The sequence below is a fragment of the Setaria viridis genome, chromosome 3, assembly GCF_005286985.2.
Source record: "Setaria viridis chromosome 3, Setaria_viridis_v4.0, whole genome shotgun sequence".
NCBI lineage: Eukaryota > Viridiplantae > Streptophyta > Magnoliopsida > Poales > Poaceae > Setaria > Setaria viridis.
Genome location: NC_048265.2, coordinates 30021219 through 30093307, shown reverse-complemented (window position 1 = coordinate 30093307; position 72089 = coordinate 30021219). Strand labels below are relative to the sequence as shown.

General features: G+C 46.0%; 1 protein-coding gene across 1 annotated transcript; it reads right to left on the bottom strand.

Annotated features, from left to right (window-relative positions):
* Positions 1-19053: 19053 nt before the first annotated feature.
* Positions 19054-51830, bottom strand: LOC117849205 (uncharacterized). Its single transcript, XM_072292407.1, has 3 exons — positions 50885-51830; positions 37842-50148; positions 19054-19122 (listed from the first exon to the last, which is right to left on the bottom strand). The coding sequence occupies exons 2-3, from the start codon at positions 38886-38888 to the stop codon at positions 19054-19056; spliced, it is 1116 nt and encodes a 371-aa protein (XP_072148508.1). The 5' UTR covers positions 38889-50148; positions 50885-51830.
* Between the last annotated feature and the right edge of the window lie 20259 nt (positions 51831-72089).

The window sequence follows — 72089 nt, the reverse complement described above, 5'->3', positions numbered from 1 at the left end:
CATTCTGAAATTGCTTGAACTTTTCAAAGGTTTCAGACTTGTGCCTCATCAAGTAGACATAGCCATATCTACTAAAATCATCAGTGAAAGTTATGAAGTATTGGAATCCTTCTCTAGCCGTCGTGCTCATTGGTCCGCATACATCACTATGTACGAGTTCCAACAAGTCTACTGCTCTCTCAGGAAATCCTGTGAAAGGCGTCTTGGTCATCTTGCCTAGCAAGCAAGCCTCGCATGTCTCGTATGATTCAAAATCAAACGAAGTTAGAAGTCCATCAGAATGGAGCTTCTTCATGCGCTTTTCACTTATATGACCCAAACGACAATGCCACAAGTAGGTAGGACTCAAATCATTAGGCCAAGGCCTTTTAGCACTTACATTACAGACAGGTGAACCATCAAGATTTAAAACAAATAATCCATTCACAATGGGTGCAAAAGCCATAAACATATTATTCTTAGAGATCACACAACCATTGTTTTCACTCGCAAATGAATAACCATCCTTCATCAAGCATGAAGGAGATAAAATGTTTCGACTTAAACTAGGAACAAAATAACAATTATTCAACTCCATAATAAATCCTGACGGGAGGTGGACTTGCATCGTCCCGACGGTCAAAGCAGCAACTCTTGCATTATTGCCCACGCGGAAATCAACTTCTCCTCTTTCCACGCTTCTACTTCTTATCATTCCCTGCATCGAATTGCAAATATGAGCAACCGATCCGGTATCAAATACCCAAGAATTAATAATTGTATCAGCGAGAAATATGTTGTCTATAACATTAACAACAAGCGTACCTGAGGTAGAAGTACTCTTACTTCTGCCATTCTTCAAGGAAGCTAGGTACTGCTTGCAGTTTCTCTTCCAGTGACCAAGTTCATGACAGTAAAAGCACTCTTTGTCTGGAGCAGGTCCAGGTCCAGCTTTAACCTTGGGCGGTTGGGCGGTGGGTTTGGCTTGGACGTTCCAGCCTTGCCCTTCTTCTTCCAAGAATTGCCCTTCTTCTTAAAGCTGGGCTTGTTCTGTATCGCCATCACATGGCTGGTACTAGCGCTTTTCTTGATGTCAGCCTCTGCTGTTTTAAGCATGCCACACAGCTCATTCAGACCCTTCTCCGTCCCATGCATATGGTAGTTCGAGATGAAGTTCCCATAGCTAGGCGGAAGAGACGAAAGAATGAATAGTTATTCTAAAGTTGTATATGTGAAACTCTTTACTTGTATAGTTATTCTAAAGTTGTCCCTAGTCGGAGTTCATGTGAGGACACACATGAATATTAGACTAGCACATGTATTAGTTGATGACTATGTTTCACAAGTCATGGACATGGAGATGTTGAACTAATAATGTGGATACATATGGAGACATGTGCTAGGACTGACCCAACACGAGAAGTAGTTCTCTCTTTAAACAACATATACGCTTTGTCCTTAGACCTGAGATTGTCGCATGTATTCTAGATGTGGATCGACCTACTTAGGGGCTATCAAACGCTACGCCGTAACAGGGTAGTTATAAAGGTAGCTTTCGGGTTTGTCAAGAAGCATGCGATGAGACATGGTCAATCAAGATGGGATTTGCCCCTCTCTGATTAAGAGTGATATCTTTGGGCCCCTCGAGTGATCGGATCCGAATATGCATGGCCATGCTACGTACGGTTAAGAGTTAACCTACAAAGGGATTCCGAATCACAAGATCGAGAAAGAGCGGTCGGCTTGAAGCTAGACCAAATATCGTGAGGCAAAGGGAATAGCATGTATATTATGTTGTGATGGTTCGTCTGATATGATCTTCGTGTGCGTATAGGAGTTGGCATGTCTTGCTAGAGGCCGCTACCGACTATTGGGCCGAGTAGGAGTACTTGGGCCATGTCTATACGTATCCGAACCCATAGGGTCACACACTTAAGGGGCTGGAAGCCCAATTCGGATCTGATCCGAGTTGGATTAGGTTTAGAAGTACTAATGGGCCTCGGACCCAGAGGCCCGTCAGGAACCTCTATAAATAGAGGGGTGGGGGCACCCTAGGGTTTACACCTTTTTGGCGAAACACACCTGCCGCGCCTCCCACGCCCTCGCCTGTTGCAACTCGCGGATCTAGCAGTACGGCTTGCGACGCTTCCTCCCTGCACGTGTGGATACCTTGGAGGTGTTGCACCTGCAACACTTGGACGAGCCGCCGACGAGCCACGACGAGCCGACGACGAGCCGCGGCACCGGGGGACGATCTTGCTGCACGTGGATGAGCTGTTGAGGAGCTGCTGGACGTTGACGTGATCGACTAGGTACGACTACGTGATCGTCTTCACTGCATCGACGCATATCTACATCTTCCGCACCAGTAGTGCGTCGAGTGGTAATCCCGTGATCCTTATACGGCAGTTCTTCCTGGTTTTACGCGGTAGAAATTTTGATTTGCGCTAGTGTAGCCTACCTCGTATCCCAACACCGATGACGTTGGCATCCGCGACGTTGGAGAGCTCGGTGCGCTTCCTGGAGAAACGCCGGATGTAGTCCCGGAGGGACTCATCCGACCCCTGGCGGCAGCTCCGGAGGTCCCAGGAACTGCCATGGCGCATGTATGTGCCCGGGAAGTTTCCCACGAAAATCTCCTTCAGGTCATTCCAGTTACGGATCCGACCCGAGGGGATGTGTTCCAGCCATGCTCGTGTTGAGTCAGCTAGAAAGAGAGGGAGATTGCGAATGATGAACAGGTCATCATCCGCCCCACCGGCTTGACATGCAAGCCGGTAGTCGCTGAGCCACAGCCCGGGGTTCATCTCCCTGGAGTGCTTGGCCATGTCCTGGGGCTGCCTGAAGCGTGCCAGGAATGGCGTGTTCAGAATACGCGCGGAGAAGGCCTTGGGCCCCGCTGGGTCAAGGCTCGGGGTGCGATCTTCTTCGCTGTCGTAGCAGCCACCACGGTGGACGTGATAGCTGCGGTCCACTCCATCCTCTCTATCCGTGTGGGAGCACCTCCACGCGTTCAGAGTGTCGCGGGCGTTGCGGACGGGCCGACACGGGGGTGAACGGACTGAGCCCCGCCTCCTGCGGATAGCGGTGTCCGTCGAGCGGGTGCGGCCTGATTCGCCCTGGGGAGAGGCTGGTGGACAGACTCCCCCCGCCTCTCGAGAGGCGCGGTGGGCACTGCCCTACTGGCGTTGCGACACCGGGGCACAGAGCTCTCCGCTTGCTGGACGGCGGCGCACTCGAGCAGGTTGCGCACCTCCTGGTGCGCCTGATGCTCCTTAGGCATCGCTGGCTCTGGGAGTCGTCGGAGCAGGGCCGCTGTTGCGGTAATGTTTTGGCTAGCGCGGGTGAAGAGGTGAGTGTGATCTTCGTTCGCGCAAATGCGTCACTGGACGTCGCGCGCCCATTGTCGTGCCCACCCTTATTGCAGGGGTGCTCGTCCTGCTGGTGGGGGGCCGCGCGCGCCTCTGACTGTCGTGGCCGTACCGGGACCCTGGCAAGGGCCCCAGTCGTAGCTGAGGCGTGCGGCGGGGGAGAGCGCCGGCTCCCTTCGGCGCCGTCGTCGTTGGACCCCACGGAGTGCGCATCAGCCATGAAGCACTCGCGCGAAGGGTGGTGGCTCCCGTTGTCGGAGCCAGCATTGGAGGCTGTCCTCGCCACGCCCGCGAGCTGGTTGCTCGTGGGTGGCACGGTCATGGACCGTGCCAAGACGTTACCGTAAGTCGCCGCGGCATTGCGCAGCCTGAAGGGCCCCTCCCCCAAAGGGCCGCTCACCACTATCGTGGCGATGGAGCCTAGAATGATGGGGCGAGCGGGCAGGATAAGGAGAGGGATCAGCTCGATTCCCTCCCCCGTGGTGAGGAAATCCAAGCTCCCGAAGCGGACGAGGGAGCCCAAAGCGAAGCTAGCCATCTGAAGTCGGTGATGTACGCGCCTCCCCTACCTGGCGCGCCAACTGTCATTGTCGAGATTAGCGGATCAAGACTACGGCTAGTAAATTTCTTTTATGCGCGTAAAGCTTCGGATGGTGGTGTGAGAAGACATGCGGTTAGACTGGTTCGGGCTAGGAAAGCCCTACGTCCAGTATGAGGAGCTGCTCGTGTTACTCACGCAAGGTCTCTAGTAGGGGTTACAAACAGGCGAGAGAGGAAACTAGTCCCAAGTCTCTTGGGTGTGCACTGATGCTCGTGAGGTGAGTGTGTGTGTTCTATTGGCTTGAGAGTCCTCCTGTCTCGGGGCCCCTGGTTCTCCTTTTATAGCGCAAGGAGGGTACCGGGGTTACAGGTGAGCTAGGTGTGAGGAGGAGTAAAAGAGATAAGCTAAGTGAAGTAAAAGACAAGGAAAAGGACCAAGTCCCTGGGTCACCGCCTTCTGCCTCAGCCTTCGTCCCCTGTCAACGCGGCCATCGGAGGAGGGCGGCTGTCGTCAGATCCTGTCGATGATCCTCCGGACGACCGTCGCCACCGAGCATGATGATGGTGTTCGGCCGTGGCAACTGTGCACGTTGAGGGGGACGGTTGACCCCTGTTGTCCTGCTTACGGCCCATGGAACACGGACGTCGCGTCCCTGTCGCCGAATAGGCCGAGCACGAGAATGGGTGGCGCTCCCTCCTGTGCTGGGTGGCACATGCAATGAGTGCCCTATGGTGAATCAGGGGGAGCCGTGGCCACTGTAGCCTGTGCGGTCGTGGCTACAGTGTTCCGCCCGGGTACTTGTGGCGGGTCACGTCGAGAGGCGCGAGCGCCTTTCTACGCGCTAGAGCCATGGCGCATTTATGGCAAGATTGGTAGGGGGCCCACGAGATCCGCGCCCTCGTCTGCCGGTCTGCGCCCAAGGCGAACCCCTGTCTTGTGGGCCCGGATGAGTCCGACTCCCTACACCCGGGGTCGGGCGAGATGGAGCCTTGCGGCGAGGTTGGGCGCACCCGACCCTGGGACCGTGGGTCGGGCGAGACGGAGTTTTATCATCGAGGGGTCGGGCGTGTCCGATCCCAGGGCCTTGGGTCGGGTGAGACGGAGTGGGATGCTCCTTGCCCATGCCGGGTCTGCGGTGATAGTTATTACCGCAGGTGGGTTTGGGCCTTCATGATTGTTGTTTTAAGGAGCATAATGAGGTCGTTAATATTTCCCCCCAACACCGTCCAGCACCTTACTCGCTCGCCAGGCTCCACCGCCGCAAGCTCCTCTGCTCCGCGCTCACACGCCGCCGCATGAGCTCACCATGGAGCTCCCCCTTCTACTCGACCCCGCACCATGCCGACACCACTCGCCGCTTCGCCTCTCCCTGGCGCAGCTCTAGAGCCCGTCGATTGCCCACGAAGAGTATCGCCGCCGCTTGAACACCGCCGCCATTAGCTACCGCCGCGTTCCACCCCGACCGAGCCTCCTCGTCACCCCCAACTACTTCAAACCGACCCAAGTTGAGCCCGTAAGCCTTCCCGACCCCTTACCATTCCAAGGCCGCTGGCAAGTCGCCGGAATTTTGGCCGACCGCCGCCACCCGCACCCAAGGACCCGATTGTGATTGAGAAAGTCGAATTAGGGTTTTTAGTGCAAAAACCAAGGGCCTTTGCATAATTAAACCGTAGACCTAGTGGCTAGATCGTAAGTTTGCCGCGGTTTATCTTTTTATATCGGCAGAATATATGTTTAAATTTGAAAATTCACTAAACTCGTAGAAATTTCGGAAAAATGTCAAACCAATTTTGCTAGACTTGGTGTAAAGAGTAGTTTTTAATAAAAATAATTTTGGCACATGTCACTGCTAAAATTAATGTTATATGTTTTAGTTCTTGTATAAGCTATTTAAATCATAACAAATCATAGAAAAATGCTAAAAAGTTAAATCCAACTCTCAAGTGTTTGTTTCAGAAAGTAAAAGCTTGGAAAAATGATTTGGAGCCTAGCTCAGATGTTTAATTCTCTGTTTTAGTTTTGTCATGGAAATCTAAGCTTGTTTTTGCCTTTTGCATAATAATTAAACCAGAGATGATAAAAATATGAAACCTTTTGGAATAAGTCAGTGGTATACTTAGTTTGTGGGAAAAATATGGAACCGACCATAAATAGAGATAAGGACCACTTTCCTATTTAGGGGAGAATAAATAAGGTAAATGCATAGAAAAAGATGCTCTTCACTAAAAATTGTGAAAAATTCATCAAAGGCTCTGTATCACCCCTATAACTCACAGTTAAAATTTCATGACCAGTTTCATTAAGGTTGCTATTTTAAAAATGTTTAAGTATATGCTACCTTAAGGTAATAAAGGTAATATTGGAAGAGGTACAAAAGAACATTCAAAAATAGGATAACTTTCCGATCTAAAGTTTAATAAAGTTGAGGTGCATATATGTACACAATCACCATCAAATCAACCCCCAGCTTCGCACCACACCCCACCTTCCTTATGTAGATAAAGAAGGTGTAGAACCTTATTTAGGTGAATGTGGCCCTAATATAACTTCTTCTTCAGTACTAACTCGTGTTTTACATCCTATGAGAAAGTTTAGGAATTTAATTTGATGCATTGCATTTCATGTAGAGCTGAACCTTGCTGACGGGACTTACGAGCTTCACCTGGCGTCAGAAGAAGGAGCCGTAGCTGATCTGCAGCCCGTCGGAGCCGAGCCCGAGCAAGCCGAATACCCGTTTGCTACCTCCCCGCATGAAGGCAAGCCCCGGAGCATGAATTCCTATGTTTTAAATTACTTGCAATACAATTGTTTGCCTTGTCTGCGCATTTACGTTCTAGGAGTTGATTGAAACCATAGATGCATGAATATAGTACCATTGATCTGAACACTAGTATGTTAAGTTGAGTAGTTGCAATGCTTAATAGGACTCGGTAAAAGTCGAGTGATTTCCTGTCACTTGCGAGTTATAGGAGTTGATTGCTTTACTTATGTTCCAACTATAAGGACGATGGACGGGGCTGGGCTTATGTTCGATACTCGGTGGTTTGCCCCGTCTGTCTACATGAAATTGGACTAAGGTTGAGATGTGATAGTGTTCGTGATCAAGTGTTTGAAAGTACTAATCTCATACCTAGTATGGGATGGGGAAGCCTAGTACCTGATTGAACCGAAATGTAAGCGGATCGTTCCACTGTCTCTGGAATGGAGTTCCCTTATGGCCGCATGTGGTGGCAAGTGCGGTCATAGAAGGGCAGAGGCTAGGTCTATGGAGCCTTGTACCAAGGGAAGTGGGCCCAACATGGGTTTGCGAATTGATGGGGACGGCTAACAAATGAAGCAACCCTTTGCGGTGCGTGGATGTCGTGGGATTAGGTTCGCCATGCATGGTTAAGAAATTTGAATCGATTCGTCTGCCTCTCATAGTATGGGACTACTTGATCGCTATGCTACACTGAGTAAGAATGAAAGATGAGGATGATCTAATATGATTATCTGCACTAATTGTTTGAAAACTATGCTTGTTTAGTATAGTTGCTAACTTAGACTGGTAAATGAACGTAGAATTTGTGGCTAAAATATGGAAAGTAAGGACCTACACTAGTTGCTTTTGGCAAAAACAAACCCCTCTAGCCAAAAAGCTTGCATGTCTAGGTGTTGGAGGAATAGTACCACCGGTCAGTTAAGTCTTGTTGAGCATAGTCGCTCAGACTGGTTGTGGCATATCTCTTTCAGGTGATGTTGACGCCTCTAAGCTTGCTCCAAGTGGCACTTGGCCTCCCCAGCTTCCTCCTGGTTGGACGGTTGAGTGGATCCCTCCTCGGACGGCGAGGATCGGGATCATTGATGTCATGATCGGCTTCATCATGATATCATGCAATGACACTTAGCTTCCGCTTATTTATTTCTGCTTGAAACTCTGCAAACGATGTTTGAATTTCGAACTTGAGGTTGTAATAATTTGATGCACTTGTTTAATCTGGATGGACTATTGTAATCTGTGGAACCACTCACCTTCATGTGAGCTATGCTTTCTCGATCCTGTGTGAAGTGGTTTATCGGATGAAATCCAACGCATCACCGAGTTAACCTTGATTAAAGTACATGATCACGTGTTAGGTGACCTAAGTGTGCTTTAGCTAAGTTAATTCGGGCGGTTCCGCCATAGCCTCAACTTGAATTCTAGGGAAATTGCTCCGAGTTCTACTACCCACATATTCTTCCTATTGCATGCCGATTGTGAAGGATCTCTCCCAAGGGGAAGTCTGTGACGACAGAGATGTTGTGTTCCTAGAAGTAGTGTCGTAGCTTCTGCGAGGTGAGTAGTATTGCATACAACAGGTTTTGGACTGGCATGTACCTGGTTTTGGTATCTGACAACACCTCGCTGACGAAGTAGACAGGCCTCGATGATGTTAGTAGTCACGGCGATGTAGAGCAGCAAGTCTTCATTGGGATTTGGCACCGTGAGGATCGGTGGCTTTTATAAGTTCTTCAACCATTGGAGGGCTTGGTCTACCTCCTTGGTTCACTGGAATTTGTCTTGCTGCTTGAGTAGTTTGAAGAAGGGTAGTCCCTGTTTTCCAAGCCTTGAGATAAATTTGTTGCAAGCCACCATATAAGTGATGGCGGAGATCTTCTCGGGGTTAGCTTCAACCCCTTGGTGACTGATGATGAATCCGAGTAGTTTTTCAGAGGGTACGCTGAAAATGCACTTTGTTGGGTTTAGCTTCCACCAGAATTCTTGCAAGCTTGTGAAGGTTTCTTCCAGATTCCCAATTAAGTCGTCGGGGTTTCTAATCTTTACGACCATGTCATCCATGTATGCCTCTACATTGTAGTGTAGCTGTTTCTTGAAGCACTCCTGGATTGCAGTGTAGCTGTCGGCCATACATCTATAGGCACACCATGTCGGTGTTTTAGACCAGCAACCCGCCTAGGGGGTACCTTAGGTGGTCTTTTGTGCGGTAAGGATCGTCGAGAATCAAGGAATCAATGGTGACGCATGGAACATGATTTAGATAGGTTCGGGCTGCTAAATCGCGTAATACCTATGTCCTGTGTGTTGGTTTCTATTGATCTTGGGATGAACCAGAGTTGTTCTCTTTTGAGGGGGGTCCCTGCCCGCCCTTATATGCACGGGAGGGCAGGGTTACAAGCCCGAGTCCTAGTCGAGTACTACTAAAGATTCTACTCGGTATGGTCCCTTAGTGGGATACGCCTATCCTTTGTCCTGATCATATCCGAGTACGTCCCTTAGTGGGCCGTCCAGGGTCTACTCGTGGGCCTGGGATGCATGCTCGACATGCCCCGAGTACTTTGTAGTCGTGCGCCACAATCTCGAGTACTTGGGGCACTATCTGAGCAGTTTTGTAGAGGTTGGTGTCCGAAGCTCTCGAGTACTGTCGTGTGGCTGGAAGGTACTCTTCTTGTTCCTTTGAGCTGCTTCTATTCCGAGAGTTTTTATATGGTAGTGCAATGTCAATCGCACTCCATATGGAGTAGCCCCGAGCCTTAGGTTGAGTCAAAGAGTCAGGCTTAGGGTCAATCCAGCTTTTTGACTATTTTGCCCTCGGAAATCTGAAAAAGAAAAAGCTGACCATCGGGTACGGTACCCGCAGCCCCCGAGCACTTAGGCGATTTTTGTTGTTGAAGTGGTCAACAATCCATTGAAAAGAGTAGCTGTTGGGTGTTTAAGGCAATTAATCTGCTTAAAATCCATCCGTTGCGTAACTGACGCTTAGAATCTGGAGGTGACGGAGATATAACTGGAGGGCCCCCTTTTGGTTAGGTTTACGCCCCACTGTAGTTAGATCTGTTTCTCTTCTTCCTCCTACTTTTCCGTTCCTATTTTCCTCCGCCGTCGCGATTGCCAAGTGCCGCCGCCGCCATTGCTGTTCTTTGAGAGAGATCCGAGGGTGAGTGTAGTTTGCTGAGGTTGAAATCGACAGATTTGCACTAAGAAGATGGGCAAGAAACCCGAGAAGATCCAAGGCAAGGGTCCAGCGGTGGGTAAGGTGAAGTCCAAGAAGGGGAAGGAACTGGTGCTGCCGGCGCCCAAGGTGCGCCGACGAACCAGACTGTGCTGCCACCGCCTGGGGCGACGTGGCAGCATTCGGTGATGAAGGAGGAGGCCGTGCAGGCGCTAGTCGACGCCAAGCTTCTGCAGACGAAGGAGGTACTCGAGTGGCGCCCTGCTTTTCTGAATGCGTGGCAGTTCGAGCAACACCCCGACGAGACAGTGATGCTTGCACACTTCGTAGAGAGAGGGTTGGCCGTGCCTACCTCTGACTTCTTCAGAGGTATCCTCGAGTATTATAAGCTTCCACTTGTTCACTTGAATCCCAATGGTGTACTGCATATGTTAATTTTCATACACCTCTACGAAGTTTACTTGGGAGTTCCTCCGAGCCTTGAGCTATTTAGGAAATTGTTTCACTGTAAACCTCAGTCTAGTGCACTTAGGACAGAGGTCTTTGGAGGCGTCGGGTTCCAACTCAGGAACTCGGGCACGTATATTGAGTACAATTTGACTGACTCCCATGGGGAGTGGAAGAAAAGGTGGTTCTATGGTTGGAACCATGATCCTCGATTGTCGGTGGTTACTGGTCACGTGCTGAAGCATGCAGAGAACTGGGTGAGCGAAACCGAAGATACCCCGGAGCTGGAGCATTTGCTGCAGCAGATTACCGAGTTCAAAGCACTTGGTCTCACTAGGATTAACATGGCGGCCAGTCTTCTGAAGAGAAGAGTTCAGCCGCTTCAGAAACGGACTCACTCGGGGAGTGAGTACACAAGGATCCATCGCGTATGTCCGATGAGTATATATCTGAGATGATGTGGAGGCGCTGTTGGCCAAGTTCTTCAGGAACTACCAGGGAGTACCAGTAATCCCTGCAGCTCTTCGGCAGTATGATGCCTGGTATGAGCCAGAAGTGGTATGTCCTTGCACTTGACTTGTACTTTTTGACCTTTGCGATATTTGTTTTAAATATCGACACCTTTTTTTTGCAGTCCCGAGTTCTTGCCGGCTACTTGGCGCAGTCGGAAGAAGAAGAAACTGTCGTTGAGGAGTCAGAGAACGAGCCCTCTCCTCCTATGAAGAAATACAGAGTAGTCCGCAAGATGTCTATGGCTAAGTCTGCTTCTACTCCTGAGAAATCTCACGGTGCCAAGGTATGTAGCCGTGTATTTACTTTTAATCTTAGACTTGATCTTGCAATCTTGTGATTACTTTGTTGTGTTCGAAAGGCTGTCGATGCGGCACTTGGTGATGATGAGGCTGCTTGTGGAGAAGTAGTCGTGACCGACCCAGGCGTTGGTATTGCGTCTGTTGAGAAGGTGCCAGAGGAGGTGCCACCAGTGGATGCTGAAGTAGCCCTCGAGCTGACCGCGCATGCTCCGTTGGCTGCCGCTCTACTAGTTGCTGACCAGGCAGTCCTAGGATTGCCTGCTAGAGTAGCGAAGAAGGTGTCGCCAGTAGTTGTTACTGGCTCTTTGTTGTCCAATGTAATTGCCAGTGGTAAGCTTTCTCTCGCGACTAGCTGTGTTAGTCTGAATTGTATTGTAGTCTTGACTCCGTGTTTCCCAGGTCTTGGTGAGAAGACGGCGCCAGCGGCTGCTCCTGTGGCACCGAGTACTCGGCCACACATCATCAAGAAGAAATGTGTGCGGTTTCCGCCACGCTCAACTCGGTGAGTTTGTTTGTCCTTGGTGTATATCTTTAAGTTGTCTTGAAGTCGTATAATGACTGTGCTGTGATGTAGGGATACGGAGGAAACTATCCCTGTGGAGACAGGAGTAGAGTCGTATCCCCCTACTACTTTATCTGCTCCCTTGGAGGATTTTATTGTTGAGGAAGTACCCGAAGTTGACGCTGGTCACCTTGGAGCTACCATGTCTATGCTTCAAGAAGTGATTCGTTCGGTGGAGGTTCCCTCCGCTGCTTCGGGTTCTGGGAAAGCTTCTATGTTGACATCTACTGGCGGAGCTCTGACTGTAGTGGATGTAGAAAAATCCAAAGAATCAAATGCTCCAGGTATGTATCCATAGTCCTGGTATTGTAGTCGTAGTAGTCAGGTGACTGATGATAATCTTTTCAGGTACTGCTTGTGGTGCTGCTCCGCATCTTGCGGAGAGTACTTGAAGGCCGATGCTCAGCCCACTATCGGAGTCAGAGTTCCAGAAAGCTGTTGATGTGTTTTGAAGCTTCCAGGTGTGTTTCTTTTGCTTTGTTGAACAGATTGAGTAATTTCAAGATCTTTGACTGATCGCATTGATTTACACATTCGGTCCCTGCAAGAACGAAGCCATCAATTGGAGCAGGAGTGTGCCCGACTTACAGAAGCCTTAAGGGTCCATGAAACTGGAGTGAGATCCTTTGCTGTGGAGTGGTCAGATCACGAAGTCTTGCAGCAGAAGCTGGAGAGCCGCTACAAGTCTTTGAACAAAAAGTATCAAGGTGAGTACTTTGTATCTTTCGAGTATGTCCGACTATAGTCGGTTGCTATTTAAACTTAGCTGTGTTTGCAGAGCTCAAGAGGCAAGAGGCTGCTGCAAGTAGCCAACTCCTTGACTGGAGGAATGCGCATGACCGAGTGGCTGATGAAGCTGAATGTCTTCGGGCTGCGCTGACAGAAGCAAAGGCTGCTTCCGAGCATCAGCGCGACAGGAAGATTCAGAATGGGGTGATGCTTGCTATGGCCATGGTGGCATGCAGAGATCATGTCCAGACCATAGGAAGACTTCAGGGCGAACTCCAAGAGTTGTCTGTGGTAGCTCAAGATCTGGTGAATGCCATTGCCCCTGTTGAAGAGGACGCAGGACCCCAATCGCTAGTTGAGCGATTGAAGGCAGCCCCGGGTAAAGTGGTAGGTCTCTGCAAGGCTGTTTGCAAACAAGTCCTTACTATGGTGAAGTCATACTACCTGAGGATGGATTTGTCGGCGGCTAGTGATGGCGTGGCTCGCAACTGCACATAAGAGGCATATGCGCAGTACCTCGAGGAGGTGGAGCCAATCGCATCCAAGATGTCTGAATTTGTCTCTCCAGAGGAGCCTTGAACTTTTATGTACCCTTGTAGTTGTTTTCGAGTACTTTTGAATGATACTTCAAGAAATGGATGCTGGTTCTCTCTTGATGTCTGAAATAGGTTTAAGCCAAGATACTTACATTGACAAAGTGTTGAAGCGGTTCAGCATGGAAGAGGCAAAGAAAGGGTTCTTGCCTATGTCACATGGCATACATCTCAGCAAGACTCAGTGTCCTTCGACTGCTGATGAGCGGGATCGCATGAGTAGAGTGCCATATGCCTCGGCTATTGGATCTATCATGTATGCAATGATAAGTACTCGCCCAGATGTTTCATATACGCTAAGTATGACAAGCAGACACCAATTTGATCCAGGTGAGAGTCACTGGACAGCGGTGAAAAACATTCTTAAGTACTTGAGAAGGACTAAAGATATGTTCCTCGTCTATGGAGGTGAGGAGGAGCTCGTTGTAACAGGTTACACCGATGCTAGTTTCCAAACCGACAGAGATGATTCAAAGTCACAATCAGGATTTGTGTTCACGCTAAATGGTGGTGCTGTTAGTTGGAAGAGTTCCAAACAGGAGATGGTGGCCGATTCTACGACAGAAGCCGAGTACATCGCGGCTTCGGAAGCCGCGAAGGAAGGTGTTTGGATAAGGAATTTCCTCATTGAGCTTGGTGTGTTCCCGAATGCGTCCAGCCCATTGAATCTCTACTGTGATAATGATGGGGCAATTGCGCAAGCAAAGGAGCCAAGGAACCACCTGAAGAACAAACATGTAATGCGGCGATTTCATCTCATTCGAAACTTCATTAATCGGGGTGAGATCAAGATATGCAAAATACACACGGATCTGAACATTTCTGATCCGTTGACAAAACCACTCCCGCAGGCTAAGCATGATGCGCATGTAAGAGCTATGGGTATTAGGTACCTTCTAGATTGACTCTAGTGCAAGTGGGAGACTGTTGGAGGTATGCCCTAGAGGCAATCATAGAGATGATGATATTCCATTTGTATCCATGATTTGTATATTGTGTTCATTGAATATCCATTAAAGGCTACTTGAATTGATTTACAATTATGTGAATTGTATGTGAAACTCTTTACTTGTATGGTTATTCTAAAGTTGTCCCTAGTCGGAGTTCATGTGAGGACACACATGAATATTAGACTAGCACATGTATTAGTTGATGACTATGTTTCACAAGTCATGGACATGGAGATGTTGAACTAATAATGTGGACACATGTGGAGACATGTGCTAGGACTGACCCAACACGAGAAGTAGTTCTCTCTTTAAACAACATATACGCTTTGTCCTTAGACCTGAGATTGTCGCATCTATTCAAGATGTGGATCGACCTACTTAGGGGCTATCAAACGCTACGCCGTAACAAGGTAGTTATAAAGGTAGCTTTCGGGTTTGTTAGGAAGCATGCTATGAGACATGGTCAATCAAGATGGGATTTGCCCCTCTCTGATTGAGAGTGATATCTCTGGGCCCCTCGAGTGATCGGATCCAAAAATGCATGGCCATGCTATGTACGGTTAAGATTTAACCTACAAAGGGATTCCGAATCACAGGATCGAGAAAGAGCGGTCGGCTTGAAGCTAGACCAAATATCATGAGGCAAAGGGAATAGCATGTATATTATGTTGTGATGGTTCATCTGATATGATCTTCGTGTGCGTATAGGAGTTGGCACATCTTGCTAGAGGCCGCTACCGACTATAGGGCCGAGTAGGAGTACTCGGGCCATGTCTATACGTATCCGAACCCATAGGGTCACACACTTAAGGGGCTGGAAGCCCAATTCGGATCTAATCCGAGTTGGATTAGGTTTAGAAGTACTAATGGGCCTCAGACCTAGAGGCCTGTTAGGAACCTCTATAAATAGAGGATGTGGGGGCGCCCTAGGGTTTACACCTTTTTGGCGAAACACATCTGCCGCGCCTCCCACGCCCTCGCCTGTTGCAACTCGCGGATCTAGCAATCCGGCTTGCGACGCTTCCTCCCTTCACGTGAGGATACCTTGGAGGTGTTGCGCCTGCAGCACTCGGACGAGCCGCCGACGAGCCACGACGAGCCGCCGACGAGCCGCGACACAAGGGCGATCTTGCTGCACGTGGACGAGCTGCTGAGGAGCTGCTGGACGTTGATGTGATCGACTACGTACGACTACGTTGATCGACTACGTACGACTACATTGATCGTCTTCACTGCATCGACGCAAACCTACATCTTCCGTACCAGTAGTGCGTCGAGTGGTAATCCCGTGATCCTTATACGGCAGTTCTTCCTGGTTTACGCGGTAGAAATTTTGATTTGCGCTAGCGTAGCCTACCTCGTAAACTAACAGCATCTGACCTACCGATTATGAACTTAGATCATGTGTTTGAAGAAGTTCAATCACGTCACCATCACACTCCTCTCGCCACCATCGCATCCATAGACCTGATTACTCGGGCAATGCCGCAAACCAAGTACACCAGGTAACTGGCTCTACTGGCGGAGCATGTGTAGGAGCAACTTGATGATAGAGCCTGATCCAGTCAGTTCGATGCACCTCTTCCTATTATGGCACTAGCGCCAGACCTAGTCACAACGAGGATGCTAGACCAAGTCGAAACGAGGTTCCCGGATTTCAGAACCTCAGACCAAGTCAGCATAGGGAAAAAAGTAGTCGGGCGGGACCCTCAGGAGGCCATGGCCACCGTGGGCCCCAACCATAGCCTAAGAAACCAGCACATGACCTTCGTAAGAAGCTCAACAATAATCGCGATGCTTGTGACATCATTGAAGGGCGCTGTCGCAAAGGCGAGCAGGAAGTCGACTACTTGGGAGAAGACTCTGACGGGTTTCCCGCCTTATCAAAAAAAGTACACAAAATGGTTCTACCTGACAAGTTTAAACCTCCAGGTATTACCAAATACGACGGCAAGCAAGACAAAGTCCAATGGTTGAGGTGCTACTTGCTATTAGTCCAGGTGGTGGGAGGAAATGATGATACCAAAGTCATCTACTTACCCGTTTGCATGGAGGCAGGGCCACTCATATAGCTCGAATCTCTAGAAGGGAACTCCATTGACACGTGGAGTCAACTAAAGGTGGCATTCACAAACAACTTCGCAGGGGCAATGCAACGTTCTGGCAATAGGATCGACTTGTCGCAAATCAAATAGCAACAAGGTGAGACCCTACGTAGTTATCTACGTCATTTTCTCGACAAGAAAGCCACTATTGTGGACATCACAGAGCGGGGCGGTATAGATTGCTTTCAGAACGGTCTCTATGATCGCCGGATGTTCCAAGATTTTGGCAGGAGATGCCGGAAAGATATCAAGTCCCTCAAGATTATGATCCAAGCCTGGGCGGATGAAGAAGACAAAGAGATCAAGCGGTTCAAGTCTAGTCGTAACAGAGGCCAGAACAACAGCAACCAGAACAACGGCCAATGCAACGACAAGAACCGTAACAATTGCCCCAACGACAACCGAAGCAACTACTCGAGTAGTCAAAACCGCAAGAGGAAGCCAGACAATACTATCGCGATAATGTCCCAGTCCTCCAAGAAAAGTGGTGGAAATCAAGAAAGGACTCCATTCAAGGAGCTCCTGAAAAAGCAGTGCCCATGAAAACCACACTCTGAGCACTCTGTGATGGACTGCTATAGTTTTTGTAGAGTAATGAAAGATCTGCCAGAACCTTTTGGAGCTAAGGACAAGGGGAAGGCCAAAAAAGATGAAGATAAGGATGACAACCGGAAATTCCAGAACCCGTTCAACATCGTAAATGTTATCTTCGACGACACACCAAATACTTCTTCCATGCGGTCCCAGAAACTAGCTCTCCGAGAAATCATGTCCATTGAACCCGCGACACCTATGTTCCTCAAGTGGTTCGAGGTGCCGATCACCTTCTCAAGGAAGGATCAGTGGACTATTTTCTCTAACCCAGAACGCTACCCTCTCGTCCTGGATCCAGTAGTTGTAGGCTCCAGACTCACGAAAGTACTCATCGATGGTGGTAGTGGCCTCAATGTGCTCTTTCCAAAGACTTTGAGGAAGATGGACCTTGACGTAATAGATATGCTCACCTCGATGAACTCTCCATTCTACGGGATTGTCCTGGGCAACGCGGCTATACCCATTGGTCAGGTGGTTTTGCTAGTTACCTTCGGGTCCAAGGATCACTACTGGACTGAGTACATCTAGTTTGAGGTGGTTGATTTTGAAACATCATATCACGCTATCCTCGGAAGACCAGCACTAGCCAAATTCATGTCCATCCTACATTATGTGTACCTAGTACTCAAAATGCTGGGACCCAAGGGAGTACTCTCCTTGCACGGAGACTTTAACAGATCATACGACTACGAGACAGAAGCTATGGAGGTGGCAGCGACTACTCAGGTGCCAAATTCGATGATGCAAGTCTTTGCTGCTTCCAAGAAACTGTCCCCAACAGAACTCGAGATCCCAGAGAAGAAGTCGGGGGCAACCAAGGTCAAGCCTACAAGTGACGTCGATATCAAAGCCACTGACCTTGGCACTAGTAATAGCTCCAAAATAGCCTTAATTGACTCAGGGCTGGACCCCACATAGGAAGATGCGCTCGTCAACTTCCTCCAGGCCAATCGAGACATCTTTGCATGGAAGCCATCTAATATGCCAGGGGTTCTCAGGGAGTTGATTGAGCACTCACTGAATGTGGATCCCAAAGCTACGCCCAAGCGACGACGACTACGACGATTCATCCGAGATAGGAGAGAAGTCATCAAAAAAGAATGGGCCAAACTACTCGCGGCTGGCTTCATAAAAGAAGTCTATCATCCAGAGTGGCTGGCCAACCCCGTCTTGGTGCGAAAGAACAACAACGAGTGGAGGATGTGTGTCGACTACACGAACCTCAACAAGCACTGTCCAAAGCATCCCTTCGGGCTCCCTAGGATTGATCAAGTCATCGACTCGATAGCTGGATGCACTCTACTATACTTTCTTGACTGCTACTCGGGGTATCATCAGATAGCTCTCAAGGAAAAGACTAGATCAAGACGGCATTAATCACCCCGTACAGAGCCTTCTGCTACATTACAATATCCTTCGGGTTGAAGAACGAAGGCGCCACGTATCAGTGAGCCATACAGGAGTGCTTCAAAAAGCAACTTCATCGCAACGTAGAGGCGTACGTGGATGACGTGGTCGTCAAGACTAGAAACACTAATGACCTGATTGCGGATCTGGAGGAAACATTCGCAAACTTGTGAAGCTTCCGGTGGAAACTGAACCCAAAAAAATGTGTGTTTGGTGTACCTTCCGAAAAACTACTCGGGTTCATCATTAGTGATCGAGGATTCGAGGCTAATCCCGAAAAGATTGCTGCCATCACCAACTTGCACGCTCCATCGTGCATCAAGCACATCCAGAAGCTAACTGGATGCATGGCAGCTCTCAAAAGATTCATCTCAAGGCTTAGAGAATGGGGAATACTCCCAATGAAGACTTGCTACTCTATATCACCGTGACTACTAATGTCACCAGCACGGCGATCGTAGTCGAAAGATCAGAATCAGGCCATGTATATAAAGTACAGAGCCCCGACTATTTCGTCAGCAAGGTGTTGTCAGATTCAAAAACAAGGTACCCACAAGTCCAAAAGCTGCTATACGCAATACTACTCACCTCACGGAAGCTAAGACACTACTTCCAGGAACACAATATCTCCATCATCATAGACTTCCCCTTGGGAAAAATCCTCCACAATCGAGATGCAACAGGAAGAATCTCTAAGTGGGCAGTAGAACTCGGAGCCTTGTTCCTAGAATTCAAGTCAAGGACTGCTATCAAGTCGCAAGAACTAATCGATTTCATGGCAGAGTGGCGGGAAAATCAAGTACCTACACCGGTAAAACGCCCAGAGCACTGGATCATGTACTTTGATGGATCACTCAAGCTCGAGGGCGCTAGCGCAGGAGTACTCTTAATCTCTCTCAAAGGCAAACAACTCAAATATGTGCTGCAAATCTTCTGGGAGGTATCCAACAATGAATCTGAATATGAAGCGCTTCTACACGGGCTCCGCCTGGCAGTTTCACTGGTAATCAAGTGGTTGTTGGTCTACAGTGACTCACTCGTAGTCATCAATCAAGTCAGTGATCAGTGGGATCGCCACAAGGACAATATGGATGCGTATTGTCTTCAAGTACGCAAGTTGGAAAACAAGTTTTCTAGTTCAGAGTTCCATCACGTGGCTCGTGACAATAATGTAGACGCAGACGTCTTGTCCAAGCTCGGATCTACTCATGCTCAAGTTTCAGCTGGGGTTTTTGTCCCTGAGCTACACAAGCCATCCATAGTGGAGCCGGCACCTTCAAAAACCACCGATCAAGGCAACGATACGCTAGACCGGAAGATTATGATGATCGATGTAGACTGGAGAATCCATTTCATCAACTACATTAAGAAGCACAAGTTGCCTCCCGACAAGACAGAAGCACAGCAAGTCTCATGGCATGGCAAAAACTACGTTCTAGTCGGGGACAAGCTTTACTAATGAGGCGCATCATCAGGAGTACTCATAAAGTGCATCTCATGCCAAGATTGCAAGGACATACTAGAGGAGATCCACAAGGGCATCTACAGTACCCACGCATCATCAAGAACGATCATGGGAAAAGCATTCAGAGCGGGATTCTATTGGCCTACAACTCTCACCAACGCCGAAGAACTAGTCCACCAGTGCCAAGGTTGTCAACTTTTTGCCAATCAACAACATGTCCTTGCCTACAAATTGATCACCATACCACCCTCCTGACCTTTCACATGCTAGGGGTAGACATGATTGGCCCTCTGCATACGGCGTCCGGGGGCTTCAACCGAGTACTCATGGCGATTGACAAGTCACCAAGTGGATCGAGGTGAAGCTAGTAACATGTCCCAAGACAGATAGGGTACTCGACTTTCTCAATGAGATCGTCCATCGCTACAGCTTCCCCAATCGCATCATCATAGACCTAAGCTCGAACTTCAACAACTATGATTTCTAGGAATACTGTGGGAACAATGGGAATACTGTGACAAATTTTCTAATTTGGAGTTCCATCACATAGCTCATGACAACAACATAACCGCGGACATCTTATCGAAGCTCAGATCTAGTCATGCTCAAGTTTCAGCTGGTGGAGCTGGCACCTTCAAAAACCACCAATCGAGGCAATGATGCGCCAGACCCGGAGATTATGATGATTGATGTAGACTGGAAAATCCCTTTCATCGATACATTAAGGAGCACAAGTTGCCTCCTGACAAGACTGAAGCAGAGCAAGTCTCACGGTGCGGCAAGAACTACGTTATAGTTGGGGAAAAGCTTTACAGACGAGGCGCATCAACAAGAGTACTCATGAAGTGCGTCTCACGGCAAGATGGTAAGGACATACTGGCGGAGATCCACAAGGGCATCTATGGCAACCACGCATCATCAAGAACGATCGTCGGCAAAGCTTTCAGAGCGAGATTCTATTGACCTACAACTCTCGCTAACGCCGAAGAACTAGTCAGCCGCTGCCAAGGTTGTCAATTCTTCGCCAAGCGGCAACATATCCTAGCCTACAAATTGATCACCATACCACCAACCTGGCCTTTTGCATGCTGGAGGCTAGATATGATTGGCCCTCTACCTATGGCGCCCGGTGGCTTCAACCGAGTACTCATGGTGATCATCAAGTTAACCAAGTGGATCGAGGTGAAGCTAATAGCTATCCTATGGCAGACAGGGTACTCGACGTCCTCGACGAGATCATCCATCGCTACGGCTTCCCCAATCGCATCATCACAGACCTAGGCTCGAACTTCAACAACCATGATTTCTGGGAATACTGTGAGAACAGTGGGAATACTATGACAAGTTTTCTGGTTTGGAGTTCCAACACGTAGCTCATGACAACAACATAGCCATGGACATCTTGTCCAAGCTCAGATCTACTCGTGCTCAAGTTTCAGCTGGTGGAGCCAGCACCTTCAGAAATCACTGATCAAGGCAACGATGCACCAAACCGGAACGTTATGATGATCGATGTAGATTGGAGATTCCCTATCATCGACTACATTAAGGAGCACAAGTTGCCTCCAGAGCAGGTCTCACGGCATGGCAAGAACTACGTTCTAGTCGGGGAAAAGCTTTACAAACAAGGCGCATCATCAAGAGTACTCATGAAGTGCGTCTCACAGCAAGATGTCAAGGACATATTGAAGGAGATCCACAAGGGCATCTGCGGCAACCATGCATCATTAAGAACGATCGTGGGCAAAGCTTTCATAGCAGGATTCTATTGGCCTATAGCTCTTGCTAACGCCAAAGAACTAGTCCGCCGCTGCCAAGGTTGTCAATTCTTCGCCAAGCAGCAACATGTCCTAGCCTACAAATTGATCACCATACCACCCTCCTAGCCTTTCGCATGCTGGGGGCTAGACATGATTGGTCCTTTGCGTATGGCGCCCGGGGGCTTCAACCGAGTACTCGTGGCAATTTACAAGTTCACTAAGTGGATTGAGGTGAAGCCAGTAACCTGTCCCAAGGCAGACAGGGTACTCAACTTTCTTGACGAGATTGTCTATCGCTACGGCTTCCCCAATCACATCATCACAGACCTAGGCTCAAACTTCAACAACCATGATTTCTAGGAATGCTGTGAGAATAGTGGGATCGACGTCCGATACATCTCTATCGCTCATCTCTGGGCCAACGGCCAGGTTGAGCGCCCCAACGGGATGTTACTGAAGGTGGGAAACCTGTTGGAATCCTCTCATTGCTATTCGACTTCTTGCTCGCACTCGTGGTGACGTCCGTTAATGATTGTACAGGCGTCACGGCTGGCGTTGATCTTGTGACGGAGATCCTTTTTAGGCTCTGGGTTGGGCCTACGTTGGCCACGGCCTCCCGAGGGTCCCGCCCGACTGCCCTCTACTCCAGCTTGGCTTGGTCTGGCACCTCCAATTTGACTTGGTCTGGATTGAGTGCGCCTATGGCTACTGCCAAGCTGGGATGGGGTGTGTGGGACTGAATGTATCAAGTTTTGCTGATCAAGTTGTTCGTACGCGCGCTCCACCAATTCAGCCAGCTTCCTAGTATACTTGTCCTATGGCATTGCCTGAGTAATAAGATCCATGGACGCGATTGTGGCAAGAGGAGTACGGTGTTGACGCGATTCAACTGCTTCAAACACATGATCCAAGTTCATGATCGGCAAGTTGGCTGCAAGGCGGTGGCGACACTTTGCTCTTGTAGTGTTTCTTGCTCGTCATTAAGTTCGTTGAGCTTCAGTTTCTTCTCCGACATTGGCGGTGAGCTCATCCTGCGAGATGTCATCTGGGTGATGCATGCTGCAGATTTCTCTCTGGTTGGTCTTCATCCTCGCCTTCTTATGCAGCAACAAGAGCAAAAAGTTCTCGCCCCGGAGAATAGCTTCCTGAACTTGATGTGATGACCTCCGTGGAGCCTTCTTCTTCGTAGATGGGTGATAGAGGAGTTCCCTCCTAGTAAGGGAGGGTATCAAGGTAGGCGATGACGTGAGTCGTCATTCTTGCCAGAGCGGGTGGCTTCATATTAGGCCAGTAGACGAATTTGTCTTATGGAGTTGATGTGATTACGAGGCCCTGCTACGGACCTACTAAATGGGTCTCGCTCGGATCGGAGTAGTAGTCGGGATCCTCGATCATATCCGTGTTGGATTGTGATCTGGACAGGGTATCTTGGTAAACAGCACCTGCATTTCAGAGTCCGAACGGGAATCAACTTGGGTCGTAGTCCAATTTGCACAGTGGCTTAAACGTCGGCTCGTGAAAACCAGTCCGACTAGTGGGAGGAGTAGAGTTGTACTCGGACTTGTCCCCCAGCCTCTGACTAGGTCAGAAATTAAAAATTTGTTGAATTTCTCTACGAGATCCTCCAGAGCTTGGTGTTGGAGCTTCATGGAGTGCTGCTTCTTCTCCGAGGCTGACGCGATGTGGCGGTGGAAGTTTCCAGCGCCATCTGCAACGCAGACCTAGGAGCTGAAGATGAACATCGTGCCCGCTTTGAATGCAACGATAGGCTTGAATATGACTTGGGCCATCGAGTTTGCCAGTGGATTCTCAGCAAGATCCCCTACCTGATGCGCCAGCTATCGGTATTTTAGACCCGGCAACCTACCAAGGGGGTTGCCCGAGGTAGTGTTTAGTGCGTGGGGCTCGTTGAGATCAGGAACTCGAAGGTGAACTCGAATACACGATTTAGATAGGTTCGGGCCGCTAAATTGCGTAATACCCTACGTCCTGTGTGTTGGTTGTATTGAATTGCTTTGGAGGGGGTCCCTGCCTCGCCTTATATTATAGGGGGCAGAGTTACAGGTTAGTTCTTTACAAGAATACTAGTCAGATTTGACTAGTGAGTCCTACTCTAATTGCTACGAGCAGTTTCCTAATCCTTGACTAGTTTCTGTCTTGCCACGTAGACCACGCCGCCCTGCACCGTAGTCTCTATGTCTAACACATCTCGGTATACAGCCCTCTATCTAGGACTTTCCAAACCTTCTAGTGAGCCCATAGATGTATGGAAAACAATCGGGAAGAGGTGAAGCTGCTCCCTTTCCCTTTAGGATCCGGCTGTAATTGTTGAGACGCGACCAGAGGGATTCTTCGCATCAACCCTAGTGATGGATATAGGATGATGGTGATAGGGGCCCTAGGGTGCCAGGAGTTCCTAATGTGTTGGGAGATAGGATGGTGGATATGGAAGTTTATTCTTTATGCTTGCTGCTACATAGGAAACCCAAGCCTATTCCTTTACTACTTTTGAATACTAGTATTAGACCATTTAAAGCTTGCATACGGATGGTGACGTGGACCTGTCCCATTCCTTGGTACAGTTTGTGAGTGTGCAGGTTTGGACTTGGAGTGAAAGTCTGTACACGAAGAATTCATGAAGGAAGGGTTGCGTTGCTTCGCTCAAGGATGCTTGTGGTAAAGTTTGGAGAAGAAGACTTGAAACCCTTGCTACTGATTCGTAGGATTTCTACTTGTCATTTAGCCTAAGGGGCTTGTACCATATTTGTATTCCACATTATTATGGATGTAAATATTCAACTTTGTACTCTAATTTCATTGTATGGAAATGATATTATGTTAAAATGAGTTCTGTACGTAATAACTACTGTTCCAGGGACTATCACAAGGGTACAGGGAGTCGATTCTCAAAAATAAAAATCCGATTCGTTTCAGTTGGTATCAGAGCAGTACTTGACTGTAGCATGCAACCCTAGATTGGTCAATAGTGTAGGAACATTCTAAATGCTCTATTTGATATATACCACCTTGGCTTATATTAATTCTACCTCTCTTGCCTTGAAATCTTCTAGCTTACCTACATCGAAGCAAGTTTCCACGAAAACCAAGAAGGCTGAGACGAAAGTTGGCACATGGATGGAAATGAGAGGATCTTGAACCACTAAGAGTAGAGTCTACCCTGTTTGACATGCCATGAAGTAGCTACCGATAAGTGTGCGAGATCTTAAAAGTTATAGGAGTCAGCCTTGAGATAAGACTATATATAATGTGTTGAATGCCTGAGTGCATGATTCTTATTGAGTTTGCTCAGTTTTTATGGTTCATCTCCTTGAGTGTAGGATTATATCTAGAAGTTATTTTCATGTTTGTACCTGGCTCACATAAGTAGCCCAAGTTTCTTCCTACCTAGTTTAGACCTCCACTATGCCCGGCGAAATACTATTTATCCAAAGGTATTTTTGGAAGTTTCGAATATGGTTTGGGTGATCAAACTCAAAGGATACAAGGTATGAGATGCATGAGTTATCATTCGGAGATATATAATGGAAGAAGGTTCTCAAAGACTATAGGGTAAACTCTAGACCATTGAAAGAAGTTCTAGTTGTAGAAAAATGACAAAGGACATCTTCAAGGTCAGAGTTTATTATGCTTCATAATAATATGCACGATCAGAATATCTTAATGGTTCGGTAATACTTTGTAGATGGATCGGCAATGGATGTAAAATGCAGACAAACGCTCCATGGAGTACATTAATGGATTGTGTGGTTTTCTCGATCTGGCAGAATCCAACAAACCGCCGTCCGATTTCATTTATTGTCCATGCATAACTTGCAAAAATGAGAAGGATTACTCATCCAGAAAGACTATTCATGCCTAACTGTTTTGTTTGGACCAAGCACGGGAAAAAGAGGAGTTATGATGGAAGATGATGATGAAGAATAAGATGACAACATTCCTAACTGGACTCAAGGAGGTGCCTTTGTAGATGCTCCAATGGGCGAGGCTGAAGAAGAGATGGGCGAGGCTGAAGGTTCTATTGAGGATCTAAGTCAAGTGTTGCGAGATGCAAAGGAAGACTGCGAGAATGTGAAGGAGTCAAAGAAGTTCGAGCATATGTTAGATGATCATAAGAAATTATTGTACCCAGATTGCAAACAGGGGCACAAAAAGTTGGGTACCACACTGGAACTGCTGCAATGAAAGGCAAAAAATGGAGTTTCTGACAAGGGTTTTGATGAGTTAATGAAAATCATAAAAAACATGCTTCTCGAGGGGAACAAATTGCCATCCTCAACATACCTAACGAAAAAGGTTGTTTGCCCTCTACTTAGGGAAAGTTCCTGCAAAGGTAATGTGGTATTTTCCCTGTAGTACCGCGCTTGAAGCGTTTGTTCAGAAACAAGGCACATGCAAAGTTGATGCGTTGGCACAAAGAAGAACATAAGCAAGATGAAATCATCAGACACCCTGCTGATGGGTCCTAGTGGAGAATAGTTGACAGAGAATTTCCCAAGTTTGAAAAGGATGCAAGGAACATATGGTTTGGTTTAAGTATGGATGGATTCAATCCATTCCGTGAGTTTAGTAGTGGTCATAGCACTTGGCCTGTGACCTTATGTATGTTCAACCTTCCGCTCTGGATGTGCATGAAGTAGAAGTTCATTATGATGTCGGTAATTATCCAAGGCCCAAAAGAACCTGGCAACACTATTGATGTTTATCTAAGATCGTTGATTGATTAACTTTTACTATTATGGAATGAAGAAGGTGTACGTGTGTGGGATGAGGATAAAAAAGAGACTTTTAATCTACGAACATTGCTGTTTGTAACCATCAATGATTGGTCGGCACTTGATAATCTGTCCGGACAAACAAGCAAGGGATATCGAGCCTGCATGCACTGTTTATATGATACTTGCAACATGTATTTGAAACATTGTATGAAGGTTGTGTACACGGGCCATCATCGATTTGTTCCTACTAAGCACCCATTAAGAAAGAAAGGGAAGGCATTTTGAAGGCGAGGAAGAAAAACGTACTAAGCCCGTTCACCGTAATGCTAAACATGTATTTTCTATGATTAAAGATGTGAGGGTAGTCTTTGGCAAGGGCTCTAGTAGCCAACCTCTTCGGAACAACGAGGACAGACATGCACCCATGTGGAAGAAGTCTATATTTTGGGAGCTACCTTATTGGAAAGTCATTGAGTTCCATAACGCAATCGATGTGATGCACCTGACGAAAAATCTTTGCGTGAATGTGCTTGGCTTCCTGGGTACATATGGAAAGGCAAAGGATACAATTGAAGCACATCGGGACCTGAAACATATGAAACAACGAGATGACGTACATCAGTAAAAGAGAGATGATGGACATTACTTGCATCCTACCAGGTATACTCTTAACAACAAAGAGAAGGAAAGGATGTTTGAGTGCTTGAACAATATCAAGGTCCCATCAGACTACTCCTCAAATATATAAGGAATAATAAATATTAAAGAGAAGAAATTCATAAATTTTAAGGCTCATGACTGCCATGTCCTGATGACACAATTGCTGCCTGTTGCACTGAGGGGTATTCTACCAGAGAATGTGAGAATGGCAATCGTGAAGCTATGTGCATTCCTCAATATGATTTCTCAGAAGGCAATCCATCCAAACAATCTACTAAAGCTGAAGAATGATATGGTGCAATACCTTGTCAGCTTTGAGATGGTCTTTCCACCTTCCTTCTTTAATATCATGACACACCTTCTAGTTCACCTAGTTGAAGAGATTTTTATTCTCGATCCTGTATTTCTACATAATATGTTCCCTTTCAAGAGGTTTATGTTAGTTCTAAAGAAGTATGTTCGTAATCGTGCCCGTGCAGAAGGAAACATCGCAAAGGGATATGGAACAGAGGAGGTTCTTGAGTTTTGTGTTGACTTTATTGATGACCTGAGTTTGATTGGAGTCCCTGTATCATGACATAAGGGGAGACTCAAAGGAAAGGGCATACTAGGGAGGAAAGCTAGGATGGACATTGATGAGAGTACATTTCGTAAAGCACACTTCACGGTCCTGCAACAATCATCCCTGGTGGCTCCATATATGGAGGAGCACAAGACCATTGTACGGTCCTTAAACCAAGGGAAGACTGAGGCTTGGATTATACGTCATCATATTGACACTTTCGCCTCTTGGTTGTGGCGACGACTAAAGGATAATGATACGATTAAAGAACAACTAGCATGGTTGGCTAGGGGTCCATCTATCTCAGTATCGACATTCCAAGGATACGAGATAAGTAGGTACACATTTTACACGAGAGCCTAAGATCAAAAGAGCACATATCAAAATAGTGGTGTCTGTATAGATGCAATAGACAACAATGGAAAAAACAAATACTATGGTGTCATTGAGGAGATATGGGAACTCGACTATGGATCTTTAAAAATCCCACTATTTCGGTGCCAATGGGTGAAACTTATTGGAGAAGGCGTAACAACAGATAATTATGGGATGACAATAGTGGACCTCAACAAGATTGAATACAGAGATGAACCATTCGTCCTAGCCAATGATTTGACTCAAGTTTTGTATGTGAAGGATATGTCAAGCAAACCAAAACAAAAGGGTGCTAGTAAGTAAGATGACCAGCCAAAGTGCCACATAATTCTTCTAGGGAAAAGAAAAATCATTGGAGTTGAGGACAAGACTGACATTTCAAAAGATTATGATTAGTTCGATGATCTTCCTCCATTTTTAGTCAAGGTTGGCCCAATCATTCTATTAGCCAAAGAGACGCTCCATACTTACGTCACGATTACAACCAAGGACGTTCGTCAAGAGGAAGGTTATGAACGTTCAATTAGATGATCATGATGTGTAATGTATTTGAACCATTGTAATGATATGTAATGTATTCTATGGGTTTATGCAATTTTTTATTTATTAACAATACTATTTGCAAAAAAAATCACCCTATTAAACAAGAACTAATTTTGCATGGTTAAAATATTAAATATTTCATTTTTTAGAACCATTAAATATTAAACAATAAATTTAGATACAATTAAACAAGTACATGTTATAGTCATGGTAAATATGTTAATAACACTATAGGCACTATTTTTCTAAGGTTTTGGATGGTCAAAATATTTATTTTTTTCCAATTTTTAAGTTAACATAAGTATTATGACCATTTATGACTTATTACTAAATTAAAATTACTAATTTTAATATGCCAGATCCCACGACATGAACGAGTGCAAGATCTTCCAATAGCAGATACAATCGGCCATTGAATAAGGGAGACTCAAGTTCGAAGTTCCGACAAAGCCAGTAAAGCCAATGAAGATCGATCAACATCCTTTCCCCGCTAACATGGTCGATGCAGGAAGAAACGCGCTCCAAACCAAGGTGCTGACGTCAGAATCGGCCAGGAGGAGTGGCATTGTGGACCCTAGATATCAGGCCACGGTCGAAGATGTCAAAGGAAAAGGACGGATCGAAGTCGAGGGTGAAAAATCGGAGAGGTCACCTAACCCTGTCACCTCCCAAGAATTACTCAGCAAGTATCAGCGGCAGCAAGAAAGATCGAGACGCCATGAGGAGATGATGCGCCGACACGAAGGTCACTGGCGGTGTCCGTTCTTCATCCACCTCTAGGAGAACAACCTTAGGTTACCATCGGCCGATAATTGCCCCGAGTGCAATGGTCAGTGTCACAGCGGTCGCCCGTTCAAGAGGTCACGCTCTAGGGATCGAGGACTAGAGCCGATCAGTAGATACAGATGCGAACAAGAAGATCGGCGCGTTTTAGTGCATGATCGGCTGGGGGGCAGAGTTGACCAGCAAGATCGACTGGAAGGCAAGTCCAGCGCACATGATCGGCTGGAGAACATGGCCGATGCCAGAGTCTCGGACGAAAACCCCCTAGGACGAGAGCCAGACTGGGAGCATGCAAAACGCCGGGTAAACCAGTGAACCCCATATGGTACCCAGACAGTTTGACTAAATCCTACAAATGAAGAGTCCAGCGTTTGCACCAATGGGAATAACAGTAAGAAGAATAGAGGTAAACAATAGATAAGAGAGGGGGCAGGTCTCGAGTTTGGCGCCCCAAAGGGAAAACCGGCGAAGAAGACGACAATCATGGGTCGGTAGCTGACGTCATCATGGTGTTCATCTTACCGATGGAGTTCATGGCTCCCGCCGATCGGGACGACGCAACAGAAATAGAGGAGCAAATGGCACAATTGGCTTTGGAGCCAATGACAGCCACTTTTGAGAAACCTGAGAATGAAAAACGCCAACATCTCAAGGCTCTGTTCCTCGAAGGACACGTCAACGGACGGCCAGTTGCCAAGCTACTGGTGGATAAAGGTGCTGCGGTCAACATCATGCCGTATGCTATGTTCCAAAAATTAGGCAAAGGTGATAAAGATCTGACCAAGACGGACATGATGCTCAAGGATTTCAAAGGCAACATGTCCCCGGTCCGAGGAGCACTCTGCGTCAACCTCACGATCGGCAATAAGACCCTACCCACTACTTTCTTTGTTATTAATGGCAAAGGGTCCTATAACATGTTGCTCGGGCGAGATTGGATCCACGCAAACTGCTGCATCCCGTCTACAATGCACCAGTGCCTTGTCCAGTGGGTAGGCGACAACATCAAGATAGTCACCACTGATTTCGCCTATGGCTTTGCCATGGCCGACACGCAACAGTGGAGCTGCGAGCACATCAGATGCATATCTGGCAGGATTTGGGACACCGATTTCCTGAGGGTGTTTGATTTTGGTCTACAGTCGATCCAAGCAGTCGGCTCTGAAGGATCAAACTAAATGGATCAATTCGTCCGAGAAGACGGGAAGCTTGGGCATGGATTTACGTTGGCCGATTCATTGGAGATGGTGGACCTAGGAGACGGCAGCAAGCCAAGGCCAACGTCTATTAGTGCTAGTCTAGACCTCGAGTATAAGTGTGAATTAACGAGTTTGTTAAAAGAATTTAAAGATTGTTTTGCTTGAGAATACCATGAGATGCCTTGTCTAGACCGGTCCATTGTTGAGCACCGGTTGCCTATAAAACCAGGGTATCGGCCGTATCAGCAGCCTACACGACGGTGTAACCCTAAAATTCTACCTGATATAAAGGTCGAGATTACAAGATTGATTGAAGCAGGATTTATTCGGCAGTGCCGTTATGCCAAGTGGATTTCCAATATTGTACCCATATACAAGAAAAATGGGAAACTGCGTGTGTGCATTGATTTTAGGAATCTTAATCAGGCTACGCCGATGGATGGGTATCCAATGGTGATGGCTGATGTTTTAATAAACGCCGCCGCGGGACACAAAGTCATCAGCTTCATGGACGGTAATGCTGGGTATAATCAGATATTAATGGCCAAAGAAGACATTTCAAAGATGGCTTTCAGATGCCCAGGCCACCTCAGTTTGTTTGACTGGGTAGTGATGACCTTCGGTTTAAAAAATGCCAGAGCTACATATCAATGGGCTATGAATTATATTTTCCACAAGCTTATTGGTGTCCTGGTGGAGATCTACATCGACGACGTCGTGGTCAAGTCAAGGGGGCATCAGGAGCATCTGGCCGATTTGCGAGAGATATTGGTGTGCACAAGGAAGCATGGATTGAAAATCAACCCAAACAAATGTGCCTTCGGCGTTTCGGCTGGACAATTTCTGGGATTCATGGTCCACGAGCATGGGATAGAAATCAACCGGAAGATTATAGCTTCCATCAATAAAGTTGTAGCCCCGCAGAACAAAACTGAGCTACAGTCCCTAATCGGCAAGGTTAACTTTATCCGGAGGTTCATATCCAACTTGTCCGGACGCATTCAAGCCTTCACCTCTTTGTTGTGAAAACCCGACCAGGAATTCGTGTGGGGTGAGAAACAGCAAAAGGCGTTGGATGACATCAAGCAGTACCTGGTCTCGCCGCCAGTGTTGGTTCCGCCGCAGCCTGACAAGCCATTCAAACTATACTTGTCGGCCGATGAACGAGCTATTAGGTCGGCGCGGGTACAGGAATTTGAAGGGAAAGAAAGAGTAATTTATTATGTCAGCAGAAGGCTCCTAGACGCTGAGACTAGATATTCCCCAGTGGAACGGCTCTGCCTTTGTCTGTATTTTTCATGGACCAAACTTAGGCATTACCTGTTATCGGTAGAATGCATAGTCGTGTGCAAAGATGATGTGGTCAAGTACATGTTGTCATTGCCGATTTTGAAAGGAAGGATTGGAAAGTGGATTCTAGCTCTATTAGAGTTCGACCTGAGGTACGAATCAACCAAAGCTGTCAAGGGCCAAGTAATGGCCGATTTCATGGCCTAGCATTGTGGACCGGGAATCGATGTCGTTGAGCTAGCTCCATGGACACTGTACTTCAACAGTTCCTCATGTGGGGCCGCATCAGGGATCGGCATCATCCTCATATCTCCTCGGGGGGCAAGTTATGATTTCTCTCTGCCGATAGAGGCGTCCGCCACCAATAATCAGGCGGAGTACCAGGCTGTTCTAAAGGGTATCCAATTATTGAGAGAAATCAAGGCCGACACAGTGGAGATTTTGGGGATTCCATGCTCATTGTGGATCAATTAACTGGGAAGTCCGAATGCAAAGATGATATCTTAATCATTTACTATGAAGATTGCCTCCAATTATTGAAGGAGTTCAAGTCTGCGACTATTGAGCATATTCCTAGAAGTTATAACAAGGAAGATAATAGGCTCACCCAACATGCCTCCGGGTATCGGCCGATTCAAGGGGCTATGTCTCTAGAGCTTGCAGCCAACGACTGGAGAAAGGAGATCGCCGATTACTTAAAAGATCCGTCCAAGAAAGTGGATCAGCGAGTGCATTTTCAGGCCATGAAATATGTGTTACTTCAAGATGATTTGTTTTACCGGACGATTGATGGAGTACTACTCAAATGCCTTGGGGTAGAAGAAGCAAAGGTTCTGATGAGAGGAATTCACGATGGCGTATGTGGGGCTCATCAGTCAGCTCACAAGATGAAGTGGATGATCAGGAACAATGGTTATTACTGGCCGATGATACTCGAGGATTGCTTTAAATATTATAAGGGGTGTCAGGATTGCTGGAAGTTCGGTAATGTGCAACGTGCACCAGCCTCGGCTATGAACCCAATAATTAAGCCATGGCCATTTAGTGGTTGGGGAATAGACCTCATCGGACAGATTTATCTCCATTAAGCAAAGGACACAAGTTCATATTAGTAGCCACTGACTACTTTACCAAGTGGGTGGAGGCAGTTCCCCTAAAAACCGTGACATCAGCCGCTATGATCGATTTTGTGAGAGACCACATTATTTATTGGTTTGGTATCCCTCAAACCATCACGACCGATCAAGGGACAATGTTTACTTCGGGAGAGTTTGAAGAATTCACCGCCGATATGGGAATTAAATTGTTAAATTCTTCTCCGTATTATGCTCAAGCTAATGGTCAGGTTGAGTCATCCAATAAAGGCATAATGAAGTTGATCAAGAGAAAGATAGAGGAGCAGCCCAAGAGGTGGCATGCATCCTTGACTGCATCTTTATGGGCCTACAGGATGGCCTGTCACGGAGCCACTAAAATATCTCCTTATCAATTCGTATGCGGTCACGAGGCAGTATTGCCTTGGGAATTAAGGATGGGGTCCAGACGCACATCACTTCAAGATCAGTTGACAGCCGATGATTATTCCCTCCTCATGAAGGGGGAGCTCGATGATTTGGCGGGTCAGCGATTGAGGGCCTTGATCAGCATCGAAGAAAATAAGAAAAGAGTGGCCATCGAACTCATATTTGAAGAGATACTATCCTAGCATATGCAGGCTTGATAACGACAGGTGCCATCGAACTCGCGCAGAGAAACTCGACGACTTCCCCTACCTAGCGTGCCAGCTGTCGGTGTTTTAGACCGGCAACCCACCTAGGGGGTACCCTAGGAGGTCTTTTTTGCGGTAAGGGCCGTCGAGAATCAAGGAGTCAATGGTGATGCAAGGGACACAATTTAGATAGGTTCGGGCCGCTAGATTGAGTAATACCCTATGTCCTGTGAGTTGATTGTATTGAACTTGGATGTGTTGAAGGAGTTGTCTTTGAGGGGGGTCCCTACCCGCCCTTATATACTCGTGAGGGTAGGGTTACAAGTTTGAATCCTAGTCGGGTACGATTACAAAGTTCTACTCGGTGTAGACCGAGTAGTTTCCATATGCACACCTAACTAGTCCGAGTGGGATACGCTTCTTGCCGCGTAGCCCCCTAGTCTTGATTGTGTCCGAGTACGCCCCTTAGTGGGCCGCACAGGGCCTACTCATGGGCCTAGGATGTATGCCCGACAATTGGCTCCAAAGCCAATTGTGCCATTTGCTCCTCTATTTCAGCTGCGTTGTCACGGTCGACGGGAGCCATAAACTCCATCAACAAGATGAATACTATGTTGACATCAGCAGCCAAATCCTAATCGTTGTTTTCTTCATCGGCTTTCCTTCTGGGGTGCCAAACTTGAGGTCTGACTTCTTTCTTGTCCACCGCTTGCCTTTGTTCCTCTTCTTGCTGTTCCCATTGGCGCCAACGTTGGACTCTCCTTTTTTGGGACTTAGTCAGACCATCTGGGGTTCACTGGTTTGCTCAGTGGCTTAGCGCGTTCCCAGTCCGACTCTCACCCTAAGGGGGTTTCGCCTGAGATTCTTGCATTGGCCACCTCATGCAGCCGATCATGTGTACTGGCTCTGCCCCCCAGCCGATTGCGCTGGTCTACTCTGCCCAACAGCCGATCACGCACTGAAACACGCCAATCCTCTCGCTCGAGCCTGTTTCTGTTGATCGGCTCTCATCCTCGATCCTCGGAGTGTGACCCTTTGAACGGGCGGCTGCTGCGATATTGACCGTTGCATTCAAGGCAATTATCAGCCGATGGTAGTCTGAAGTTATTTTCCCAATAGTGGATGAAGAACGGGCATCTCCAGTGATCCTCATGTCTGCGCACCATCTCCTCCCGACGCCTTGTGTCCTCCCATTGCCTCTAATACTTGTTGAGCAGATCCCGGGATGGGATAGGCCAACATGGTCTCTCCGAGTTCTCGCCTTCAGTTTCCATCTGGCCTTTCCCTTTAACATCTTCGGCCGAGGTTTGATTTCTCGGGTCGACCCCTCCACTTCTTCTGGCCGATTTTGACGTCAGCACTTTGGTCTGGAGCGCGTTTCTTCCAGCGTCGACCATGTTAGCAGGGAAGGGGTGCTGGTCGATCTTCATCGGCTTTGGTGGCTTCGTGGGGACCTCGAATTTAAGTCTTCCTTGCTCGATAACTAATTTAAGTCTTCATCTGCTGATGGAAGACTTTGCACTCATTGGTGTCGTGAGATGTGGCATTTTGCCACTTGCAATACTTCATGTTCTTGAGCTGCTCGGCCGACGAAATTGTGTGGTAGGGTCAGAGCTTGATCTATCCCTCTTGCAGCAGCAAGTCGAAGATCTTATCGGCCTTGGATGTGTCGAAACCAAATGTTTCCGGTTCCTTTTTACTAAACGGGCATGATATTGGTTTTTTCCCTTTTACCCACTCTGCCAGGCCGATTTCTACTTCTTCCTCCGATTCGGACCCTTCCATGTACGCCACCTTTTTCTGAAAATTTCTTCGTTGGTCAAAGGGGCACACCTCCTGGCCGGGTAGTCGGTGAATGATTTGGCTCAAACTCCTGAGAAGCTTATTTCTCTTTGATGTGCAGTAGGAGTCCCTGGAAGGTGGTGTCGGCCAACTGGGTTGTTGGGATACGAGGTAGGCTACACTAGCGCAATTCAAAAAATCTACCGCGTATAACCAGGAAGAACTGCCGTATAGGGATCACGGGATTACCACTTGACGTACTACTGGTGCGGAAGATGTAGATATGCGTCGATGCAGTGAAGACGATCACGTAGTCGTACGTAGTCGATCAACGTAGTCGATCACGTCCAGCAGCTTCTCAGCAGCTCGTTCACGTGCAGCAAGATCGCCTCCGGTGTCGCGGCTCGTCGTCGGCTCGTCGTGGCTCGTCGGAGTGCTGCAGGTGCAACACCTCCAAGGTATCCACACGTGCAGGGAGGAAGCGTCGCAAGCCGGACTGCTAGATCCGCGAGTTGCAACAGGAGAGGGCGTGGGAGGCGCGGCAGGTGTGTTTCGCCAAAAGGTGTAAACCCTAGGGTGCCCCCACCCCTCTATTTATAGAGGTTCCTGACGGGCCTCTGGATCCGAGGCCCATTAGTACTTCTAAACCTAATCCAACTCGGATCTGATCCGAATTGGGCTTCCAGCCCCTTAAGTGTGTGACCCTATGGGTTCGGATACGTATAGACATGGCCCGAGTACTCCTACTCGGCCCAATAGTCGGTAGCGGCCTCTAGCAAGACGTGCCAACTCCTATACGCACACGAAGATCATATCAGACGAACCATCACAACATAATATACATGCTATTCCCTTTGCCTCACGATATTTGGTCTAGCTACAAGCCGACCGCTCTTTCTCGATCCTGTGATCCGGAATCCCTTTGTAGGTTAACTCTTAACCGTACGTAGCATGGCCATGCATTTTCGGATCCGATCACTCGAGGGGCCCAGAGATATCACTCTCAATCAGAGAGGGGCAAATCCCATCTTGATTGGCCATGTCTCATAGCATGCTTTTTGACAAACCCGAAAGCTACCTTTATAACTACCCTGTTACGGCGTAGCGTTTGATAGCCCCTAAGTAGGTCGATCCACATCTAGAAAACATGCGACAATCTCAGGTCTAAGGACAAAGCGTATATGTTGTTTAAAGAGAGAACTACTTCTCGTGTTGGGTCAGTCCTAGCACATGTTTCCACATGTGTCCACATTATTAGTTCAACATCTCCATGTCCATGACTTGTGAAACATAGTCATCAACTAATACATGTGCTAGTCTAATATTCATGTGTGTCCTCACATGAACTCCGACTAGGGACAACTTTAGAGTAACCATACAAGTAAAGAGTTTCACATACAATTCACATAATTGCAAATCAATTCAAGTAGCCTTGAATGGATATTCAATGAACACAATATACAAATCATGGATACAAATGGAATATCATCATCTCTATGATTGCCTCTAGGGCATACCTCCAACAGTCTCCCACTTGCACTAGAGTCAATCTAGAAGGTACCTAATACCCATAGCTCTTACATGCGCTTCATGCTTAGCCTGCGGGAGTGGTTTTGTCAACGGATCAGAAATGTTCAGATTCGTGTATATTTTGCATATCTTGATCTCACCCCGGTTAACGAAGTCTCGAATGAGATGAAATCGCCGCATTACATGTTTGTTCTTCTGGTGGTTCCTTGGCTCCTTTGCTTGCGCAATTGCCCCATTGTTATCACAGTAGAGATTCAATGGGCTGGACGCATTCGGAAACACACCAAGCTCAATGAGGAAATTCCTTATCCAAACACCTTCCTTCGCGGCTTCCGAAGCCGCGATGTACTCGGCTTCTGTCGTAGAATCGGCCACCATTCAGCGTGAACACAAATCCTGATTGTGACTTTGAATCATCTCTGTCGGTTTGGAAACTAGCATCGGTGTAACCTGTTACAACGAGCTCCTCCTCATCTCCATAGACGAGGAACATATCTTTAGTCCTTCTCAAGTACTTAAGAATGTTTTTCACCGCTGTCCAGTGACTCTCACCTGGATCAGATTGGTGTCTGCTTGTCATACTTAGCGCATATGAAACATATGGGCGAGTACTTATCATTGCATACATGATAGATCCAATAGCCGAGGCATATGGCACTCTACTCATGCGATCCCGCTCATCAGCAGTCGAAGGACACTGAGTCTTGCTGAGATGTATGCCATGTGACATAGGCAAGAACCCTTTCTTTGCCTCTTCCATGCTGAACCGCTTCAACACCGCTTAATTTTCTTGCCACGCTGATTTTCAACTTCATTCTGAAATTCCTTGAACTTTTCAAAGGTTTCAGACTTGTGCCTCATCAAGTAGACATAGCCATATCTACTGAAATCATCAGTGAAAGTTATGAAGTATTGGAATCCTCCTCTAGCCGTCGTGCTCATTGGTCCGCATACATCACTATGTACGAGTTCCAACAAGTCTACTGCTCTCTCAGGAAAACCTGTGAAAGGCGTCTTGGTCATCTTGCCTAGCAAGCAAGCCTCACATGTCTCGTATGATTCAAAATCAAACGAAGTTAGAAGTCCATCAGAATGGAGTTTCTTCATGCGCTTTTCACTTATATGACCCAAACGACAATGCCACAAGTAGGTGTGACTCAAATCATTAGGTCGAGGCCTTTTAACACTTACATTACAGACAGGTGAACCATCAAGATTTAAAACAAATAATCCATTCACAATGGGTGCAAAAGCCATAAACATATTATTCTTAGAGATCACACAACCATTGTTTTCACTCGCAAATGAATAACCATCCTTCATCAAACATGAAGGAGACAAAATGTTTCGACTTAAACTAGGAACAAAATAACAATTATTCAACTCCATAATAAATCCTGACGGGAGGTGGAGTTGCATCGTCCCGACGGTCAAAGCAGCAACTCTTGCATTATTGCCCACGCGGAAATCAACTTCTCCTCTTTCCACGCTTCTACTTCTTATCATTCCCTGCATCGAATTGCAAATATGAGCAACCGATCCAGTATCAAATACCCAAGAATTAATAATTGTATCAGCAAGAAATATGTTGTCTATAACATTAACAACAAGCGTACCTGAGGTAGAAGTACTCTTACTTCCGCCATTCTTCAAGGAAGCTAGGTACTGCTTGCAGTTTCTCTTCCAGTGACCAAGTTCATGACAGTAAAAGCACTCTTTATCTGGAGCAGGTCCAGCTTTAGCCTTGGGCGCTGGGTTTGGCTTGGACACTCCAGCCTTACCCTTCTTCTTCCAAGAATTGCCCTTCTTCTTGAAGGTAGGCTTGTTCTGTACAGCCATCACATGGCTGGTACTAGCGCTTTTCTTAATGTCTACCTCTGCTGTCTTGAGCATACCACACAGTTCATTCAGACCCTTCTCCGTCCCATGCATATGGTAGTTCGAGATGAAGTTCCCATAGCTAGGCGGAAGAGATGAAAGAATGAAGTCAGTGGCCAACTCTTTGCCCATTGGGAAGCCCAGCTTCTCCAATCGCTGAGTGTAACCAACCATCTTGATTACATGTGGTCCTACTGCTGCGCCTTCTGCTAACTTGCACTCCAGAAAGGCTTTGGACACATTGAACCTTTCGGTCCTAGCCTGTGTCTGGAACATGTCCTTAAGCGCCACGATCATATCGTGTGCCTCATGATTTGTTTCAAACTGCATCTGCAGCTCGGGTTCCATGCAAGCAAGCATAAGGCAGCTTACCTCAAGATTAGCATCAAATGCCTTCTTGTAAGCAGCCTTAACGGCAGCAGATGCATCATCAGCAGGTACTGGTGGTAGTGGGGTGTCTAGAACATCTTCCTTTTTGTCGGCCCTGAGAACAATTCTCAGGTTACGGATCCAATCCGAGTAGTTTGTTTCATTCAACTTGTCCTTCTCAAGGACCGAACGCAAAGCAAACGATGTGGTGGTGTTGCTAGGTGCCATTTAATCTACAACAAAGTAATGCAAAATACACTAAGACAAATGTATCCATGATAGAGCAAATCACATTAAACTATTTTAACAGAATCTACTCCCACTAAAATCAATATCCCTCTATTGAAACTTAGTGATTCAGGATCCACAACTAACAAGTCTACTAGTGAGCTTTAGCATCACCGCTAGCAAACGAGGTAGATCGGTAAGCAACCTTTTGCTAATCATATCACATATGACTCCTGTTGTTGGGTGACATCTCTATGTCTCGGCGCCCAACCTTTATGCCCCAAGGTCCTTAACCGTTAAGATAACCTTGTTAAGCAAACCAACCCTTATGCGTGTAAGTGTCCGACACAAACCCGTCTAGTCAAGGAAAACTAGTGGCACCCTAATTTCATAGACCCACCACTAATTGTACAAGACATGGGACGGTGCAAGTTTTAGTTGGGAGGGCATACTAACTTAAACTTTGTGAGGGATCGTTCTACTTCTAACATCACAGCATGCAGAAAGTAAAACATAAACAGAATAGCATTCACACAGCTGTGACACAGTATGGCCCGTTTTCATATGGTGATCTCCATCTCCATAGAACATGTTCACCATGGTGATCTCCATCTCCATGTTCCATGTGCGCCATCCTCCTGGTGATGAGTCCTCCAAGAACTAGAGCATGCTATTACGCCTAATAGCTAGTAAAGAATCTAGTAATGAAGATTACATAGTTGCTTGGATCATCACAGATTGGTACGCAGACCATTAAATACATTAAGGTGACAACACATATGGCTCCTGCCGTGTTGCCGTACGCGCGACACGCAGGTCACGAATGAGTTACACACATGCATCACATACACAATGGGGCCATACTGATCACAAGATACATACATACATCCTGCAAAATAGAGTTAGGGCGCCCTAACGTTCCAAACTTCGGAGGCCCGAAACTCCATCTTCCAAGCCGAATTTGGGAAATCTAATTTCGCCAAAAACGGCGAAGCGGTTGAATTTCATGTGTAACTTTTTCTGTAGATCAATTTTCATATAAAATTCGCCCCAATCCTCGTACCGAAAAGTTACGGCTGATTTACCAAAGCATACGCATACGGCAAAAATCCCGACCCCGGCAGTAGATCTCATCTACCATTGCACATCTAATGCGCCTGGTGTATGACCCTGGGTTTCGATTCGACCAATCATATTGATCTTCGCTCACTGCAACTGGATTTACGTGTATCACTTAACTCCGATGGCGGAAACCGACCGGTAGGAGTATGTCGTTACACTACCATTGCAGCAAGGGCACGAAACCAGGACATAGATCAAACAGAAAACTCGCATAACACATCCCGAATCCAAAACTAAGCAGCTACGGCTCTTGATACCACTGTTGGGATACGAGGTAGGCTACACTAGCGCAATTCAAAAAATCTACCGCGTATAACTAGGAAGAACTGTCGTATAGGGATCACGGGATTACCACTCGACGCACTACTGGTGCAGAAGATGTAGATATGCGTCGATGCAGTGAAGACGATCACGTAGTCGTACGTAGTCGATCAACGTAGTCGATCACGTCCAGCAGCTTCTCAGCAGCTCGTTCACGTGCAGCAAGATCGCCTCTGGTGCCGCGGCTCGTCGTCGGCTCGTCGTGGCTCGTCGGAGTGCTGCAGGTGCAACACCTCCAAGGTATCCACACGTGCAGGGAGGAAGCGTCGCAAGCCGGACTGCTAGATCCGCGAGTTACAACAGGAGAGGGTGTGGGAGGCGCGGCAGGTGTGTTTCGCCAAAAGGTGTAAACCCTAGGGCGCCCCCACCCCTCTATTTATAGAGGTTCCTGACGGGCCTCTGGATCCGAGGCCCATTAGTACTTCTAAACCTAATCCAACTCGGATCTGATCCGAATTGGGCTTCCAGCCCCTTAAGTGTGTGACCGTATGGGTTCGGATACGTATAGACATGGCCCGAGTACTCCTACTCGGCCCAATAGTCGGTAGCGGCCTCTAGCAAGACGTGCCAACTACGCACACGAAGATCATATCAGACGAACCATCACAACATAATATACATACTATTCCCTTTGCCACATGATATTTGGTCTAGCTACAAGCCGACCGCTCTTTCTCGATCCTGTGATCCGGAATCCCTTTGTAGGTTAACTCTTAACCGTACGTAGCATGGCCATGCATTTTCGGATCCGATCACTCGAGGGGCCCAGAGATATCACTCTCAATCAGAGAGGGGCAAATCCCATCTTGATTGGCCATGTCTCATAGCATGCTTCTTGACAAACCCGAAAGCTACCTTTATAACTACCCTGTTACGGCGTAGCGTTTGATAGCCCCTAAGTAGGTCGATCCACATCTAGAAAACATGCGACAATCTCAGGTCTAAGGACAAAGCGTATATGTTGTTTAAAGAGAGAACTACTTCTCGTGTTGGGTCAGTCCTAGCACATGTTTCCACATGTGTCCACATTATTAGTTCAACATCTCCATGTCCATGACTTGTGAAACATAGTCATCAACTAATACATGTGCTAGTCTAATATTCATGTGTGTCCTCACATGAACTCCGACTAGGGACAACTTTAGAGTAACCATACAAGTAAAGAGTTTCACATACAATTCACATAATTGCAAATCAATTCAAGTAGCCTTTAATGGATATTCAATGAACACAATATACAAATCATGGATACAAATGGAATATCATCATCTCTATGATTGCCTCTAGGGCATACCTCCAACATGGGTGTCGGTCAAAACCACGTTGTAGCACTTATTCCTGACCTCCCTGAACCTCTATATGTAGCTGATCACCAACTCATCCCTTCTCTGTTTGAGGCCAGTTAAATTTGAGAGTTTCATTTCGTGGACCCCCGCATAGAAGTATTTGTGGAATTGTTTTTCCAGATCGGCCCAAGTGACTATGGAGTTGGGTGGTAGTGTCGTAAACCATTGAAAGGCCGACCCGGACAGGGATGACGAGAACAGACGCACCCTTAGAGCGTCTTGTACAGCAGCTTCTCCACACTGGATGATGAATCTATTAATGTGCTCCACTGTGGACGTGTCTTCTTGGCCCGATAACTTGGTGAAGTCGGCACTTTGTACCGATGAGGGAACGGCAACAGATCGTATGCGGGTGGGTACGGCGTCCTGTATGTATAAGCCTGTACCCTTGGCTTCAACCCAAACTGGTCTTGTATTATATTCGTTATCCTTGCGACCCAGTCCACTTGTTGTTGATGCTGCTGTTGCTGATGCACAACTAGTTAAGGAATCGGCACGTGCTGTTGAACTTGCGAAACCACAATTGGGTGATAGGCTGGTACGTGCTGCAGATCTTGCGGCTGGACTATTGGCTGAGGAGCCGATGGCTGCTACCACATTGGGTCAACTTGACGCAGTGCTTCCGCTGCCTCATCGTACAATGCTATCGACGCCGCAGTTCTGAGTGGATCTGGAACGCTTGCCCCCCTACCGATTTCCGAGGTAGTCTGCAAGTATTGCGGGGGGTATTGGTCGACAGGCCGAAGGAAATGACATCTGCATCGGAGATTTTCTGTAACTAGTGGACGGATCCAGGTCGGTGGGTAGTCCTGCCATCCCCCACGGCACTGAGGTTGCATACGGCGGTTGTGCGGGGCGAACTGGTGCAGTGTAAAATGGCGCTTGTGATGGATAGGGCGTTGCACCATTATAACCGAGGGGTATTGTAGCGTTGCATCCCCCACTCTGCTTCTGTATCGGCTGAGGAGCGACTGAGACATATTTGGCACCGTTAAGAAGCTTCTGACCGGCACGATGATGGGATGGGCGTACACTGGTCCCTGATACCCCTGAGCCACACCGTTGACCATGGAGCTGACGACGACGTTGTACACTGTGTTGGTCATCACCTTAGACTGATCGATCATGGCCTGATAGACAGACTGCTGGATCATCTCAGACATCTTCCCTGAGTTCTCGGCGACAGTGATATGACGAGTTGGAAGAGTAGCCTTCTTGACGGTCTCCCCGCTTCTGGTGCGACTATAGGATTGTAGGCATGCCTTCTTGTAAGCTTCCATAGCCTTTGCCACCTCATCCCTCTGGTCATCCTTGAGATCTGCCTCAGTGATTTTGATGACGTTATCCTCCGAGACATTAGCAGCTTTCGACATGTTTGGATCTTGCTTCTGGTCCCACTGGGCGTGCCAAAAGTGTGTTGACGCTGAAAATCAGCCGATAGCTCTTGACGTCGGACACACAATCCGGGAGAATCTGCTTAGCTCCTGTTCGGGTTATCGCCCTGGTGCGGTTCGTGCGGCGTGCCAGTCAATCTGACCTGTTGATTGATAAGGAAAGAAAAGTATTAAATTCTAAGGTTTCAAACGGCTAAATTTCTGATCTACTTTGAAGGACGCATCAGTGAATCGACTGAATTACTGTAGAGATGACCGGCTATTCAACAGTCGATAATCACGTAGCGATTGTAAAAGAAGCCACTAGAGCAACCTAAACAATGCTACAAATGCAACACTTGAAACAGATCTAATCGGCTATATGATAACAGACAAAAATAATGATGAAAGCCGACAGTTCGTATGTCAGGCTGGATAACTGGTGATAAAACTAAAACAACATGTAAAACCTATAATTCTAGTTAATATCAATAACTGGTGAATAAATCTAAACGAAGCAACAGCGATGTGCCCGAAGTTAAAGCTTAGATATTACTCGATAAGCGAAACTTACAAATTGGCCGGAGGTTGTGTTGATGCAGCCCTGCCAACTTGTACGAACTCATGAAAAGAAAAGGGTTCGGCGAAGTCGCCGACTTGAAAGTAAAGTGCAAGGAAAAAGTAGATTGTTTTCTTAATTGATGTGTTGTTTTTTACAAGCCTTACAAGGCAGCTACTTATACTTTGTTACAACTGATTTCCTAACCAACTAGGATCTATCTCTAATTTAAAGATAACAAATATTTACAAAAGAATGCAACCCGCATCAGAGTTGGTTATTATTTTCCCACGGGCCAATCTTCATCTTCAACTAATTATCATCCTGGCCCACTTTCGGCCCACATCGGCCAAGCCATTCTGGCTCCCAATCGGCCAGTCTTCATTGACTCCCTCAGCCCATCGGCTGAAATACTGTAGCTCTAATCGGCCAATTCCCAACTGTAGCTTCTTGCTTGCCGCATCGGCCGCCTTCCTCTCCTTTGACGCCGATCTAAACACGTGACAAAATCCGGCATCAACAACAAATAGCTCCATCTCAACCTCTAACTTCTCCTCTACGAGCACCTGCATGTCGTGCTCCATATCAGTCACCTCCTCCTCCAGCTCGGTGATCCGGGTCTTCATGTCGGAGATCCGCATACCCCTTTGGATGAGCTCATACGACTGATCCACCAAATCTCTCTTGGTGGTAGTGAGAGCCTCCTGGGTATCCACAGCTATCCGAGCCAAGGTAGCCATAGCTCTCCCTTGGAGCTCGATCAGTTGGTATAGCGCATTCATACACCGCGCTAAGGTGAAAATTGTTGGAGGTATGCCCTAGAGGCAATCATAGAGATGATGATATCTGATTGTATCCATGATTTGTATATTGTGTTCATTGAATATTGATTAAAGGCTACTTGAATTAATCTGCAATTATGTGAATTATATGTGGAACTCTTTACTTGTATGGTTATTCTAAAGTTGTCCCTAGTCGGAGTTCATGTGAGGACACACATGAATATTAGACTAGCGCATGTATTAGTTGATGACTATGTTTCACGAGTCATGAACATGGAGATGTCAAACTAATAATGTAGGCGTATGTGGAGATATGCGTTAGGACTGACCAAACACGAGAAGTAGTTCTCTCTTTACACAACATGTACGCTTTGTCCTTAGACCTGAGATTGTCGCATGTACTCAAGATGTGGATCGTCTTACTTAAGGGCTATCAAATACTACACCGTAATAGGGTAGTTAAAAAGGTAGCTTTCGGGTTTGTCAAGAAGCATGCTGTGAGGCATGGTCAAATCAAGATGGGATTTGTCCCTCTCTGGTTGAGAGTGATATCTTTGGGCCCCTCGTGTGATCGGATCCGAAAATGCATGGCCATGCTACGTACGGTTAAGAGTTAACCTACAAAGGGATTCCGAATCACAGGATCGAGAAAGAGCGACCGGCTTGGAGCTAGACCAAATATCGTGAGGCAAAGGTAGTAGCAGGTACGTGATGGTGTGACGGTTCGTCTGATATGATCTTCGTGTGTGTATAGGAGTTGGCACATCTTGCTAGAGGCCGCTACCGACTATTGGGCCGAGTAGGAGTACTCGGGCCATGTCTATATTTATCCGAACCTATAGGGTCACACACTTAAGGGGCTGGAAGCCCAATTTGGATGTGATCCGAATTGGATTAGGTTTAGAAGTACTAATGGGCCTCGGACACAGAGGCCCGTTAGGAACCTCTATAAATAGAGGGGTGGGGGCGCCCTAGGGTTTAATCCCTTTGGCCGAAAACACATCTGTCGTGCCTCCCACACCCTCGCCCTGTTGCAACTCGCGGGCCTAGCAATCTGGCTTGCGACGCTTCCTCCTTGCCTGTGTGGATACCTTGGAGGTGTTGCACCTGCAGCACTTGGACGAGCCGCCAACGAGCCACAACGAGCCACCCACGAGCCACGACGAACCGTGGCACGAGGACGACCTTGCTGCACGTCGACGAGCTGCTAAGGACCTGCTCGACGTCAACGTGATCGATTACGTGTTTGACTACGCTGATCGACTTTGCTGCCCTGACGCGATTCTAAATCTTCCGCACCAATGCGTCGAGTGGTAATCCCGTAATCCATATACGGCAGTTTTCCTGGTTTACGCAGTAGAAAAGTTTTGTTTTGCGCTAGCGTAGCCTACCTCGTATCCCAACAAAAATCGTGCGCTACGGGTGTGTGGCAGCCAACAGCTCTAGGTTGTTAATTCTGTCCAGCCACTCCGCATTCAGCCTGTCCCTAGCGAGGAACAAGCCAATCGGATCCAAGAGGAGCTCGAAAGGGTGTAGTCTGCAGAACTCAGTGAGGGCCTGCAGGGCAACAGACTCCCAAGTCTCCTCAAGGGTATAACCGTAGGTCAAGACCTCAATCTGTGGCCACTGTGGCTGCTCTAGGGGCGAAGGTACGATCACGCGCACGCTGCACTTTTGCACCCCGTGCTCCAGGTACTCGCGTCCCGCATAAAGGGGCGGCGACTGGTACCCAAACTACCTCAAGGTATCCCACAAGATAGCGGGAAAATCCTTGAAGTGTAGGCACGCGGAGTGGGAGGTGCCATCCGCGCCGCGAACCACGTGCCCAGTAGCGACCATCTGGAACCAAAGATCGATAAAAGAGACGTGAGATCAAAACTTGAAACAAATAGCAGATTCTGGTAGGCTAGAGAAAAGCTCATAACTCAACAAGGACTCATTGAAAAACTTTCAATTTTTACCAGCATTTTCCTCAGATAATTAGTAACAAGTTTGGTATTCAGAGGTGGAGTGAAAACAGATCCTACCAGGGTGATATACTCCGGTTTTTAACAGGTGGTACATGCTGCAATTTCGGAGACAGAGCGGTAGTAAACTGAGCATAATTCCCAAACCGGAGATCCAACTAAGCTGAAATTTTACCACAATGTTCACCAATCAGTTATTCACAACTTTTATTAAGCAGTGCCTAGCAAAAAGTGTCCTTAAGGAAGTTGAAAAAGTAAAACTACAACAGGTGCACAAACTGGATATTTCAGTCAACAAGGAGTTACAATTTTTATCATTGCTCATAGATCCTTTGAGCAAAAATTACCAAATTTCACAAGTAGCTTAATTAAAGGCTTTTACAAAAATTTCTTATATAAAGTTTCTGGAGATCACACATGGAAACAAACCAAAAGAATTTTACAAGGCAAACGTGCTGAAAAGAGCAGCTAGATAATCCTTAACGCAGGATAAAACTTTAAACACAAATGCGAGGATGATTTAGCTTTTTGGTTTCACGAATTTTATTTGATGATGAATGCATGACCTAAATCATCCTCTCAACCGAACAATTGCCAAAAAGTTTTGAACTTACGTGGTTAGTGCTGGTGGTAAGCAACAATTACGTCTCTCCCTATAATAACTAGTCGGGTTTTTAATATCGTTTCCTACGCAAACGCGATTAGTGTACCTGCAGAAAAACACAATATAACTTGAACCTTTCGTGCCAGCACTCACGAAAGCGTGCCCATTCATAACGGACCCAGCGCCATCAACAACCACCAATCGAGGTTACGACACACCAGACCAGGAGGTTATGATGGTAGATGTAGACTAGAGAACTCATCGACTACATCAAAGAGCACAAGTTACCTCCAGAGAAAATAGAAGTAGAACAAGTCCCACGATATGGCAAGAACTATGTTCTAGTTGGGGATAGGCTCTACAGAAGAGGCACATTGTTAGGAATCCTCATGAAATGTGTCTCACGGCAAGACGGTAAGGACATACAGGAGGAGATTCACAAAGGTATTTGTAGCAATCACGCATCATCAAGAACGATTGTGGGCAAAGCTTTCAGAGCGGGATTCTATTGGCCTACAGCTCTCACTAACGTCGAGGAATTGGTCCGCCGATGCCAAGGATGTCAATTCTTCACCAAGCAACAACACATCTCTGCCTACAAGCTGATCACCATACCACCCTCTTAGCCCTTCGCATGCTGGGGGCTAGACATGATTGGCCCACTACCTGCGGTGCTTGGAGGATTCAACCGAGTACTGGTGGTGATCAACAAGGTTACCATGTGGATCGAGGTAAAGCCAGTAACCTGCCCCAAGGCAGACAGGGTACTCGACTTCCTCGATGAAATCGTCCACCGCTATGGCTTCCCCAACTGCATTATCACAAACCTTAGCTCCAATTTTAACAACTACAAGTTCTGGGAGTACTATGACAACAGGGGAATTGACGTCCGATACGTCTCTATCGCCCATCCGTGGGCTAACGGCTAGGTTGAGCGCGCCAATGGGATAATTCATGGAGGCTCTCAAGAAAATACTACACGACATTGGCAACACAAAAGGGGGCAAGTGGCTCAAGGAGCTACGTAATGTCCTCTAGGGACTTCACACCCAGCCGTGCAAGCCTACAAGGCACTCGCCCTACTTTCTTATCTACGGATCAGAAGCCGTCCTCCCCGCTAACGTCATATGGAAATCTCTAGTAGTCGAGTAGTACGAGGAGGGCGCAGAAGAAGAAACAAGCCATCTAGACTTAGACAGCCTCGAAGAAGCATGCTGTGCAGCACTCGTCCAGTCTTCAAGGTAACTTGAAGGAATCCACCGCTATCACGACTGCGATGTCAAAGAACGTTCATTCAACACAGACGATATGGTCCTCAAGCGTATCCAAGGCACCAAGCACAAGCTAAATTCGCCATGTGAGGATCCTGTCATCATCTCCAAGGTCATTGGACCTGGATCGTATAGGCTTCAGCACCTCTCTAGCGAAGACTTTGACAACTCGTGGAACATCGAGCAACTCTGTCGATTCTAACCCTAGTTTACAAATTCATGTAAATTGGCCATCAGCCTCAGTTGTACAGTTACAATTTAATAAAGCAGATTTATTTTTTCTTAAATCGACTACTTATTTCTACCTAATTGCAACTTGCAAAAGTAGGTTCGCAGAGCTATTCAGCTCCCCCGGGTACTATCACCCAACTCGCAGCTTGTAATCACAAATCTGCACAAAGCTTACTAGGGGTTAAATTTCCCACATACGTCTTGTAATAACAAGTCTGCAAGTCATCTTTTGAGTTATTCAACTCATTGGACAAGTCTGTCCTCTTGGCGGCTTCTAGAAAAGAAGTCATCAGCAACTTTGAGGAGTTCCTTAAACTACCCAAACTACTCCTATCTAGACAAGTCTGTGATGTGGACACGCCTAGGGATTACATGTGACGAGTAGATGTGGCCCGATCTTCTTGAAGGATCTGTGAACTTGATAACTCTTGCTGCGCGATCTGACGACGAGGCAGTGCACCGCAAGTTCTACACACGCAACAAACTGCCGAGACAATAGCCCTTCCACACACCAAAGAAACAATAGCCCTTCCACGGGGGTACGTAGGAAAGGTCTAGAAGGGGGTTTTCGGGATAATATTGGTTTATCGAGTTCCTGATCTCAACGAGCCCCACGCACTAAATACTACCTCGAGCACCCCCCTCGGTAGGTTGCCGGGTCTAAACACCGACACCGACTGCAATTGCGGCTCATAACACTCTTATGTAGCTAAAGGGGGGTAGGGATTTCCCAAAATAAATGAATCGTCGTGACACAGGGTTGTCCATGACCGAGGGCGCGGCTATACTTATAGTTTTAACTCTGCAGAGTGTGTACACTTGGACCCATCTCGGAGTGAACCCAAACAATCCGTCGACCGAGAGAACATCACCCTACCGGATGAAGAACCTAGTAGTTACGATACCACCCTGCATCCAGGCTCAATTGCGGTTCCCCGCAGAAGACCACCCCGGAACTGTGAAGCACTCCCACCGGGACCAATCGTGGGCAAAAGCAAATCACAGGGGGCAAAAGATTAGCACGACTCCCCCCTACACTGATACTTTATCCTATAGTAGGTATGGTACCGCACTTACTAGTCTCGGCCTGAACCTAAACCCATAGTCGGCAAGTGGTGTGCACGTTTAACATATTCCCGTGAAACATCGCGATCCACTCGGTTTCAGACCGAGGAGAACTCCTGACTCCCAAAAGAGTCTCCACAACGTGGTCCGCAACTACACCCATAATAGGTATCACGACCAACTCCTATGCTCCTCAACTGTGTACTCGCAACAGGTACCAAACAGGGAACGCCTGAGAGCGGACCCCAAGCCCTCAATGCGAAGATTGGGTTGTGTAAAGCTCACCCCCATCAAGTATCCCAAAAATGTGTTCTCCTACCGGTTTTAACCCCACACACCCAATAATCCTAATCCCAATATCTCATACACATGCATGCACAGCTCTGCGTATATATAGCATATATAATATAGTAGTAGGATAATAAAGGTATACGACATAAAATAAGGTTGTGCAAGATTCATGATCATCATGCAAGAAATAAAGCGCTAGCATATTAATTAAACAATGCCTAATAGGTATTCAAGTAGGAATGGGCGTGAACCTGGAGTATCTTTCGCTTAACCTCCTCTTGAAGTAGCTTGGGTCTTCGGAATCCTCCAAGTCCTTCGGATCGGGATCCTAATTATGTGATTAAAATAAATAACGAGGATCTATTTACAAATAAACTCCAACAGAGAAGCAATAAAGAACCAAATAACTCCAAAAGCTATTCTAGCGAGTGCTCCATGATTTTAGAAAAATAATGAAACTAGTTTCATATTTTTCTAAGCTACGGTTGATTTTATATGAATTTTCAAAGACAAATCCTTTGCTTGATTTAATTAATTCCGAAAAAGAAAAGAAAACACAGGCCATGTGTCAGCAGGTCAGAAGGTCACGTTACATGGCATATGGGATTACAAACGGTAGCTACTGCTTGTATGGTTTGTGGCCCGAAACAAAAAGCTAGCAGTACAGGTCTGCAACACCAGCATGCTCACGCGCTGGAGCTGAACATCAAGGAAGCAAGCTTAAGCTAAACACGTTCAAGGCATGTAAACCAATCCTGTGTGGTCTCAGCCTTGCTGGCATGGTTTGAAGCACCACCGAGCAGGACAGGACAGAGCTCGGGTTCAGATAGGGAAAAGATGGCAGCTTGATAGATAGCGCGCGGGGTCACGGCAAGGCCATGCCGCGGCGAGGACAAGGGATTGGCGGCAATGAGCGAGCGGTGCCGACGAGGTCCCTGCACAAAACCACGGCACGACGGCCGGACAGAGTAGGTGGGCAAGCGGCGGCTTCGGAGGTCTCATCGGCGACATGCTGGTCAGCAAGGAATAGAGAGGACAGGCAGGCAGCTCATGGCGGTGCTCACCGGGGGTCGGCGGTGTAGGCGTCGCAGGGCTCGCCGTGGACTCGCGGAACGGCGGTGTCTTGGCAGCTGCGGCTTGAAGGAGGGGTAGCAGCAGCTCAGCATCGAGGACGACGTGGCCATCGCAGCAACATCATTGTGCAGTTTGGCACATTCCATCGAACAGGTTGTGGACGGGGTGGATGGCAGCCCTGTCGTTGTGGAAGAGAGGCAGGGCAGCAGCTTGGTGTCGAGGGCGCAGAAGGGTTGGCGTCGAAGATGCAGGCCGTCGTTGCTGTGGCGGTGGCGCTCCTCGCCGGCCACCCCAAAACGGCAGTCACGACCCCAAGGCAGCAGCTTTCCAGGGCGGAGGTGGCACTGGCCCTCCGGCTTGGCGGAGCAGGTGAACTGGTGGCGCTGGCTTGAGATGGGCACGGAGAGACAGTTGGTAGTGGTGGTTGCCGATTGGAGAAGAAAGGAGAATAATTGGGCTGCTGATCGGTGGGGAGAGGAGATGATCTGCTAATTGCTTCTGCGCTGGAAGAAAGGAAAGAACAGAGAAGAAGAGAGTGGTGGCGCTTGAGCAAGAGGAAAAGAGGTGACGCCATGCCTGCAGCCGCTAGCTTCTTGCGATTTGGGAAGAGGAGTGGCTGTTAGCTGTGGATTTGCTCTTGCGGTGGAAGCAAACAGAGAAAGGAGAAAGAGGCCAGAAGGAGGCGTGCTGCTTGCGATGGATGGGAAAAGGAACCGGCGTGCTTGCTGATTTGCGTGAGATGGCAAGCAGGTGGAGAGAGTGATAAAGGCGGAGTGCCCGATCTTTCGGTGAGTGGAGATAATTTCAATTTGGTGGAAGTAGATCCTCAGGATCCGACTACGACGAGCGAACCCGAAGCGCCAATACAATCGCTGAACCAACTCCCGATGGCTACCAACCTCGCCAGCGCGAGATCAGCCTAATCACGAAGATCGTTTCCTGCACGCAATCAAAAAACGAACAAGAAAAAGACGCGAGCAATCTCAATATCACTTGAAGGTGGAGTTCTGAATCACACGAGGACAGCGCGTATTTGAGCGTGTTCGAGAGTAGCTAAAGCTATATGTAAAACAAAACTCAAGTTGTAAACAAAAGGGACTCCGACTAAAAAAAGGGGGCGCAGCCCCTGGAGTCCGGAGGAGGCGCCACGGCAGGAGGGGGGCGCGCGCGATCAGGGGGAGGGCCGCGGCTCCCAACCCTAGGCGCCCCACCTGGGCTGCCCTGTTGGGCCATCTTCTTATTCCGCTGGGCCTTCGTTCCTTAATAGCATGATGAAGTTTAATTCTCTCGCACGGGCCCAAGTGATTGGCCCAACTGGATGATCAACTGTAGGTGCCTGAGGTGGAGGAGCAACTGGAGGCGCCTGAGGTGCTGCTGGTGTAGATGTACTCGTGGTGTCCTCATCATCCTCCCCTTCTTGAACTGAAGTCGTCCTCGACGGCAACTCCTCATCTTCGCCCGCATACGGTTTCAAATCTGCAACATTAAAACTCGTGGAAACACCAAACTCCGCAGGCAGGTCAAGGATATAAGCATTATCATTAATCTTGATTAGCACTTTAAAAGGACCAGCAGCACGTGGCAACAATTTAGAACGACGTAAAGTAGGAAAACAATCCTTTCTCAAATGCAATCAAACCAGATCACCCGGTTCAAAAGTAACTTGTTTTCTCCCTTTACTACCCGCAACCTGATATTTAGCATTAGCAGCAGCAATGTTTTGTTGAGTTTGCTCATGCAAGCTAATCATTTGATCAACATGGGCAGCGGCATCTATGTGTGGGCCTCTTCAGCATCAAGCGCAAACAAATCAATAGGCGCCCGAGGAATATAACCATAAACAACCTGAAAGGGACACATCTTTGTAGAAGAATGCGTTGCATGATTATAAGCAAACTCAACATGAGGCAAGCAATCTTCCTAACATTTCAAGTGTTTATCTAAAACAGCCCTAAGCATGGTTGACAAAGTTCGATTAACCACCTCAGTTTGTCCATCAGTCTGAGGGTGACAAGTGGTGCTAAACAGCAATTTAGTTCCCATTTTATTCCATAGTGATCTCCAAAAATGACTGAGAAACTTAGCATCACGATCAGAGACTATTGTATTTGGAATACCATGCAAACGAATAATCTCGCTAAAGAACAATTCAGCAACATTGCTAGCATCATCAGTCTTATGACAAGGTATAAAATGAGCCATTTTGGAGAAACGATCAACAACCACAAAAATAGTGTCCCTCCCCTTCTTAGTTCTAGGCAATCCCAAAACAAAGTCCATAGAAATATCAAGCCAAGGGGAAGTAGGAACAGGCAAAGGCATGTACAAACCATGATTGTTCAATCATGACTTAGCTTTCTGGCAAGTAGTGCAGCGTGCAACAAGGCGCTCAACATCAACGCGCATCCGGGGCCAAAAGAAGTGGGCAGCCAGCACTTCATGCGTCTTGTAGACGCCAAAGTGCCCCATGAGACCGCCTCCATGCGCTTCCTGTAACAACAAACGATGAACCGAGCTAGCTGGAACACACAGCTTGTTAGCGCGAAACAGGAACCCGTCCTGTATGTGAAATTTGCCCCATGGTTTGCCATGAATACAATGGGGGAAAGCATCTTTAAAATCAGCATCGTCCACATATTGATCCTTCACAGTTTGCAAGCCAAAGATTTTAAAATCTAACTGTGACAGCATGGTATAGCGACGAGACAAAGCATCAGCAATGACATTTTCCTTCCCGCTCTTGTGTTTAACAATGTAAGGGAAAGACTCAATGAATTCTACCCATTTAGCATGACGACGGTTCAGGTTTGTTTGGGTACGAATATGTTTTAAAGCCTCATGATCAGAATGAATTATAAACTCGCGATGCCAAAGGTAGTGCTGCCAAGTATGCAAAGTGCGCACTAAAGCATAAAGCTCCTTATCATAAGTAGAATAATTCAAGCTAGCACCATTTAATTTCTCGCTAAAGTAAGCAATCGGTTTTCCTTCCTGTAACAAAATAGCACCTAGCCCAATACCGCTAGCATCGCATTCAAGCTCAAACACTTTAGTAAAATCAGGCAACTGCAAGAGAGGAGCATTGGTTAACTTATCTTTCAAGGTGCTGAACGCAACCTCTTGCGAATCACTCCAAGCAAAGGGGACATCCTTCTTTGTAAGCTCATGTAGAGGCGCTGCAATGGAGCTAAAATCATGAACAAACCTGCGGTAGAAACCTGCAAGGCCAAGAAAGCTTCGAATTTGTGTGACCGTCGTCGGTGTAGGCCACGCCCGAATGGCATCGATCTTGCTGCTATCCACCTCAATGCCCTGTGGAGTAACAACATAGCCAAGAAACGAGACACGTTGTGTGCAAAACATGCATTTTTCGATGTTAGCAAATAAATGGGCCGCACGCAACGCATCAAAAATAGCACGCAAATGTTCTAAATGCTCTTCCATAGACTTGCTGTAAATGAGGATATCATCAAATTAAATAGACAACTACAAACAATCCTATGAAGGGCCTCAGAACTTCATTCATCAAACGCATAAATGTGCTGGGAGCATTTGTCAAACCAAACGGCATAACCAACCATTCATATAACCCAAATTTCGTTTTAAAAGCCGTTTTCCATTCATCACCTAATTTCATGCGAATCTGATGGTAGCCACTACGCAAATCAATCTTAGTGAAAATAATGGCACCACTAAGCTCATCTAGCATATCATCAAGGCGTGGTATAGGGTATCGGTAGCGAATGGTAATGTTATTAATAGCACGACAGTCTACACACATACACCATGAGCCATCTTTCTTTGGAACAAGTAACATGGGAACGGAGCAAGGGCTAAGAGACTCACGAATATAACCCTTGTCAAGCAATGCCTGTACCTGGCGCTGGATTTCCTTCGTCTCATCCGGATTTGTATGGTACGGTGCGCGGTTCGGAAGCTGTGCGCCAGGAATGAGGTCGATCTGGTGCTCAATGCCACGAAGTGGTGGGAGTCCCGGTGGCAAATCTTTTGGAAAGACATCAGCGTACTCCTGCAAAATGTTAGCAACCGCAGGGGGAATATCCAAAGATGGTGCATCATCAAGTGAAACGAGCACACTAGAGCATATAAGGGCATAGCATGGCAAAGGAGCATCGCGTAACTCATCAAAATCAGCACGTGTAGCAAGCAAAATAGGAGCATTCAACTTGATTTCAGAATTAACAGAGGTCGATGGTTCAAGTTGTTTAGCAGTTTTAGCAGCTCTAGCAAGATCATCTTTAAGAATTTGTTCAGGTGTCATTGGATATATAATTATTTTCTAACCCTTAAACATGAAAGAATAGTGATTTGAATGACCATGATGCAAGCTATCAGTATCATATTGCCAAGGTCGCCCAAGTAATAGAGAGCATGCTTCCATGGGAATAACATCACAATCGACAAAATCAGAATAAGCACCCATGGAGAAAGGAACACGGACCGATCGAGTAATTCTAATTTTCCCACCATCATTAAGCCATTGAATGTGATATGGATTTGGATGCTTACGAGTGGTAAAGACAACTTTTCAACCAGCGCGGTACTCGCCAAATTGTTGCAGCTGCCGCTGTTGATGATGATGCGAATCGACCGCTCCTGCACAACGCCCTTGGTATGGAAAAGAGTGTGTCACTGATTCTTCTCGGGCGGAGCGACCTGTGTACTAAGAACACGCTGCACAACAAGACTTTCATACCTATCGGCGTCGCCCGGGTTGACATGTACTTCCGCTTTTGCTGCATGGTCAGTGGCAAGCATAGCATGTTGAATATCTTCAGAATCACTAGCGGAAGAATACTCACCATCATCACGAATGAGCAAGGTACGCTTGTTCGGATAGTCCCGAAACACGTGGCCAAATCCTCTGCAACGATGGCACTGAATATCCCATGTGCGGCCTATGGAAGGCGCTGCGCCTGTGGACGGGGGAGCACCTGCAGAAGTGGCTGCCCGCTCACGCGGTGTAGTGGTGGGCGTGGACGGTGTAGGGGGCGCGGGTGCTGAACCGGATGTCAAGCTTTGTCCTGCAAAAGAGTTAGAATATGGCTTCGAGCGGCGTCCCTGCATTTCACGTTCAGCTTTGCAAGCAAATTCAAATAATGTGGTCATATCATAATACTCCTTATAATCAAGTATATCCTAAATTTCACGGTTTAAACCACCACAAAAACATGCCATAGCAGCGTCATTTTCCTCAACTAACCCACAACGAATCATGCCTTTTTGCAATTCCTGGTAATAGTCCTCTACAGATTGTGAACCTTGCTAAAAACATTGCATTTTATTAAGCAAATCGTGGGCATAATAAGAAGGTACAAATCTGTGTCGCATAGCAGCTTTTAATTGATCCCATGTGGTTGGAGCTGTAGTAGGATGTTTTTGTTTATATTCACACCACCAAATTAAAGCAAAATCAGTAAATTCACTAATAGCAGCTTTAACTTGAGAACTAGTAGGAATATCATGGCATGTAAATTTCTGTTCGACTTCTAATTCCCAATCAAGATATGCAGCAGGATCATATTTGCCATTAAAAGATGGAATTTTAAATTTTATCTTAGCAAAAGAATCATTACCGGGACGGCGTGGCACACGGTGAGCACGGCCTCGACGGTCTCCACCGTCCTGCTCCGTGTCACCACCGTAATCCTTCTGGAAATCTGTGACCATCGTGTTCAATGCATCGAGGCGTGACACGATGGTGTCGAGCATGGTCATGGTGGCTGTCTGCGCGAGGTCGAGCTGATCGAACCGCTCGTTCGCCGTAGTGACCGTGGAATCCATCCGTTCATGCATCGTCTTGATGTCTACGGCAATTCCTTCAATCTGTGTCCGCATGTCCTGCAGCTGTTCATCCTGCTTGTCGTCCTCACTTGCCATGGTTAGCACAAACACAAAACCGACGCCAAAATAGGGGTGTAACGGCTCACAAGGTGCTCACACTAGTGCTGTTATCAATGTCTTATCCGTTCTTACCTAGCACACAGGGGCAACCTGCAGCCGACCGGAGGAACTCTCGAAAGATTGGAGCAGCGATTGCCTGGAAACAAAGTCAGCTCGTCGTAGAACTATGTGGTGTTTTGGGTAGGCTGCACTCAAGTCAAGGATTAGCACAATCAAACAATAATGCAAAGTTGAATTATAGTGCTAAACATGAAACAAATGCTGCTGGAAACAAGTGCGAAAGTTGAACAAGGAAGGTGGCAAAGGTGTAGAGGGCGCAACAAAAAGCTATTTTTTGGATGTTTTTTTATTTTTTTTTTCTTCAGGAGTCCTCAAAACCGATAATATGAACATAGAGGATCTTAAACAGCAAATTGCGGCACACACTTTTTCTGAAAGTACAGGGGTATTCCGGTAAAAAGAAGATACGGATATGAAAAGCTGGCACGGGGTGCGTGGGGAAGGGCACGATAAGCGTGGGGAGGGGGGTGCGGAGTTGCCCTGGAGGGTCGCGACCCAGGGGGGTTCACGGTGCGCGCAAGGGGAGTTTCCACCGAACCAAACCGGATCACCTTCCTTCTCCCTGTTGGTTTTTTTTGCTTCTTTCCTTTTTTTTTGCACTTTCCTTTTTTTTATTGCTTTATATCTTTTTTTTTGACAGGGGAGGGGGCGATCGGAGGGGTGGGATGGCGCGGCGTAGTTGTCTAGTCGCGACCAGGGGGTGCGGCACGAGGGGTGGGGGGTGTTCGCGCGAGGGGACAGCACGAGGGGGGGCGGTGGGTGCGGCGTGGTAGGATTGGCGAGCAGCGGAACGGCGGCGGTGAAAACTAGGGTTAGAAGAAAAATGAGAAACAAGAGATTAAACACAAGTAACCAGCAACAATTGAACGAGTAAGCACACAAATTCAACAAACACACTTATTGAAAGAATGTGCGAGGCTAAACGGTTGCTGGGACAAGGATCTAACCTGAAAAAAAATTTGTTTTGATTTTTGTGGACTGTAGGAAGGGAAAAGCACTCATTAAAACTCACTGATCAACCTGGAAAGCTAATACCACTTGATAGAGGCGGAGTGCCCGATCTTTCGGTGAGTGGAGATAATTTCGATTTGGTGGAAGTAGACCCTCACGATCCGACTACGACGAGTGAACCTAAAGCGCCAATGCAATCGCTGAACCAACTCCCGATGGTTACCAACCTCGCCAGTGCGAGATCAGCCTGATCACGAAGATCGTTTCCTGCACACAATCAAAAAATGAACAAGAAAAAGACACGAGCAATCTCAATATCACTCGAAGGTGGAGTTCTAAATCACACGAGGACAGCACATATTTGCGCGTGTTCGAGAGTAGCTAAAGCTATATGTAAAACAAAACTCAAGTTGTAAACAAAAGGGACTCCGACTAAATAAAGGGGGCGCAGCCCCTGGAGTCCGGAGGAGGCGCCATGGCAGGAGGGGGGCGCGCGCGACCAGGGGGAGGGCCGTGGCTCCCAACCCTAGGCGCCCCACCTGGGTTGCCCTGTTGGGCCATCTTCTTAGTCCACTGGGCCTTCGTTCCTTAACAGCATGATGAAGTTTAATTCTCTCGCACGGGCTCGAGTGATTGGCCCAACTGGATGATCAACTGTAGGCGCCTGAGGTGGAGGAGCAACTGGAGGCGCCTGAGGTGCTGCTGGTGTAGATGTACTCGTGGTGTCCTCATCACAGAAGTAGCTGGAGGTCTGGTTCTTGGAGGCTGCTGGAGATCGCTGGGAGCACTTGCCCTCTGCTTGTTTCGGGTGGAAGATGAGCAGAGAGGATGAGCTGCTAGCGATAACTTCTTGCCAGAGAAGAAAGAACTGAGGAGAGGAGAAAGAGAGAAGATGGCGGCGGTGGCTTGAGAGGATTGACAGGAGTGAGGGTGAGGATTAGATATTTGTAGAAGGAGGTTAGGACTACAGATGAGTTTGGGTGACATTATTGAACCGCGAAATAAATTGATAAAAAATTATTTCGCAAGTTTGTAACAAATGAATTTTATCAATTTTCTGGTAATGAATTAAATAGCAAAGTATTAATTCATGGAGTCGGAAAATATCATCATAATTCATTTAAGAAATTTTAGGGCACTTTGAAAAGAGCAGGTCGGGTAAGTTAGTGGGTTGACTGAGTTTGCATGTAAAGAGCTGGGAGGTGGTTTAGGCCTATCCAAAAGTTAGATAGGGTAGTTAGTTTAATTAGCTTTTGGTTTATATTTGAATTTAGAATTCAAATAAACCACACACAAAGAAGCAAGAAACCAATTAAGAATCAAATCACGCTAATATGGAGATTGTCCTAGCACACAAAGCAATTTAATTAAATTAATTACTAGGAATTTAGAAAGAGCACAAGAAGACAACCTTATAATTTTGAGCAAACACATGAAGCATGATTCTTTTTTTGAAAAGCCACATTTTTGCAAACATTAACATTTCAAAAAAATTCCGGATGTTAAAAAACGATCTTACAAACTCGCTTAAATAACGAAGCATTTCTCTCTCCCACGTACTTATTTTCTTTGACTTATCATAAGGGCCAACTATAGTTTTCCCCTTGTCGTGAGAGCAACAACGATTGCCCCCACCATCGCCACTCCCTCCAGCAGTAGCAGCCATCTCTATGTATCACAATTTATTTAGCTCATATTTGCAAATGACTAAACTATGAACAAATTATATTTTTTCTCATAATTTATTTAGCTCAAACGTTACATATAATTGAAATTTTTCTCCATTATAGCTTATTCTAAAAATGACTAATTACATAACTCTATTTAATCTTATTATCTCTATGTAACATAGTTTATCTCACTCATATTTGCAAATGACTAAAATATGAGTAAATTATATTTTTCCCCATAATTTATTTAGCTCATATTTCTAAAGGACTAAACTATGAAATTATCCCTCTAACCCCATATTGATCAATTTTTTTGACTAATATGAAACATAGCATCCAAAAATTGTAGCTCAAACATATATAACACATGCATATAAATGAAAATTTTCTCCATGGTACCTTATTCTAAAAATCACAAATTACTCTAACTCCAAAGCATAAACTTAGTATACTAACCATGTATCAAGGGAGGATGAAGTTTCTAACCTTTAGAATACTTGAATGAGTGAAATCCCACGAAATGGTCAAAAATCTGGTAGCACCTCCCCTATTTTGCCATGAATGGATGAAGCCCGAGCTGGAGGAAATGGCTTGGGCAGGAGGAAGACGACGCCTGATTTATAGGAGGGAGGTTAGTACTGGTTGGGGGCTTCAAGCGGTACTAAAGGTTACCAATTAATACCGAGTGAAGCATCCACCCAGTACTAAAGGTCCTCAGGCACATTAGTACCGGTTGGTGGCTTCAACCGGTACTAAAGGGGGTCACGGAGGGCTCCTGAAAAACTAGCCTTTATTCCCGGTACTAATGCTCAGATTAGTACCAGGTTAAAAACCAACCGGTACTAAGCCTCAGGATGAATATTGAGTTTTCCGGTAGTGGAAGGCCGACGTGCAACGGCAAGGGAATGAAACTACGGCATGCAGGTCATTACAGGTTCTCGCGGGTTTTTCTCTTATCCAGTAGACTTTGCAGACAAATTGATGTTAGTTCGCAAAAAATTGCAGCTGGGTCACACCGGCCACGAACGGTGATTTTGCGGGGTGGGTAGGCTACCTCGTTTAAGAACCCGTCGTCGGTTGTTTGGAGTCCATGATGCCGACTGGACTGTTCACGTTTCATAGCCTTGGGCTTCTTAAATGATAAACACGAATCGATCCTGCTGCATGACCATAGTACTACGCAATTTTTTTTACCAAAATCTTTTTCTCGTAGAGATAGGTGTTATCTTGTCTCTTCATGTTCCATTTCAGTACTGTGCGATTCGTATCAGTGGGTAGATTGTCTGATTTATATGTAGAATTGTGCAAGCAGGCCCCATGTACATGTATAGAAAATGCATCATCAATGTACCCATCCATCCCTTCACAAGCATTTTCAAAGTTATCTGAACATCTCTCTCCTCTACCTCTCTCCTCGAAGCCCAGTGGCTGGTGAGACGGGGGCACGGTCCCCGCAATTGGATTTGGCACAGCGTGGGTCGAGGCACGCCATGATGGTTGGATCCAGCAAGTCGCAGAAGAGACAGCGGCGAGGCGAAGGGGCCCTGGCGCAGGCTAGTGGAGCACTAGCGTAGGAGCGCGGCCGTCTAGTGCTCCATGCCCAACTTGCTCCCGTGGCCTCGGCCCCTCGTCCACAGGCGTGAGCCTTACGTAGGTACATCAGGCTCTAGCCATCAGCCTTGGGATGCGGGGGTGGGGGCAACTCGTTGATGTGGTTGAAGGCTGCAGAGGTTTGTACTGATTTTTTTGATTTTTCTTTTTCCACTTGATGTAGTTGTGCCAATGTATTTGGTGTTGTTTTGTACTTATTTGTACATATATGTAAAAAGGAAAAACAATTGACCTTAAATATTTGGTGTTTGGTATGTTAGTGATAAATTTGTTGGTATATTATTTGTGGTACAACAGGTTTATACACGGAACAGACAGAGTATTCATGGTTTGAACATCTACGGTACCATGATATGTTAGAAAAGAATGTTGTACCAAGGTGCACTCTCTAAAAAGAAATGTCGTACCTGATTGGTAAATGCAATGTCAACTTAAAAGTAATATCTTTTAAAAATAACAATACATGTACAATTTAAACGGTTATGTTTTGAATCTTGAATTTTGAAATAAGTGGCACGGAGTACAGTACAGTCCTTTGCGTAGTTTTTCTTATTACTTTAAGTCCAATCGAGTGAATAGGACATGAACTTTAAGTCATGTCAAATTGGAAAGATTCCTAACATTGGTACAGGTACACTAAAAAATAGAATGAATATGTCGTGAATATATTAGGAAACTATAAGATTTCACATGAATCAAAATGAGATGAATGGCACAATTGGTACTGTAAAGAACACAAAAGCATTACCGATTTTTTTAAAAAATAAGAAAAAAATCTTTTTTGTATGTTATAAATCATGAAGAATATTTTTTTGTATGTTATAAATCATGTTGTAAAGGTTTTCACACCCTCTTATTCAATACGTTCTCTTTAACTTCATTCTGAATTAAATTTTTAAACTTTCATTGAGTTTTTTAAAAAACATAAGCATCAACATCTACCGTCTATCACATCAAACTAGTTTCATTAATCCACCATGAAATATGTCTTATTTTGCACTTATTTAGTATTTCACATGTTATTATATTTTATAAATTTAGTTAAAATGAGATAAATTTCATTTAGAACAAAATTGAAGTGCATGTTAGCTTGCTTCATGTCATTCTGACTAGTCTATCTACTAATTTTTCCTCCGTAGTTTGAGATATCTTTATCCCTGTATGGTTTTGCCCCAAGACCACCACGGAGGAATGATCATAGGTACATCATCTTCTTGGCCAGAATATTGCATTCATGTAGGGTCCTTATCATCTTCTTCTCCTGGTATGTCATATTTTTGTGTGCTCTAAAATACTAAGCTCCTGTACTCAATGGATGGTTGTGCTCTAGGTTCAGCCTTGTAACTATCCATATGCCTTTCCTTTCTGAGATTACCATACAACACCTGCAATTTATCTTAACTAGCACATTTGTGTCTCTCTATGTTGTTACCTCTTCCTCTTGTGTGTTGCCCTCTTTTGATGTGTCTTGTAGTCCTTATCTGTTGCATTTGTAGGTGATTCGTATGACCTTGTTGTTTCTTTTGTTTTGTGTCCGCACATGATGAGCTATCACTAATGCAAATCCAGCCAAGAATTTATGCCCTTCATCTATTGTATTAAATTCCATCCCTTCATGCGGAACATATTTGCTATCTATCTCTACAGCTTCCCCCTGACTTGATGCTATTTTTTCATTTTCCAAAAAGTTGTCAACATCTTCTTCTTCAAGTTTTTTTTGATCATCTGCTTGAAATTTGTTCTCAACTTCTTCTTGTTCTTCTAGCTCTTCTTGTATTTCTTGACGTGTTTGCTGCCCATGCTTTCCTGTCCCTATTTATAATGTATATTTCATTTTTTTAGTCATGTATGTATGAAAAAGTAACTTTTGGTTCTATATACAAAAACACCTTACCTCAGTCTCTTGTATTTGCTTGAACAGATCTTTGTCCCAGCGTTCCTCAAGTTCTTCCTCCGTAGGATCCGAAATATCAATCTGCAGTAAAACCAGGTTATTAGTTGTTAGTTTTCTATTTTCTCTGCACCCTGTTGTATGTTGTTAATTTTCTGGTTACCTGATTGTTGTAGTTTAATGTTCTTTCATTCGTGTTGCCTGTATAGTCATTTTCATTGCTATTAGACACATTTGATGTATAATTAGTTCTTTCTTTGCTTATCCTGCTTGTTGTGATCAGCATGTTGTTCTACAAAGCAACAATTTTCCCTTTAGTTTGTAGTAAACCAAAAATGTTACGCACGGAGATACTTATTACCAATTGAGAAACCAAAGAAGTGATAATAAAACTTGTACCTCAAAATAATTTGGTGCTATTAGAAGTCCTGTAAAGCTGTCTATGGGTGCATCCATCATGTATGTTGATAGTTGATCATTTGTATCCATAATGTTGCTTTCTGTTGTTATCATTGGAAGAAGCAATTGACTACAAATCATTTGAGAAAAATCAAAAGTTGTGCCCAGCTCATTGTGCTAATTTGATGTTGTTTGGTGTCCTGTCAACAAACATAGATGTAATGCACATGCATGTATGTTGTTAGATTCAATAAAAACTGAATATAAACATTGCATTCATATTTTTCTGTTGCCTCTGAGTATTTTTTTGTGTGCACCTCTATCCTGCTTTGGTAATTGAGTACATTCTATATCTTCATCCATATTTGTTGATGGTGTTTCCTGCAGGAAGCAACATAATTTATGTATTTCTTTGAAGTTCTTCTACTCTGAACCGAAGATTAAGTGTTGTTTGCCTATAAGTAACTATGATTTGTGTTCTCCATTTGGTTCCTTCTTGCTTGCTAGCATTGTCAATTGAATTTGTTGTAGTTTGTTTTCTTTAGCTTGTGTTGTTGCAGCTGATTCCCATGATCTGCTTCCTGTTATAGATTTGATAACATAAAAAAGGTTAGTAACACAACAAGATTTGTACATGTGATTGTTTTCTATTGCAAGCAATCAAATCTCCATGTTCATATATCTAATACACATACATGTATTGCAAAAGATACCATATATTTTCACCCCTGTTCAATACCCACATGTAGAAAACCCTTGATTTGCAAAGATTCTTTTGAGGGGACTTGAATCTAATCAGAGTTTTTCCAAGGGAGAATCAAAAGTTTGAAGGGATAGGGGGAGAATTTGTCTACATGTATTGCAATCCCTTCCCTGCCAAATCTGCTTGCTTGCCTCTATCATCATTGTTGTGCTCCCTTTCACTTAGGAAGATTTCTTGGTGTGTTAGGGGAGGGGGGCTGCCCCGTGTGCTCTGTTGTTGTTGTTTTTCTTTCCTCTGTTGCAAGTAAGCTTCTGCAAAAGTTTTGTTGGGCTCTTGTTGACTATTTTTTAATGTTAAAATGCAACTTCCACAAAGGTTTTGTTGAGCTCCGTCGGGCTATTGTCTTATTCATTTTGTATGTGCAATCCGTTATGGTTGATGGCTAAGTTCTTACTGGATTTTCGTTTATTGGTGCACACGTTAAGGTTTATGTTGCCTTTAATGAAACTTGATAGATTTATGTCTCATAATCTGTCATATTTTTCTTGCTAATGTGTTAGCTTGTGATTTGATAAAAATGTAACAGATTTGGACCCAAAAAATCTATCAACGGATGTCTAGACAGTCCCTTTTCTTTTTGCTCCTCCGAACTTCTTGCAACATAATACTTACTCAACAGTAGTCAGAGATAATATGATGACTCTCCCACCATGCTTGAATGATGCTCATCCCCGAGCATGAAAGAGGAAAATGATAAATTGCTAATGTAAGTTCAAAAACCTTAGATCTTCTGTAGAAAATTATTTTATTCTTCTGGAAGGTCATCCACACAAATTCAAAGGTTCCAGAGGGGAAAACCACCCAGGTCGATCAGCCTGAGAGTGTCCAGGCCGATCGGCTTGGCCCCTTCTTTCCTTTGTTTCTTTCAATTTTTATTCTGCTCAATGGTAGATGCCTCCAAATCTTGTTTTTCTTAATAAAGTACCAATCGATCTTCTGGATCTTCATCAAAATATTTTTCATACTCATATTAGGTTGTGGTCAAGGAGGTAATCACAAAAATAATATTTTTAGTTTAGATTGGATGCCCAGCAAAGTTTGCGAGATTTCTAGTGTAGAAATTCACAATGCATGGACAAAAGACTAGCAAGAAATGGTTACACAAAGGAATGACCTGCTTCTAAGTCTCATACCATAGAAATAAATCCGGAATCAATTTACCCAAAAATAAGTCTTGCAATCTATGGTTCATCATGATACAAAATATCATTGACAAGGTTAGTGCAATGATAACCAAAAATAAAGAGCCTTTCATTCATTTAAAAGAGAGAGCAATAAATGTATATGAGTCTCAAATTATCATAACCTGCAAAAAAACATAAGATGGTAATTAGGTCATTTTGGATCATGTTAGAGAGAGCATTAGTTTAATGGTGCAAAAACTAAGTACAAAAATTAAACAGAGCAACAACGATCATCATTTTTCAACATGACAAGAATTTAAGTTATCACAAATTAATCATATAACATTAGGTGTAGGTGATGCAAATTTTATTTAAGCAAGCCATGGTGAAATAAAACAAACACACATGCTGAAAATAAATAAAACATAAAACACTACACGCACACCATACTCACACATGCCGAAATAAATATAGAAAAGAAAAGGAAAATCAAACCACATGCGCACATATTTTATTCAGTCCCATCGGTCTCTAATCCATGTCTTCATTCACCTCGTCTTGACGTGGCTCCCCTTGCTACTATGCTCATAATATCTCTACTCGTAGTACTCCTGCCCACCACCTTGGTACTGCTTAGTAGGGTAAATTCCTAGCAATCCAAACTGGTACAAGATGCTCACTCGTGTACTTATTGGTAACTTGGTAAAGTTTACCCTGTAGTCCTTTGATGATTTCTTTGGTTCTGGAAAGGATATCAACTAACGTGCTGCCAATCCCTAGTCAGGCAGTTCTAGGTTTGCCTGCCAGAGAGGCTGGCATTGCGAAGGAAGTATCACTAGTAGTTGCTACTGGTTCTTTGTTATCCAATGTGATTGCTAGTGGTGAGCTTTCTTCTGGACTATTTTTTGTTTGTCTGAGTTTGTTGTAGTCTTGACCCTGTTTTTTCCAGGTCTTGGTGAGAAGAAAGTGCCAGCAGCTGCTCCCGTGGCGCCGAGTACTCGGCTGCCTGTTGCCAAGAAGAAGCGTGTGCGATTGCCGCCACGATCAACTCGGTGAGTTGTTTATCCTTTGTGTGTATCTTCGACCTTTCTTGAAGCCATGTGATGACTTTATATTTTGATATAGGGATGCGGAGGAGACTATCCCTGTGCAGGCAGGAGTAGAGTCGTGTCCCCCGACTACTCTTTTTGCTCCTTTGGAGGATTTCTCTGTCGAAGAAGTATTCGGAGTTGATGCTAGTCGCCTTGGAGCTACCATGTCTATGCTTCAAGAAGTGATCCGTTCGGTGAAGGACCCCTCAGCTGCTTCGGGTTCTGGGAATGTATCTTTGTCAGCATCTACTGGCGGAGCTCTGGCTGTAGTTGATGTGGAGAAATCCAAGGAACCAACTGCTCCAGGTATGTAGCCGTGGTCCTGGTATTATAGTCATAGTATTAAGTTGACTGATGCTATTGTCTTAGGTACCGCCTTGGGTGCAGCTCCTCATGTTGTGAAGAGTACTCAGGGTCCCGTACTCGGGCTTCCGTCTGAGTCCGAGTTTCAGAGAGCTGTCGTGTGGTGGAACCGCCCAACTTAAGCTGGTTTAAGTGCGCCTAATCGCTGTCGGAACAACAATTATCCGAAACGCACCTAAAACAGCATAAGTCCGGTAGTCCGTTGAGTGTCTCTAGGACTCCTCGAAGGATCCACGGCGTGTTTCATAACCATACATCAGGATAAGATCCGCGATGGGATAATATCAACAAACATTACATTTTTACATACATAATTAAGAGGTACGAGTTATTACAGGACATAAGTTGAGACAAACTTAGTGATGCAGTGTTAGACAAGTTCTAAGATTAAACATAAATAGTTCAGGAGAAGATGCGTAGATAAACTTTTCTCTAGGGTATTGTGAGACTCAGGTCAATACCCTAGGGCTTCGGGGTCTCCTCCTCTGTAGCCTCCTGTGGTGCTTCTGAAAGATAACCACAAGGGAAAAACCCTGAGTACGGGGTACTCAGCAAGTCTTACCCGACTAACCAATATAATAGTTTTCTTTGGAATGCATGTCAGCATTTTGGGTGTGCTTGGTTGACACAACTTTTGCCGAAAAAGCTTACTACGAGTAAGGCCTTAGTTTTATCTTTTATTTGAGTTAAGTCATTACCTAACCATTCTAAATGATAACAGAAGTAAAAGCAACCATAGCTGTTAAATCATACATTTATTGACAACAGGAGATTATATATTGCATGAATTAATACTACGATGCTCAACAGTGATCAAGTGCATTCATAACCGAGAATTGCGGCGATCCGGATCTAATTACATCCTGCAGGAGAGTATCCTGATCACCAGCATTATACGACTGTCCAGGTCGTATCTAACAACCTCTCGATTAGCAAAGTCAATGATTAGGAATACAACTACCCGGACCCAGGGATGCACCCCCACATGGGACCCCACGTCTGGCCCAATCTCCATGTGAGTTTCAGGCTACACCCCTGCCAATCTCCAGCACGTCAAGCGCGGGTACGAAGTATTCCTGATCATAGAATTTACTAATCTACTGGGCTTTACTGGTCCCATACCCAGTAAGTGATCAGATGCTTATCACTTGATCAAAAGTTAAGACACGAATCGGGCCTTAACCAAATTAATCTAGCAGACAAAACTATATCTCTAGCTTCTGTCCGCTTTCAAATTCCAAGCTATCCTTCATAAGCAACATGTATGACTTAAGAGTTTTCCTTAAGGTTGGTAAACCAAGCATGTAAGCAAGTAAGCAATTCTAGACTTGGGTAGCTTCTAAGGTTTGAACAAGTGGCAAAGATGTCCTTAAAACAAGGCATGATCATACACAAGAATAGGTTTCAAGCAATACCTAGACTTAGTGCATACATATAGCAATTAACCTACAACTAGTCACATGAAATAACGACTCCAAAATAGATAGGTATAAATGCACCGGGGCTTGCCTTGTTCGCTAAAAAGATTAGTAGAAGCTAACGGATTGGCTTCACAGGGAACAAACTCAAACACTTCTTCGGATTCCGAAGGTCCTTCTGAGAATTCCCAATAATCTTCTTCCGGTGCTTCGGGATCTACGGCATAATACATGCAGGGGGTTAGAATGCAAAATTTTTGAATAGCAGACTATACAACTTTCCTTCATGATAAAGTTGCAAGCCAACAAGGACTATACGACTTATCATGATAAAGTTGCAAGCCAACACACAAAAATCTAAAAAGATTAACCTACACTTTTATTTTTCTTATTTAACCCTCCTTATAGCTTTTTCTTTTAATTTTAGAAAAAGTAGTAATTATTTCCTAACTTGAAAATATAATTTCCTATGAGTTAAGAATTATTTGTGATTAATAAAGTGTTATTCATATTTTATACATTTTATAAATATTAAGTATTTATTTAATTACCAAAAAAAAAGGAAGGCATTAAATAAATACCCAAATTTTTATTATTTTTCTAGGGTGTAAAAATTTTAATGCATAAAGGAAAATAAAACAAGCCTAACAAAATTGGTTTCACTAATTTTGGACACTCCTACAAATTTCTGTGATTAAAATGGTGTAAAACGAATTTAAACGAATTATTTCGCTAAAGGAAATCTAATTTTTCCCGAAAATCACCCAGAAAACTTTTCTTACTCACCCACTCTCTACCCTCTCTCACGAACACTGGGCCCCACGGCGCAGACCCCACTCTTCCTATTCCTTCTACCCGCCGGCCTTATCCCTTACTCCTGACGGGCCTCGCGGGCCGATTTTTCTTTTTCTTTCTTCTTCTGCGGCCCAGCTCCGGCCCAACGGCCTACTTTCTTTTTCTTCTTTTACTTCGCGAGCGCGGCCTGCTTCACTGGGCTTTAACGACACGCCGGCCCTTTTCTTTTTCCGGCCGAACCGCGTGCTTTACTGGGCCTCCGCGACGCATCGGCCCACAACCGACCGCGCGCCCGGCCTGCCTGCTGCTGTGCCTCCGGCCTCTTCCGCTTTTTGGTCGATCGCGCGCGCGCGTTACTGGGCCTCAAGGTCGCGGCCCAGCAACCGGCCGCACTGCCTCGGCCTTCTCCTCCTTCCCCTCTTCTCTCTGTCGCGCGGGCCCGAGCACCCAGGTTCTTCTCCTTCCTCCCGCCAAAAGCGGCGGGACTAGGTCGCGACACCACTGCTATACCTATACGGCTCTGCGCGTGGCAACAGCTCCCCGGGAGATGGCCGGAGCCATCCCCTCCACGGCGACGGGCGGCGACTCCCTCGGCCGGCCGTGGCTACTCACGACAACGGCACAACCGACTCAAACAACAACCTCTACTCCATCCTAGGACCCTAGAGACTCGACTACGACTACTCAAGACAGAAGAGAAGCAGCGCAAGGTGGTTCTCACCGTGAGCGGGCGGCGCGACGGCGGCGGACAAAAGCGGCGGCGAGCACGGCTACTCCGGTCTGGAGGTTGGACAACAACTGGCCCGGGGTGTAGCTAGGGTGTCTGTGGGGGAGTGGACGAGAGGAATCGACGGGAGGCAAGATGTGGCGGTGGAATTTGCTCGGCGGCGGTGCTTTGACAGAGGAGAGCGAGCGGCGGTAAAAAGGGAGACGGTGAAACGGCGGCGCGGGAGCAGTAATTATTCAAGCGATTCACCCCGCGCATGGACGACACCGTGGCCTACCCGTAGGCTTGCGTGGTGAGGAGGTGGCCTAGCTAGTCGCTCTGGCGGTCGACCGACGACGGCGGCGGCGACACGTCTGGTGCTCTGTCACCGCCCGTGATCTTCAGAGCCGAGTCGTGGTCGATCTTCAATCCGACGGCCTCCAGCACCTTAACAGAAGTTGGAGATAATCTCAAACTCTCCATCTTTTATTTTGGCTCCATCCCGAGATAATCATCAAACCAGCGGAATTTTGGAGATGTTGCTCGAGTTTGTTCTGAATTTGATTGAATCAGAAATTCAGTTCGTCAGTTTGACAGTGGCGCCGATCTCTCTTGGTGCTTCGATTTAGTGGTCCAATCCTTCCTTTCCCAGTCCAACTTCGTCCTCATTGTGTTCTACAATGTCCCAATGTTCCATTTTGCTCATGAACAAGTACCTTTCTTGATCCCCATTGCTCTGATTTTGAATTTAAAGTTGATCCTTATGCTGGTTTCAGACTTAGTCATTTTTCAGAGTGTCAGATCAGTGTGACAAAGTGCTGACTTTGGGCTCGAAATTAAATTCCTTCCCTTCACTGTGCCTGGCCAACAACACCTGAATATTGTAGTCCAAAGTTCATACTTCAATATAGTGTAGTTGTTCTGGTGCACTTATTTGGAAATTTCTTCAGAAATCAATTTCCAAGATAGACTCTGAAGCTGTTTTTCTGGAACTCTATTTTCGGACGATGAACAGTACACGTCCCTTTTCTTTTTGTTTCTCTGATTCCTTTGAGATAATTAACACGATTTCAATTCCAAATTTTTGATCCTCTAGTTCCAAACATTCTTGCACTTGTATTCCATATGTTTGACAAATTTTTCTGAATTTCAAATTTGAAATTCAAATTTTGGCCAAATTTGACCCGAATTTGATTTTTGGCCCATTTCTTTTTCTTTTCTTCTTGAATTTCTTTCTAATTTCTCATAGTTACTTTAATGCCTCAAATGGCAATTATTACAGCCTCTCCCCCTTAACAGAATCTCATCCCGAGATTCCTGGGGTTAAATCCTTGGTTTTTGAGAATGGAAAGGAAACTGCGTCAGATCAATTATTCCTTCTTTTTTTGTACAAGGATAGTGGGGTGGTGGTTCTTGTTCCTCAGTTCCTGACGGTTTCAAATAATTCCGGATATTTAGACTCTAGATCTTCAGCTTTTTCCCAAGTAGCTTCATCCGGAGTATGGTTTTTCCATTGCACTTTATAAAACGTGATACTCCGAGTTCGGGTATCTCGTGTCTTTTGATCCAGAATTTTAATGGGTCTTTCTTCATAAGTTAGATCGGGCTCGAGCTCAATTTCTGGATCTTCTAAAATTTCTTCTGGGACTCTTAAGCACTTCTTAAGCTGGGATACATGAAATACGTCATGTATAGAAGCAAGTTGGTCTGGCAATGACAGCTTATATGCCACTGGACCTTTTCGTTCCAGAATTTCATAGGGACCAATATATCTCGGGGTTAACTTACCCTTTACTCCAAAGCGTTGTACGCCTTTCATTGGGGATACCTTTAAGTATACAAAATCTCCGGCATAAAATTCCAAGGACCGTCTTCTTTTGTCTGAATAACTCTTTTGCCGGGACTGGGCTACTTCTAAATGTTTGCGAATCTTCTGGACCTTCTCCTCGGTTTCCATAACCAAGTCCGATCCCAGATATGTCCTTTCTCCTACTCCTGACCAATTTAGAGGAGTTCGGCATCTTCGACCATACAAGTCTTCGAAAGGTGCCATCTTAATGCTAGCTTGATAGCTATTATTATAGGAGAACTCGGCTAGGGGCAAACATTCATCCCATAGCTTAGAGAAGGTAAGGACACATGCTCTTAACATGTCTTCTAAAATTTGATTGACCCTTTCTGTCTGTCCTCCAGTTTGAGGATGATAAGCAGAACGTCTAATGAGAGTAGTACCCATGTCCTTTTGCAGTCGTTCCCAGAATCTAGAAACAAACTGGGAACCTCGATCGGAGATTATGGTCTTTGGCACTCCGTGCAAGGATACAATCCGGGCTATATAGAGTTTGGCATATGTCGACACCGGGTAAGTAGTCTTGACTGGAATAAAGTGAGCTGACTTAGTAAGGCGATCGACAATAACCCAGATGGA

What these genes read in the sequence shown, in the direction of transcription:
- LOC117849205 (XM_072292407.1), bottom strand. Translation starts at nt 38,888, where the DNA reads ATGGCACCTAGCAACACCACCACATCGTTTGCTTTGCGTTCGGTCCTT. An exon ending in CAAGAGTTGCTGCTTTGACC is followed by an intron (nt 19,123 to 37,841) that starts GTCGGGACGATG and finishes GCGTACTTGAAG; the next exon opens with ACAATACGCATCCATATTGT.